This window comes from Lycorma delicatula, chromosome 7, assembly GCF_047948215.1.
Source record: "Lycorma delicatula isolate Av1 chromosome 7, ASM4794821v1, whole genome shotgun sequence".
Classification (NCBI taxonomy): Eukaryota; Metazoa; Arthropoda; class Insecta; order Hemiptera; family Fulgoridae; genus Lycorma; species Lycorma delicatula.
The window spans coordinates 95,495,565-95,559,023 of NC_134461.1; the positions used below are offsets into that span (position 1 = coordinate 95,495,565).

General features: G+C 31.9%; 1 protein-coding gene across 2 annotated transcripts; it reads right to left on the minus strand.

The window, feature by feature from the left end:
- Positions 1–1,718: 1,718 nt before the first annotated feature.
- Positions 1,719–38,655, minus strand: Fdx2 (Adrenodoxin-like protein 2, mitochondrial Ferredoxin 2). Of its 2 annotated transcripts, XR_012757087.1 has the most exons (5): positions 38,022–38,655; positions 34,579–34,691; positions 31,713–31,845; positions 15,784–15,966; positions 1,719–1,860 (listed from the first exon to the last, which is right to left on the minus strand). XR_012757087.1 is itself a non-coding variant. In XM_075371104.1 (4 exons), the coding sequence occupies exons 1-4, from the start codon at positions 38,198–38,200 to the stop codon at positions 15,876–15,878; spliced, it is 516 nt and encodes a 171-aa protein (XP_075227219.1). In that variant the 5' UTR covers positions 38,201–38,654; the 3' UTR covers positions 15,621–15,875. The 2 variants fall into 2 exon arrangements, 1 of the variants encoding a protein (XP_075227219.1); XM_075371104.1 differs by lacking the exon at positions 1,719–1,860 and having other exon boundaries at positions 15,621–15,966; positions 38,022–38,654.
- Positions 38,656–63,459: the final 24,804 nt, after the last annotated feature.

Sequence of the window (63,459 nt, forward strand, 5' to 3'; positions counted from 1 at the left end):
TGTACCTTCATAGATTAAACATCACTATTCTCCAATATTTTGAAATATGCATTTACTTCAAGAGTCCACAAGTCCATAAGTCTTACGAAAAATTGCTTTTACTTCTTCCTCAGTAAATAAAGAATTTGTATGTCGAGACGTCTGGAATTTCTAGATCCTTAATTTTTGTATTTTAATTAATTAATTTGTATTTAATTAATTATTATTGTTAACAAATATAAATTTATATTCTAAATTCAGCAATTAATTTGGAGTTGCACAAACAAAATTTATTAGCTTGATGTCTTCTCCTTTATAAATTTTACACTCATTTTAAAAAAAACATTTATCACTTCTAGGATCTTGTTGCCATAAAATGTAGCCTTGGTATCCAACTTCCACACTGATAAACTCTACTTAAATTTTTCCCAAAATTATAATCATTTCATAAGAAATTGTTACATCTTAATACGTCAAAGTTAATTTAAATATTTATTTATTTATAGTATATATTTAATGTTTTAAAGTTTAACTGTTTTTCTAGTAACACCTTTTCAGTTACAATCATTCAAATTTAATAAACATGGTGATTTTAAATTAGAAACATATGAATAAATTATTCTTAACTAAATGAAAGAGTCTATGTTATTACATATATATTTGAAGAATTTTTACAGTTGGAAAATATATGGAGCTATGACAAACTGTACACTTCTCCAAGAAAAGGCAAAGTGGTGGGTGGTAAGCATGACAGTTTTTCTTGTATATATAAATCATACATATAGACATTATTTTTCCGTTTGTATTGTTATCTATAGGCTGATGCTCAAATATAATTTTTGTTTTATGTTGAGAAATGAATGTGAAAAATCTCAAACCTGACTTGGATTCAAACCTAGAACTGTCTGATTGAAAAGCAACTACCAATCACTTATGTAGATCGGTTCTGATGACAGTTTGTTGTTATTATTACAATAAAGAAATAAAATGCAGTTCTTAATTGACCATATTTATTATAACAGTTGAGCAACCAGTTTATTCATTTTATTCAATTCCTGTGTAAATTTTATTTTAAATTAATGCGTTTGTCTTATTGAATAGTTTAAAATAACCTTGATTCCAATCCCTAATGAGCATGGTTTAGCATAGTGTCCAAATTGCAGTCAATAAGTTTAATTTTGCAAAGATTTTTTGTGAATACTGAACAGAAGACTGAATAAAAAACATGAAATAATTACAGAAGAGGAATATGGATTCAGAATGGTTGTGGACATCTCCCAACATCCTGAACTAGAACTGTAGAAAAAATTATGAGAATGATGGAAATAAGTCCTGAAATTGTTAAATATATGGCTGGATGATTATAAGAGAACTACGAGGGTAACCCAAAATGAAATGGAGTAAAACTGAAACAAAGAAGATGAGAATGGAAGAGGACAGGGTATGCAACTAGACTATTGGTTAGAGGTAGCAAAGAAATAAGTAATGATTTACAGATGTGGAAAAAGCTTTCGGTCATGTAAAATAGGATAAATTAATGGAAGTATTAAAAAACTAAAGAACTCTTTAACATTATAATTTTTTTTGGTAGTTTTTTAATCGCTTAATAAATCTAATTTTTGTAATAATAACTTTTACTAGAATAATAGTTACAAGTTTATTTAACTTAACAGTGTAATAATAACTAAAAACTATAACATTTTTAGTAAAAGAATAACCTTATTAATAATTATAAATATATACTAAATTATTATAACAAAATCTGATAATTAAATCTAAATCTATTTTTTTTTTTTTAATGACTATACCAGCAGTTTGTTCCCATAGTTTCATATTGTGATTCCAAGCCAGGCAATCATTACCCCAACTCTGACATCGGAGCTAAAATTGAAAAAAAGAGAATAAAACCAAACTTGAATAAAATTTTATGTAATTAATATATTATAGTTTGTATAATTTGTAATTAGTTATTCATATTAAGTTAAAGAAAATTTATAATTTTTTCTTACTTTTAAGAAATTCATATATTATAATTTATTTTTTATTTTTAAGTAAATGAAATTATACTGTTTTAGTTTAAATACTATTATAACAATACAACATAACTGAGTAGTAGAATTTGGTGATATTTTACATAATATTGGCCATATCACATTAAGTAAAAATCAATCGCACATTCTTAGCATTCGAGATGAATATTATTCCAAAAAATTGAAAAGAATTGGGTGACAGGTTAAGAAAGGATATAGACAGATATTTTTTGAAATTATTGCCAACTACTGTGTTGATATATGCAAAGTTTAATGAGTGTGTGTGTGTGTGTCTAGGCTGTGGTAATTACTACTTTTATAGATGGTGGTATCTTGACCTATGATACAAAATGTGCTGAACTTTAAAATTGCCATTATTATTATTATTATGCTTTTACGGCCAACATGGGACCACTTAAGTCAATTTTAGTTGGATCTTTTCTGAGAAAAGCGTGTTATTTACTCTTCCGAGCTGCCCAGTATTTCTTCATCCGTTCAGATCTTGCTTTCTTTTCTTCATCCGTAAACACCCTCTTCGTTGTATTTTGTCGTTTGTCTGTCTTTTGTTTAAATCTATCGCTTTTATCTTTTAGCTTTGTAATTTTTCCAGTTTTATTCTGTAGGTCAGTCAGGGAAATTCCCAATTCTTTCATATCTTCTCTAATTTCTTTGATCCATCCTACTTCTAGCTTTTGGAACCAGAGCTTTTCAATGATATTTCTTGACAGTCTTGTTTGCGGTGTCCTTATGAGATGACCGAAGAAAGAGATTCTTTTTTTCCGCATAGTATCAGTAACAGGCTCTATTTCTCGATACACCACCTCATTTGGCACAATCCACCATTGGCCTTCTTTTTGGTGTTTTTTATTGATACACGTTCTGACAATTCTCCTCTCTATTTTCAGAATTTTTTCAATTCGGTTTTTCTAAGTGATTTTGAAAAGGGTCTTGTTTCCGTAGGTGACTTCTGGCTGTACTACAGTTTTATAATCTTTAATTTTTGTTTTAGCAGAAAGGCATTTTTTGTTATATGTTGACCAAGTTAATTTTTGGGATTTAATCATTTTATTTGTCCTGTTTTGCCATGTCACTTTTTCATTTAAATTATAAGTTATTATTTCCCCTAGATATTTAAATTGTTTTACTATTTTAATTTTCTGATTGTTTACCGTAATGTGCTCTATTACCAGAGGATCTATGGCCATTAGTTCAGTTTTTTCGAAAGATATATGAAGCCCTATCTTTTGTGCTAGGTTTTGAAGGCTCATGATTTGTGTTTTGGCTTCTTGAATATTATTTGCTAAAAGAGCGAGGTCATCTGCAAATTCTAGGCAATTTAGTGTGATGGAGTTTTTCTTAGTACCCATTTTTATATTTTTGGGATTTATTTCATACCATTTTCTCATGACAAATTCAAGGGCGCAGTTAAAAAGGAGTGGTGAGAGGCCGTCTCCTTGCCTCAATCCAGTTTTTATGTAGAAGGGTTGAGAGAGTTCACCTCTGAATTTCACTCTGGACTGGGTATTGGTTAAAGTTAATTTTATCATGTTTACGAGTTTAGGGTGAAGGCCCAGGTTTCTCAGAATATTCAGCATGGATGGCCGGTGTATACAATCATAGGCCCTTTTAAAGTCGACGAAGGTGATTATTAGTTGTTTTTTCCGTCTTTTATATAAGTCCATCATAAGTTTTAGGGATATTATTTGCTCCGGGCAACCTCTCCATGGCCTAAATCCCCCTTGGTATTCCCCAAGTTCCAGTTCAAGTTGGTCTTTGCATCGGTTGTATATGATTCTCGACAGGATTTTGTATGTGCAATCCAGGAGAGATATGCCTCTGTAGTTTTCAGGATTAGTTTTATCCCCTTTTTTATGTAATGGATGGATGAGGGCTGTGGTCCAGTGTTCTGGAAGTTTTTCTTCGTTCCATATTTTCACGAGGCATAGATGTAGGGAAGTTTTGACTGAATAAACTGATGAGTGTTTCCAGAGTTCTGCGGAAAGCTGGTCTTCTCCGCTTGCTTTGTAGTTTTTTATTTCATTTAAGGCTGCAAGAACTTCTTGAATTGTTGGCAGGTTGATATTTACTGGTGAAGTTTTAACTGGAGTTTCAGTGTCAATCTCAAAAAGCTCTGGGGGGTCGTCACACTTGAGGAGTCTATTGAAGGTTTCTGCCAAAATTTCAGCATTTTCTTTATTGGTGTGGGCCATATTTCCTTTTTTTCCTCTCAGCATAAGGGTGGGTGGTTCATATCTTTGAAGAGCCTGACCAAAAATTTTATAATAGTCTCGGAAATTAGTTTTCTTGGAACTTTCTTCTATTTTCTGAATCAAGTTTTTTTGGGCTTGTCGTTTGGTTCCTCTTATAATTTTCTGAGTTATTTTCCTTTGTTTGGTGAATTCATGGTTAGATTCTTCAGTTTTCTGGGTTTGGTGGTTGATCCAAGCCCGGTGTCGGTCTTTGACTGCTTTGTCACATTCTTCATTCCACCATTGGTGTTTTTTTCTTGGGTTTATAGGGGCTAGTTCTTCAGCTATTTCTTTCAGTTGGGATGTCAGTTCTTTTAAATTATTAGTTAATTTGATTTTTTTTGTTGTTTCTTCAAAGATGGCATTGTTTATTAATTTATGTGGATCATAAGCTCTTTTGTTTTTAGGTTGGGATTTTTTCTTTTTATGCGAGGTGAATTTTATTTTAACTTTAATTAAGTAATGGTCCGATCCAGTATCTGTTCCTCTCAAAACTTTTACATTACAAATCTCCTTGTGATAATTCCGGTCCATGCAAACATGATCCAGTTGCCATTCTCCTTTTTTCCAATCTGGGTGTTTCCAAGTCTTCAATTTGTTTGGTTTTCTCATAAAATAGGTGGATTTTGAGATCATATTATGGTTTCTGCAAAATTCGACAAGTCTTTGGCCGTTCTTGTTAGTTTTCTTTTGGGCAGGCCATTTTCCGATAATATCACGATATCTTCGTTCTTTACCAAGTTGGGCATTAAAGTCCCCTATTAAAATCTTCGTGTGGGTCTTATTTATGTTGTTTGCAGTTTGGTCAAGAAGTTCCCAGAATTTGTCCATCTCTTCTCTATCTTTTTTAAGATTGTTTTTGTCATTGGTGGGGGCATGGACATTTATTATGGTGTAGAATTTATTGGCTGATTTTAGGGCTAAGGTTGAAATCCTGGGGGAGTAAGACTTAAATTCTACGACTGAGTCAATTATTTTAAGATTGATTCCAAATCCTGTTCCGAACTGTGGACAATTCTTCATCACACGTTTCCCGGGGATTCCTTTGTAAATTCTGTAACCCTGAGATTCAAACGGCTCTCGATCGGTGTTTCTCATTTCTTGAAGTCCTGCGATTAGGATATTTTGTTTGTCCATTATGTCTGTTAGAGTTTTTAGTTTGCCGGGTTGAGTTAGAGAATTAATGTTGTGAGTGGCAATGTAGTTTATTTGCTTGTGTCTTATCTTCAATTTTGAAGTTGTGTTGTTTTTGGGTGTTTCCAAACGCTCCGATTCATTGTTATCTTTTAAGCAGCTGCCCACCGGATCCGAGTGCAGCCTTCTCTGGTATTTACCAGACGGTGGATTTTTTCTTAAAAGACCGTCCATATTTGACTTTCAAAGGCAAGTCAGCCTTGGGTGGAAATAAATTCCCGAGTTACAACTCTGGATGTGATCCAGAGAGGTGATTCCGATTTAGTTCACCAGTAGAAATCTCCACGTTTCTAACTGGTTATCCAGACGAACCAACGTGGAGGCGCAAACCGATTTTTTTAATTGAGATTTTAAGTATGGAGAAAGTTTAATCGGTTCCGGAATCATTTCGTCCAAAAAAAAAAAGAAATTGCCATTAATTATACATAAAATTAAACTAAAAAAATCTATAACCAATACCATGATCTTTAACAGTTTAATGGATAGTGCAACACAAAAGCAGTACGAATTACAGTGATTTTTTGAAGATATACCCACCAATAATTACTCTATTGCAAATAGGTGCTGAATTTTCTTAGCAGACTTCTTTCATGCAGCTTATATTAAAGCAGTTTAACAGATTATTTATCAAATCATAACTTTACTCTTAAAATATTGTAAAAGACCAAACCTGACAAAATATTTTTAGTAGTATAATTATGCTTCCAGTTTTAACTAAAGAAATTTAATGTTAATCTTCACTATACCTTGTACCAAAAGCATTAAAATACTTGTAACTTAATTTGTGTTATAGTTATTACAAAATGCCAAAAATAATAAATCGAACTCCCTCTGCCCACCTTCCAAACTATCGCTGGTATTGTAAAACAAGCATGGTGAAAGCATGTTGTTAACCAATCTTGGTTCACTTCAACAATTTATTCACGATTACAATTTTAAATTATACTAGCATCCCAGTCATGGTCAGAGGATATTTAGACATCACCAATCACAGGAGGAGGGCATAGGAGAAGGCATCCAGGGGGCATGTCCCTGGATCCACCTGTGTTCATACTTGTGAGAATAATAATGATAAATAAAAATTGAAGCCTGTTAAAAATGATAAAAACTCAGTGTATTGTAATTTCTTTGAAGCAACAGTTTGGTCAGTACAGAACCCAATAATTGATTTTTATAGATTTCCTGGTGCAGCTTCACTCACGAAATACATAATCAACATTACAAACATAAATTACAATCACAATATTACCAAATCCCATAAATATTGATTCAATAGCGATAGAATAAAACAGAAAAGATGTAAAAACAATACTTTTTACCCCTTAAAATATTAAAATTCAAAAAATCAAAAAAAGTTTTAGATATTTATCTGAAGAGTATCTGCAAACCAAATCGAGTGAATATGTTTTGTTTAGTATAGTCGGAAATTGGTAATATTTGCGATCGTTGTTCAAAATGTTATTTTTACTTTTTTCACCCCCTTACAAGGTTGAATTTCAAAAAATCTAGAAATTATATTTTACATATTTTCATGAAGATTACACACTAAAAAATCAAGTTGATATCTTCATTTATTACTAAGAAATTAAAAAAATAGGTTTCAGAAAGAATTCTAGAATCCACTACATCCTTTAAAATCAGAATTTCAAAAATCTAGAAATAGGTTTCTAGATATTCACGTAAAGATCACACACCAAAAATCAAGCCGATTTCTTAATTTGTTAATGGGAGATTAAAAAAATAGTAAATTTCATTGTTACTCTATTTAAACCCTTTAAACTCAAAATTTTGGAAAAATCTTTTCTTAGTATGAAGTTACATATTAAGAAAAACATAAGTACAGGTCAATTTTTGCTTGGTGATGATTATAAATTACTCATGTTTTTTACCGAGATATTGTTTTACATGCATAGATAATAAGTAAATGGAGAAGTATTGTAAGAAGAATCTATGAAGTTATAAGTTGAAGGTGTAAATCAGATGTAATAGTCTGATAATAATATTTATGATCTTAGTTACCACTTTGATTCATAATAAAAATTTCTGATAGAATGAAATGGAAAATAATGATGAACGTCAGTAGAGAGAAAGTAAGGAGATGGAGATGAAGATTATGTTCAGAATAAAATAAGTCTGTTCTACTTAATAAAAAATATTGAAAGTATTCTTAAAAAGTGCTTAAGTGTATGAATGAATCTGTCTTTTTTTAATTATTTTATTATACAAGCAGAACAAATAAGAAAAAACTGGAGAACAATGATTTTAGGTTAGTGCAATGATGAAAGTAATGATTAAGATTTAAGTACTGTTTATTGTGTTAATTTTATAACACAATACAAGCACGTTTTTATGCTGATGAAAATTCTTGTTTAACTGTTATCAAATAATTTTATGAAATTCACTAGTTATAGGCTTGTTAATGTTATATAGATAAAATTACAAATTAATGTTAATTTCCATATTAAAATGAAAGAATGCATACCTACTTTTATTAAAACAAAAAAAAATAATAAAAATACAATTACTTAATAATAATTAATTTATGCAAAAGAAAATACAAAACATGCTGAAAAAAAGTTACAGCTTTAGAAACAATACATAAAAATTACAACAAAATAAATTTTAAGCCACCCAACCTCCCTCCCCCAGCATAGATAACTGACTCAATTATGCGTAACAGTTATGTCAGAAACTTGCAAAAGCAATTTTTCTTATGTTAAAACAATTTGAATGCAAATATTTTGTGTGAAATGAAAATAATCTAGATGAATATGAAGCAGCAACAAGTTTATTTCTAATTCAAATTAACAAAAATAAAATAACATTAATTCAATAAACGTATATATATATTTAAAAAGAACTAGAAATGGTTGCCTTATTTGAAAAATTTGTTTCAGGTAGAAAATTTTTCATAATAATTAGAATAAAAAATCAATCATTTGCTAACCTCCATGACTGAGTATGTAGCATATCAGCATGTCATATAGAGGTCCTGGGTTTGAATACCGGTCAGGCACGGCATCTTTTCATACTCTACTGATTTCCACTGGGCTAATGACTGTAGCTGTTGATATTTAATTTTAAGTAGAAAATTCCTGCTTGACTTTTTATAAAATACTTAACAATGCTTCAGTATGTTATTTAGCCATTATTAAAAAAAAAAACAAATATTAACTGACATCTTCTATGGGTCTTCAATTTTTTCTTTTACTTTTTACCATTCATTCCACAGAGTAACACCGGAAAGCATTCTCATCTTATACAGTGCTCATCTCTTCTTTTATATGTTCCTTTCCTCTGCTGGGTGACAACAAATATAATAGTTACCTGCAGAAAGGAGGTACATTAATTTGTAGCTTTCTCTAACTGTCCGTCTTAATTTTGACAGTGGTTCACGTAAAGTATAAATGATGCTAGTCAAAGTTGTTTATTACCAAAGAACAATGTTTGCTAGGAACAAGGTCTTGGGATGCTGACATATAACAGTACATTCACCATGGCTAGTGACATGCATCGCTAGTTACTCTTGTATGGGATCTTGTTATTCTTGGGAATGGCTATACTATTTTCACGAGTGACTTTGTCTTTTCCAAGATTTCATCCCATTTTCTAAAAGTTACGATTCTTTCTTCTACAATTATCTGAAGAACCTGCTTGCTCTGGCTATTTTAATGTGAACAGAAATTTCTCAGACTTTTTATCTCTACATTTCAAAATCTCAATCTTTTTTCACTCTGTTTTTAGTCTCAAAATTTCAGCCCTGTCATTACACTTCATATTCATAAATATTTGTTCTATTATTCCCTCATTTTCATTGTCTTTTTTTTTTATTAGGTTCATACAGTAAATTATTTTTTTTGCTTAAAGTTATCTTAGTTGTACATTCATTTTCAACACTCAACTAACAGCTTATTTTTCCTTATTTCACTTTCCTAATACATTAAAGTTCAGTTTTTGCTCTATTTTTAATCGTGTTTAAAATCTTAAATTTGTATAATTAATCTTCTAGAACAGGGTCAGCAAACTTCAGTCTGCAGGCCAAATCTGGCCCATCATCTCTTTTTGCACAGCCTGAGAGCTAAGAATGTATTTTATATTTTCAAATTCTAAAAGTTCAAAGTAAGTAAGTAAGCCAAATAATGGAGTTCAGTAACATTTATAGTATCAGGTGTATTAATCTTTTATTTGCGCTGTTCTACCAAGAAAAGAAAAATACATTTTGAATGTCACGGTTTTACGGTAGAATGGATCAAATTAGATGATAAAGCATTGTGTTTATTGTGTAATTACACTTTGTTGTAATAAAAAAGTACAATATACATTGTCATTATCATACTAAGCATTTGATAAAATATTCCATATTTACAGGGAAGCAAAGATCAGAAAAATTGGATAGCTTAAAATGGGATTACTTTAAAAAAAATCAGACTGCAACTAAAGTAATTTTACAAATATCTCTTTTATTAACCGAGGAAGGAGAGTCGTTTGCTGATAGTGAGTTTATTAAGTCTTTGATTGTTGGAACCTAAAAAATGTGTACAGAAAAAGTTTTCCTTTTTAAATCTCTCAGCCTTTTGGAGAGAACAATTACCTGAAGAGTTGCAAATAATTTTGAGTGGTTCTATTTGGCTCTTGAGGCAACAGACATTACTGATATTGCTCGGTTGGGACTGTTTATTCAAGGAATCAATGTTGAGTTTTTTGTTGAAGAATTAGCTTCTTAAGTAGTCTGTATAAAATGACTCTGAGAGAATATTTAAAAAAAAGTTGAATAAACTTTATAACAAAGAACAATCTGAAGTGGAACAGCTAAATTGTACGACATGGTGGTGGTAAAAGCACGTGTGGAAAGAGAAAGGTTTAGTTGGAAACTTTTACAAGCATTGTGAAAATACAGTGGTCAAAGTCTAGGGTTATTCATGCATTATTCAGCAGGGGATACTTTGTAGGAAAAATCTGAATCTTCATGTGTTTTTGAACCAGTTATGTTAACAGTGAACATCATTCGCTCTCGTGGACTTAACCGTTGTCAGTTCTGTGATTTTTATGTGAAACAGATGCTGAATACCTGAGGCTTGCCATACCATATAGAGTTTGATGGCTCAGCTGTGATAAAGTTTTATTGGAATATTTTTTGAACTTAGAGCACAGGTTGAAATTTTTCTTAACGAAAACATCTGTTCTTAAGCAGTATTATCGAACACTGAATGACTATGGAAATTAACTTTTACTACATACATCATAGAATATATTAACGGATTCAACTTAAAACTACAAGCCAAAACAGTGCTTGTTGGTGAAAATTATACTGCAGTAAAATAATTTTGAAAACAACTTACGTTGGTCGAGTCACAAATCATATGAAACTACTTCGTACATTTTGCATGCTGTTAAAATGCATGCAGTGATAATGTGATCGACTTTTTTGAAATTTGAGATCTACAGAAACCACATAAAATGTGACTTTAAACATTAACATTTTATCCAAACTTCACACTCATCAATTTCTACGATGCTACTTCCTGAGATGTCAGTGTTCTTAAATCAGCATCAGTATTATCAATCAGTATTTAAATAGTAGCAAAATATTGTTAAAAAATTTTTATCTCTCTATTCTCCTTTCATTTTTTTAATTATGAGAATCTATTTTTCAACAACAGCATCTAAAAGATCAAATAGATAATTTTTTCCTTTTAGAAACGGATTGAAAAATAATCATAACTACTCTCATTTGTAACTGCTATTTTTAGTTGCTATAAAAACATAGTTATTTAACTTCAGAAATAGAAGTACTAGTATTTAAAGTTGGATGATAAAAATTTGGAATGTCTATATTACTAACAAGTTTGCAATGTTTATGTTTAGAGAAAGTTACCTAATCCTCAAACATGACATCATTCATTCATTAATGGAGGAAATTTTTGAGTATTTTCAAAGTTGACTGAAATTTCTTCCGGTATTAAATTGTAAAACTCATTTCTAATTTTTACGTGGTTTGTCTTCTCAGCTCTGATTTTATTATTGCTATAGGTCTAATTTATCTTTTCAAACTACAACTTGTAATACCTAATGGTGGTCCTGGAGGTTAAAAAAAACCACAACTTGTATATACTTCATAAAACCTGTTAATTAAAGGAATCCTCAGTTTTTTACATTCTAAATCAACATGGTTTTACTTTCTTTACTCTCAACTTTTGTTTTCCATTTAATGGTAATCAGAACCAGAACTAACATTAGAATAAAATTAGTTAATTGCAAATCATATAAATATCTGATAAAATTTAAAGTAATTCAAACTAAACATACATCCCAATTGGCCCTAGAAATACGTTCTGGAATGGGTTACCACTTACAGACTTCTAAACAAGTTTAGAAATACAAACAAATATACACCATTAATTCAACGAACCTGGACCCCAATATATCTACATAATAATCTAGTGCTTGTTTATCAAGAGGTAATAGCCTAGTGTCTTATAATTAACCTAAATCACAAATCGATTAAGATAATCTAATTTTACATTTAGGTTTTGGATATTGAATTCTCATAATAATCCCTCCCACCATGATTAAAAAACTCACTACCTCTTCAAGACTGAATTAACTGTAATCAGTTCATTCCTGTAATTATCAAACCAGTGTCAAATTTCTCTAAACCTTTCTGATATAAACGATTCCAAAAACTTTTTTTTTTAAACCCCCAAACTTTTCTTTTTAATTTCAACTGCAGAAGATTTACATAGCTCACTTTGTACTGCAGATGATTTCTTACTAAAATGCTTGCTCTTCTTTTCTGAACATTTTGAAACTGAAAAAATTAACACTTCAAGATTTAAAAATAAAATCATGCCAGGAGGTGACTGACTCAATCACAAGAAACTGAAATAAACTTTTTATGACTTTGTTAGAATTCACAAAAGCTGAAAACTTCTGTAGGGATTTTTTTTTATCAAGGGTATCCTCTCCAATGTGTATTATAGTAATATTTTCTAGAAAATGTTTTGGAATATCTCCTGTCCTAGAAAGTTTTTCTCTCAAACTGCTTGAGCAGAAAATTTTTTGTTAAAATCATAATTTATTGACTAGACTCTAAGAATTTAGTTTGTGTTATTTGCACAAGTTGGTGCCATAATATCATGGGAAAGCTGCCAGGCCTCATACAAGTATACTGCCAATAGTTGTTTCAGATTCTATTAAATTATGTAAAATTCTATTTTTGTTAGACTATAGTTTTATCATATTTTTAATTTCTAATTCCCCTCCATGGTTCAAAATTTCCTGATATCTGAACTTCAAAGGAGATTCATTACTTGCAATTAAGTGGTAAAAGCAGCATGAGACAACTGCCCAGACTGCAATACATTATTTGAAACAGAAATCTACTGAGCCCCTAATCTCTTATCATGGAGACAATGTCTGGCCTGTGAACCTCAGCATATGTGATATTTTCTATGGAAGTTTCTTAAATCCAAAGTGTACATGAACAAACCCCCTAATTTGATGAACTTAAGGAGGCCACAAGCAAAATTGCTACCATAATCCTAGTAACATTAGGTTGTGTTTTTGACAGCTTTAGTGAAAGGCTTGAAGAGAGTGCCTCATGAAAAATAGATGTAATTTTTACAGTTCAAATTTGGTTTTTTTTATATCTTTTGATTAACTGAGAAATGGCATGTATATCACAATGTATTGGAAAAATAAATTAAAAAATATGTGCAGTAATTAAAGTGTCGTTTCTGTTAAACACCAGGCTTTTACGTGACACCTTATATTTATGGGTGATGTGTGGTAAAATAAACAGAAAACAAACCCATCCTACAGTTTATGCAGAAAAACAGCTACACTACTGTTTTCTGGTTGTTATTATCAGTTTGGGTTTGTCCTAATATGTTAATAATAAAAAGATATCCTAAGATAAGATTAAAACCTAAATATACACACTGTAATAATATATATTAACTATACATTCTTGTTAATTCTTATTTTATAAAAACTAATTCATGATATTTACATAACACTTTTATCCAAAGTTCATGCTATGATTTAGTATGCAGAAATAAACCAAAATTTGCCATGCTTATGCATAGCCATATTTAAATTAATAATAAAAGACTGCAGGATTATAGTTAAGCAGGGTTGGTGGTAATCAATTGTATTATCATCAGAATTTCCTTTAATTAATTTAATTTGTAGAAATTATATCAGATCAAGGAATATTTTTTCTATCTCTTTATGCATAGAATGGATATTTATAAAATTTAATTTTCAGGACTGGCTGCTTTTGTTTACTTGCAGATAATAATTATTTCTAAAGAGTAAAAATTAATTTTGATTGATTTTTAATATCTTATGACTAATATCAAGAAATAAAATGGAATATTTTTATCTTTCCAAAAATAGGATTTGTTTTTAGACATTATTAAAAAAATGGTGATAAGATGTGAAAAATGAAATTTTAAAATAAATCCACTTTCATATGGTGTCAATAAATCAACTATATGTATGTTCAAAATTTTATATTACTTAACTGGATATTTCAAAAACTAGCATAAGCATGTTAAACTGGGAACTAAAGATGTTAACAGTTCTAATAAGCTACCAGGATGCAAATAAATTAATTTTATTATAAGGGGTTTATTTTTTTATTTTCCAGTAGTAAAATATTTAACAGAGGTGAAGTATAGTTACTTTTACTTTAAATGGAATTCTGTCACTGCTACTGCTTATCCAAGTTTTCATATAATGGCAATCATCTGCTTACACACATCTTGCTTCTCAAACTTTGTCATTCCAACCATGCTACAAACATTTTTTGTGGCATCTTCTAATAGTTGGAGACCAATAAAGAAATTTATAAGTGATTTTACTACCCAGCTCACGTGTCTCAACTCTATTGTGCGTTATTTTTTTATTTTATCTATTACATCTTTGCTTATTTTTATTGAGAGCATTGTTATTCATAAAACAAGTGTCCTTTCATATATTTTTTTTTCTTATATTTTAAGAGCCTAGATCCAAAAACACTGCAATCTTAAATTCAAAATTTTGTAATATTGTATGCAAATAAATAATATATTTGGGAATATTTTTTACAAAGGTATTACTCTAACTTCTAACATTCTCAGAAAAAGTTAATGTGTAAATTTGCTATTTGGTGAGGAAGCTTGAGTATTCAGTAGACTGTATCTAGGATCTATTAAGTATATATAAAAAGGGTGCTACGCCTTAATGGGGTTCAGCTTAACATTTTATTCCTGTTTCTTATTTTTTCATTTATCAAAAAGTAACGCAATAAGAAACAGCATTAAACATTTTGTGAAGAAAAAATTTTTCAAAACTGCACCTCCATTTCTAAGAATTGAAGTTTATAATGTTACTAAAATTTATAAGTGACAAACGTTTTTATTTATTTATACAAAATGACTTCAAATAGTTACTTTTCTCTAAATGAAAGTTCTTGTTATGAGAGTGAGTACAGTTTTTTATTCTTTTCATAGGATTAGGAATAATATTATAGCATAATTATTAGAAAATATAAGTTTAACAATGAACATTTTTTACTGTTGCAGCTTATCAACTTGAAATTATTTATTTTTAATGAAGCATTATGAGAGTAAGAACAGTCAAAAGTAGAGGTTTGCTGAAAAGTAATTTTTTGTTTAGCTAAAATTATTGACTTGATATCTAAGATATTTTATGATAGATTATGACAGAGTAAACTAGTACAAGGCTGAAATTGTGAAACTTTTATAAATTTTTAACGGTTTTAAAAATCAATCTGCGACTTTTTATTATTTTTCTTGCAATAAGATAATATTTAAATAAATAAATAAATATAAAAGGTTATAAAGATAAATAAAATTTTCTATTATATCACAGAAGAAGACTTAAATTTTCAGCTTCACAAAATTCTAGTCTTGCAACATTGTTAAAAGTTTTTTCTGTATGCTATTATCTTGTTTAACAAGCTTGCATCTTGCTTAATGGAATACTGCCATTATTTTTAATAAAATAATGTAATTAATAATTAAGTGCCTATTAAGTACTCGTAAATTACAACTATAAAGAATATAGTAATAGAAGGAAGTGTAAAGGGGAAAACTGTAAGGGGAAGATAACATAATACATGTAGGGAAATTAATTGTGTAGGATGAAATAAATAATTAGAGACTTTTAATATATATTTTCTTTTTAGACCATTTTGATTCAATTTTTCTGAAGTTATGCAGGAATGATTTGGTAATATTTTTTTAACAGATTATTACAAAACAGAAAAAAATGGCAAATATGAAAACTAGTAAAGAAATTAAAGATAAAAATTTTAAATATACCTTTCCAACAAAAAGAAATTTATTAAATAGCACATAAAATTATTAATAATCACTTCAACTGTTGAGTAATTTAGCTTTTATCTAAGTCATTATTAACTTCTCGCATCATTAACAGTAGCTGGTACACGTACTTCCAATCCATGTAAATCTTTCGTCAAATGTATCTGACAACCCAGCCTTGACCTGATAAAAAAAAGATATTTGGTAAAATACTACATCAATTAAAAAAAGAAAATTTGTTCAGTAAAATTTAATTTATTAAGTTTCACATGACTGTCATTTAATAATTAAAAAATGTTGTCAAACAACTTGTTAAACTGTACTGAAAATAATTACAAAAATATTATGAAAAAAATAATGTTATCATTTACCTTTTACGCAGTTAAAAAACAAAATTGCAAATAATTATTTCATAAAATATTCTTATAATAAAATTGTAAAGCAAATTACTATTATAAAATCAAGCATCTGTTGATTTTACAATTACATTTACGTGGTTAATAATTTTATAAAATATTTTGGTATCGATAGCTATAATAAAATCATAAAATAATGTTTTCTGATTCGGACTGTTTACAGGAATGAAAATAATGTAAATCAGTGTATCTCAACCTGTGGGGCACCCCCCTTGAGGGAGGGCATGAAATCATCGAAAAGAAAATATTACAATTAATTTATCATTTAACTGAAAGGAAAGCAAAACAAAATACATTCTGATATAATAAATAATAAAATACACTGGTAAATGTGCATTTTGTTATTTATAAAAATTTATTGCACAATGTATTTAATAATTAACTTATCAATACTAAATCAAAAACAAGTTTAATAATTACTAGTGACTCTCTTGGGCCTGTCTTGCAGAGCAAAGTTTTTCAAAAGAAGATTTAATATTAGAAATCGACACTGAGTTCTTTTTCTATATTTAGATGAGATCTATTTTTATCTTCAAAGTAGCCATGCAGAAATCCAGTTTTGCAAAGATATGATGTTGGAAATGGTTACAGTACACAAAATGCTCCTTACCTTGCACAAAATTCAAAGAGTGATTTATTACTAAACTGTCTTTTGATTTTGCCACTTGCTGTGAAGTCTACGAAGATTTCTTCTTTGACAGTTGAGAGCCCTTCAGGAGTATTTTGAAATAGATCCCTAACAGACTTGTAACTTGCTACCAAGTTGTCGTCAGCAAGAAAATACTTTTTTAAATTCTTAGCCAGCATGGCTAAATGATTTTCAATGGTTACAAAAACAACTTTCACATATTCTTCTTCAGCCTTGTAAGTTTTAACACATTCATCCACATTTGCAAACATTTCTGGGTTTTTTGCTTTAAATCTCTGTTCCACAATTCCAATTTTCTACAAAAAGCATTAACTTTATCACTCGCATCCAACATATGTGTATTTGCTCCTTGGAGTTGAAGATTCAAGGTATTTAATTTCTCACATATGTCAACTAAGTAGCTCAATTCCATTACAAATAAACCATCTCGAAACTTCTCAGCTTCTGGTCAGTTTTCTTCTTCTAGAAAAATGGCGATTTCTCATTTCTTCATAAACACGTTGCAAAAATTTCCCATGTAATAGTAGCCATCTTATCTCACAATAAAACAGTAATGCTGAATGTACTGCACCCATGTCTTTACCAAGTGCAGAAAACATTCCTGATTTTAGGGGTCTCATTTTTATATAATTTACTATGGTTACAACCGTCGTTGGCACAATATTCTGACCAGGACTCATTTGTTTGGAAGCCAGTGCTTCTTTGTGGATCATGCAATCTGTCCAGACACTCTGTGGAGATTTTTGTTTCACAAGTGCTTGTATACTTAGGAATCTTCTAAACACTGAATGAGCACCATCATGGGCACATATTCCGATGCAATTTTTCCACTCTATGTTTGCCTAGTTTATAAAATCATTTAAGATAGCAAATAATGTGAGTGCTGTTGCTTTTCAGTTCTATTGCTTTGTAGAAAATAAGTTCTTCTACTGCTGACATAGCATCACAAAATTGAACATAGGCAATGAAATAAGCATCTTTATTGTTATCTGCTGCCTCATCAAGCTGAATTGAAAACAATTTGTCACACAACTTCCTCAAAAGCTGATGCTGTACATCTTCAGCTATATCACGATTCGACAGGCAAGAGCATCATTTGATAGAGGTATGGACTGCAATTGTTTGGCAAAATTATATTCAAACACAGTTTCTACAATCTCAATTGCAGAAGGCAAAATAAGCTCTTAAACCAATGGTGTGAGGCTTTTTACATCTGGCTATTTTATATGAAGATTTGAAAGAGACAAATGAAGCTTTTTCATTCAGAGAAAGTTTTTTTTAAAAAATGATGTTTGCTTTTCAAATGATTTTAATTTTAATTCTAAGAATTCTCAGGGTTTGTTAACGTACTCACTATAAAGCATTTCCAAACGTCGTTTAGATTTATTAGGTTTCATGTCTGCTGCCAAAATTTTTGAGCAAATTACACACAGGGGCCTTTCTTCTTCATTTACTTCAGTACTGGTAAACCCAAAATTTAAGTATTCTTGAGAATATTTTCCTGATTTTATTTTCGGAACCACACTCGTCTATGTATTTGTTTTACTATCGTCTAATGCTTGCTTACACCCACTTAAGAATTTATCCATGATTCTGTATAAATCTACTGCCATGAATATTTAATACCATGAATTGCAATTAACACGCAAATTACACATTCACAACACATTTCACAGCAACAGAAGGATCGACTCAACTGAGAGACAATCAATGAATGAATCAATCAATCATTGAGACACTCAATGTTCGAGACAACTTGGAACTTCTCGTAAAGCTGCAAGAATGTCCGATATCATGGATGTAAGTAAGACAGAGAGCAATAGAGAGGCATTAATTCTGGTTTTGTCAATACAGCGGATCAGTGTTGCCAAATATCAATAAATTTACTTCTTCTTGGCAATTTTTAAGGTTTGGAATTAAGGTTGTAGTGTAGCATTATCATCAAAATACATTATTATTGTAATGAGAAATGGGGGTGTGATGAAAATTATGATTGAAAACTGGGTCACAAATACTGAAAGGTTGAGAAACGCTGGTGTAAAGTGAATAGAAAAGAGGTACACATGTCTTAGACAGGAAAACATAAATGATCTGACCGCAGTAAATTTGAAACATTTAAAGACAATGATGAATTACTTTGTTTCATACATGATTCTATATAATTATATGAACCTGAGCCTATCATTCTGTAACAAACGAGCTAGATAACTCATATGCTACCAGCATCTCCGAATAGAAATGAGGTACTGTCTCCAAAAAAAAAAAAAAAACAATGTGATGAAAAATATATGCATAACGATAACAGAAATAATTTTCTAAATTATTAGTTACTTGAAAAGAGAGAAATTTTTCTTAATTATTTTTTTACATTTAAAAATGTTTTATAAACAGTACAAACAGTTTTTTGAGTATTAAGAGCTCACTCACTGTATTAACAAATCAAGTTTCACTTAATTCAGCTTGAATTAAGTGAAAATTAAAATAAAGTACAGGGGCTATTCAGTAAGTAAGAAACGTTTCCACCTGACGCTGCCAGGCGCACACCAATCGCATATATATTGGTGTGCTCGTGCTCGGCACCTCAGTCAGCGTCCAGCCGTGACAATGGGAATATCTCCGCACTGCCTGTTTTTTTATATACAAATTTGAAATGTAATCAAAAATCCCGCCAGTTGTGAGGTGCGATCTATGATTCGTTTTTTGTTGGTAAAAAACTTAAAACCAATAGAAATTCATCGGGAACTGTGTGAAGTGTACGGAAACAAGGCAATGAGTGAAAGTTCTGTCAGGAAGTGGTGCATTCAGTTTAAAAATGGCCAAACAAATGTTCACGATAAAGAGAAGAGTGGACGTCCGAGCATTGTGACTGACGATCTGGTCTCCAAAGTTGACGAAAAGATTCGTGAAAACCGCCGTTTCACAATAACTGAGCTTTCTCTATGTTTCCCACAAGTTTCACGGACTTTATTGTTTGAAATTGTTTCACAGAAGCTAGGCTACCACAAATTTTGTGCAAGATGGTGCGTCACTGAGTGGTTGAGATCACAGGCGACAGAATTCTATGACACAGGAATTTCAAAGCTTGTCCACCGCTATGATAAGTACCTGAATTTGTATGGTGATTATGTTGAAAAGGAGTATTTTAGTCCCTCTTTCACATGTATATAATAAAAAGTTTTTCTTTACTTGGTTTTTTTTAAATTCCAAAACGTTCCTTACTTTCTGAATAGCCCTCGTATTTATACATTTTTTAAGCAAGGTTCATTTTTAAATTACCATCAATTGATTCAACAAAGCAGGTCCATATATATATATATATATATATATATATATATATATATATATATATATATATGCCATGTTTTCAAATGATGTAATACTCAGATGGTGGACATTTACTCAGGATGATTATTGTGATTTACAATGAGTGCTACAACAGATAATTCTGCCATATTAGGTTTATGGGTTAAATAATCTAAGTAATAGTAATGCTAGGCAATATTTTCATTTATTTGCAGAAGGATGAAGAGGATAGTAGTCTCTCAACAGTATGACAGACAGGTTAAGGGAGAAAGTTGAATGTGAAAGTTCATAAAATCAGTGTTCTATGGTTACAGAATGTCTATCCAATTTCCTAATGTTTTGTGTTCATAATTTTACAACAATGTGATACAAAGACTTGGTTACAAAAATTATATGCAAGATAAGTGCTGAAAATGTTAACAGATACACACAAGCAAACCCACCAGATTGGTCTAGTGGTAAGTGCGTCTTCCCAAATCAGCTAATTTGGAAGTCGAGAGTTCCAACGTTCAAGTCCTAGTAGTCAGTTATTTTTACACGGATTTCAATACTAGATTGTGAATACCGGTGTTCTTTGGTGGTTGGGTTTCAATTAACCACACATCTCAGGAATGGTTGAACTGAGACTGTACAAGACTATACTTCATTTACACTCATACATATCATTCTCATTCATCCTCTGAAGTATTATCTGAACGGTAATTACCAGAGGCTAAACAGGAAAAAGAAAGAAGAAAGATACACACAAGCAAAATCATCTAACTTCTACTCAAAATATTTTTAAAATGAAGGGATGGAGTATTTGATAACATCTTCACCGGGGATGAAACATGTGATTTTCTTAACACCCATCTCCAAAAGCAAAGATTTTCTGAATAATGTATCAGAGGGAAAACAAAAAAACGAATTTATCAAACAGTAATGTATTTGTGTACTAACAGTGTAATGAGAAAGGCATAACTATAAATAAGTGACAGTCTTAGGTACAAACATTACATTTAAAAATGAAGTAAAATGTGAAAAGTGAAGTATCACAAAACAATGAGAGACAGATATGAAATAGTGGATGATATCAGGAGTGGAGGAGAGACTAGCTGGTTGATGATGGAAACTACACTCCATCTCTCCTTCATCCCTTGTCAAAGAAAGATATTAATCAAGTATCTTTGAAAAGCAAATTTCAAGAAATTGTTAAACACATGTCTAATGTGTAACCTGCCTAATAAAAAGAAACCTTACTGCAAGATTCATAAAATTCAGAAAAGCATTTGGCAGAAACTGTCATAAACACGGCTGGCACAATAAAATTTAAAATTATTAAAATAGAATTAATCTCTTTTAAAGATTTTCTACAGTAAAGTTAGAGTTGTTTAGTTTTAGACATATTTTCATTCTATTTTAAATCATATTAATACATTTAATAATATTATTAAAAAAAACACAATTTAAATTTGTACAACTCTAACAGTGTGAAAAATTTACCCAATTCTTGCCTCCTGAAATCACGCAGCAGATATAAATATGAATTCAGTACATGTAAAATCTCAGTATTTAAAGTTGAAGCATTCTGTCACTGCCATGTCCAAGTTCAATTACTGCTTTATGTGCATAATAATGTACTGTAAGCTATCACTTGTCTGATGCCGTGGCATGCTGATGATATGCAATTAAGAATTTTGTTGAGTCTTTGTTATTGTTGTTTAATAACTATAACATAATTTGTAATGCTTCACACTATTATTCAGTTCAGTGAAAGATACAAAAGCCTGTGCTTTTGTATTTCGAGTTCAATAGTAGGTTGTTCACCTGATTGTGTGATTTCACAGATGATCACAGGGTGATACACCTAGTATTTGCCATAGGCATCACATCTGGAACACTTCTAATTTGTTTAGGTCTTCTTTCAGTATGTCCATGTTTTTTATCCATATAGCAAGACTGGTAATGTGAGTGCCCAGAATAGTTGTACCTTTGCCTTCAGGGTCAGATTTTGTTTCCTCCGTAGGCACCAATCCAATAGTTGGAAAGCAGCAGTTGCCTAGCCAATCCTGCCATGAACTTGAAATTGCCAAGGTATTTGAAATTGTTAACCAGCTCAATTTGCATTTTCCAGTCAGGGAAACAGCAGATGGTAAGCCATTGGTTGTTCAAACCTTGGTTTTTGCAGAATTAATTTTGAGACTGTATAGCTGTGCTGCAATTGCAATGTTGTACAGAGTGTCTGTCGCCTCGGCATCATCATCTGCAAATATAAAATAACAAGCATTAAGTCGTGACAAACATTAACTCTGCCATGTAGTCATTTTCACTGTATTGGATACCGCACCGGCAATTGAAGGGTTTCCGCATCAATAACAGTAATGAATAGTAAGAGTAAGATGACACAGCCTTGCCTTACATTGGTCTATATTGGAAATTCATCAGACAGTTTATTATGGATGCGTATGCGGCTGCTAGAGCCATTGTACGTTTCTGTGAGTAGTTGGATGGTTTTGGCACGTATTAATTCAGACATGAGTGCAGCTTATAGTGCTAGCCAATGTATGCTGTCAAATGTCGTCATGAAATGACAGTTCGCTTCCTGCAGTGTATTTGCTCTTCCAACATTTGTCTGAGAGTGAAAATCTGATTGCAGCATCCTCTATTTGGGCGAAAGCCAGCCAGTTCTTCTCTAGAAAGTTGCTTCCAATGTTTCTGCAGACAAGTTAGAATGATCCTCATAAAACATTTTCCAGTTATTGATAGGAGGTTTATGCCATGGTAGTTTTTGCATTCGTGAATGTCACCATTCTTTAGTAACAGTATAACAATTCTTGTTTCCATGCTGTAGAAATTTTCTCTATACGTCTGAAAAGGGACTTTTAATTAATTCAGTGTAATCACTGTATAAAACTACTTTAATTTTAAAACAAACACAATAATTGCCGTTAAAAAACTCTGTTACTAATATCTATATGTATCGGCACATATGTTGGTGCAGGGACTGAAAGCCTATGTACTAGAATTTTGCATACATAGGCTTCTGTTACAAACAAACTAAAAACAATTCATTTTCCGTATGTAATTTGTAATATGGTAATATATAAAAAAACAGATTTCATAAACTTGCTGTAGGGTATGTAGTACTAGTCAGTTACTTTTACATGGATTTGAATACTAGATCGTGGATACCGGTGTTCTTTGGTGGTTGGGTTTCAATTAATCACACATCTCAGGAATTGTCGAACTGAGAAGGTACAAGACTACACTCATACATATCATCCTCTAAAGTATTATCTGAAAGGTAATTACTGGAGGCTAAACAGGAAAAAGAAAGAAAGGGTATGTAGTAATTGAGTTTTATTCTAAATTGTGTATTGATGTGATTTAGGCCTACTTCCTGTTGTATAAAAATTAATAATAGTAGAATCATTCATGAAGCATACATGACTAATGTGCTATTTATGAAATGTTGTAAACACATGCAATTCTAAGAATTTCATTTACTGATCTTTAGTTTACTCTAATCATTGTGCTGGAAGAATCATGCCACACATTGCTTGTAATTATGTTCTAGTAGTGGTTATTATAGAAACATTTACTGCAGTGTATATTTACTTAATGAAGTGTATAACTGTTAGCGATTTATTTTTACTATTTGTTGTGTTGTTTTCATTGAAGGCTTTTTCATAAATTCAGTCATTTAAATTTTTAATATTTCAATATAGTTATTTTCTTTTAAAATGCCCAAGTCAGGCAAGGGAAATTGTATTCAATGCTTACAATTTCTTTTTACAAAACAATGTCGGAACAGGAATAGTGAGGTAAACTGAAGTGCTGAATATGGTTGTTCAAGCGACAAAAGTATCAAAACGAACTGTCCAAAGAATTATAGCAGAAGGGAAATCAAATGAAACAGAATCCATCCATGTTCATTTCATCGAGAAAACATGTAAATCACTCCAGTGCTGTGTGCAATTTAGATTCGTTTGACACGGATGCTTTGAGGCATTTAATAAATAAATTTTATATAACTGAAAAATGGGTTCCTACTGTGAAGAGAATTATGTACAAAACCTTGTGAAAGTGAAATTAATTTCAAAGGAAATAAAAGATCTTTAAGGAGAATATTAGGTAAAATGGGTTTAAGATGGATACACAGATGAAACCTACATTCACCAAAATCATGCAACACCAAAATCATGGACAGACATAACAAACCTACATGAAAGATTGATAACACCGGTATCCAAGGGCTCACCATTAATAATTGTTTATGCCGGCTGCAATAAAGGCTTCATTAACAATGCTTTAAAAAATATGTATGAGTCAAATAAGAAAGAAGATTATCAGAAATCGATGGATTCTGAAAGTACACAAAATGGTTGCGGAAAAAGTGTATTCCTAACCTGCCACCTCAGTTCGTCATTGTACTACATAATGCATCGTATCACGTTTTGCTACAAAGCAGCTAAATTCTGACTTTAAAAAGTATTATGACAAAATGGTTAGCCAAACAACGAATTAACTGTTCTTCTGCTATGATGAAGATAGAATTATATGATACAAAATTACATAAAGAATTTCAAAAGAAATTTCTAACAGATTACATTTCCAAAAATTATAGTCAAATAGTTCTACGGCTGCCACCTTATCACCCTGACATAAATGCCATTGAAATGATTTGGAGTCAAGTGAAAGGGCAAGCAGCTAAAAGAAATGCAACTTTTTAACATGTCAGACGTTCTTAAGTTAGCTGAAGAGGAATTTCATAAAGTGTCTGAAGCTGAGTGGAACAGTGTTTGCGAGCATGTTGTCAAGGCTGAAAAAAAATACATTGAAGATGAACATTTATGATGTGCACATCGATAATTTTGTGATAAATGTGAATTCAGAATTGGATACGAGCTCTTTAGAATCTACCAACTTTGCAATTTTCAAGCTACAGCACTAAAGTGAGTAAAAAAGTAATTATTTAAAGTACTTTAAAATAATAATATTAATTGGGATTAGTTTGCTTGGCATTTCTCCTGCCACCACCACATTCGGTCGCCCTAAGCATAAGACCGAATGTCTGTGCCACAAACAGCAACTGAGCCTTGAACAGTTCAGCGACCAGTATCCTAACATAGCTCCTAAAGCTTACCTAACAGTGTGAGTGGACTAAGTGTGGTATCATACACAATCAGCTTACGTGTTCCAACTGCTCACTTGTCATATATTTGCTAAAATGGGTTAACTACTAAAAATATATATGACATCCATAATAAAATTTATTTTGTCTAGGCGATCATTTGCTGCCACGCCTAGGTTGCTGAATGTCAGCAAGTACCTGCCCACCATTTTATAGCAGTTGGAGCCATAATAATTGGTTGGTGGTCAGCCATACTCAGGGTTAGCTTTCCACGGCAATGTGGTAAGTCTTTCCCTTAAGCAAACTATGGATATCGGTTGAACAAAGCAACCACATCTAGGAACTTCCACATGGTCTAACAATGCGGCTCTCGCCACATTGACTTGCCGCTTGTGAGTGGCCAATTTTCCCCTTGACCTCTAAGTTCTAGAGTGGCCTGGTCTCTGGCCTTCCCAAGGGCAGGGCAGTCAAACATCAGGTGTTCATTTGACTGGACCTCTTGCAAACGCATAGCTCATCAGCTGCCAGGTGGAACCAAAACAGATATTGGTTCAAGTTAGCATGGTTGGTGAGCACCCGGACACCCATTGCCCTTAAAAACAAGCTTGAGGCATACCACCCCCCCAAATCATTTATAAACTTATACAAGGATCTTCCCTTAGTCATGGTGTCCCTTTGCAGCTGCCATGCTTCTATCGTGAGGCTCTGCAGACTCTTCTGCAGGCGGGAAATGGGCAACTGAATGAAATTTAGATCCAGTGCATTGTGATCACTGTTCCACTCCGGTACTGGCCTGCCTCGAAACCGCATCCCAAAACCTCAGCCTCCCAGCCTCTTCGCAATCTTCACATGGCTGCCCAAACTTTCACCACTAAATCGATTGGGAGAGCCATTTACAATATGGTGGTAGCCTTGTAGGAGGTTGTTTTAAAAACACCAATGCATACAATTAAGGCTCTGTGCTAATATTAATTGGGATACTACACTAGTTTTAATTACTTTTTTTATTATACTATGTTTTAATTAAAACATATGTCATTTTGGTTTAAAATATCAACTACATTAAACTAACAATGTTTACAGTCGGTGTAGTACCGTGCAAAATGTTTGCTGAATGCTAGTAGTTTTTTGTGCCGACAGTTCTATCTTTAAGTTTTTTATCACCTGTTTGGACACCAGATAGTATCAAGGAATTGGATAGTATCTAGCTTTGGAGTCCATTATTGGGCTAAATAAAGTACAGCTTTTAAGATTAATTTCTTACCAGAAAGACAGATGAATAAAACACTTAGGTCATGATTACAATATAAGCCTCATGCATTTAATTCCTGTTCTTCAAAATCATTACACAATTATTATATTTATTTTCAGTATATTCAAAGATAACTTTTTATTTTAAAGTTTGTGATAATTTTCAGAGTTTTATCATTTCTTAATTTTAATAGAGGGAAAATTAATTATAAGAATTTATTCAATTGCTTTTTTATTCTTATTGTGTTTACTGCCATGACTTATTATTTTATAATGCATTACATTTTAGTTTCCCTTTTAGAAGCCTCATAAATTTGCTTAAAAAAAAAAACTTTTGTAAATGTCTGAAAATAACTACTAACAAATCATTTTCTAGTGGTTACCTTTACTTTCACTGGCATACTCTTGTTGTTAACTTACTTTCAGAGTTCTTCTTACATCAATCAGAAGCAGTTTTCTACACATTGCATAAAATTTAATATATTTTAGTGAAGTGTTACAAATGCTTCGTCTAATAATAACACAGGTAACCATAGATGAAGGAGAGAATTGAACATAATTTAAAACCATGCACAATATTGTTCAAAGTTAGGGGCTATTTTATGCATTATCTGAAAGAGAGCATCAAGATGGAAGGAGAACATTTGCTGCATAAATTTTCAAATTATACAAGAGAAAATCTCCAAATCACTTTTTCCATATATGCATATTACATGTATTTATCATTATTTTATATAAAAAGCTATGGTTTAATTGAAAAATTAAATATGCTTATTTCTAGAGTTCTACAGGCAGATTTTAATAATTTTTGTGTTGCCTGATACCTTTTCTAGAGTATATTTTTCAGAAATTCTTAACGTCCAGTTTTATCAGAAAACTGGAAAACCTTCCCAATTCTTTATCACTGAATCAAATTAAAAGCTTTTTTAATTGATTCGCAATCAATCCAGAAAAATTTATAACATTGTGCTAAATGTAAAATCTAAAGTTTTTAGATTATTTTCTTAAAAATTTTCATGAATTGATAACGGCCTTTTTTTTTTTTTGTCTTCAGTCATTTGACTGGTTTGATGCAGCTCTCCAAGATTCCCTATCTAGTGCTAGTCGTTTCATTTCAGTATACCCTCTACATCCTACATCCCCAACAATTTGTTTTACATACTCCAAACGTGGCCTGCCTACATAATTTTTCCCTTCTACCTGTCCTTCCAATATTAAAGCGACTATTCCAGGATGCCTTAGTATGTGGCCTATAAGTCTGTCTCTTCTTTTAACTATATTTTTCCAAATGCTTCTTTCTTCATCTATTTGCCGCAATACCTCTTCATTTGTCACTTTATCCACCCATCTGATTTTTAACATTCTCCTATAGCACCACATTTCAAAAGCTTCTAATCTTTTCTTCTCAGGTACTCCGATTGTCCAAGTTTCACTTCCATATAAAGCGACACTCCAAACATACACTTTCAAAAATCTTTTCCTGAGATTTAAATTAATTTTTGATGTAAACAAATTATATTTCTTACTGAAGGCTCGTTTAGCTTGTGCTATTCGGCATTTTATATCGCTCCTGCTTCGTCCATCTTTAGTAATTCTACCTCCCAAATAACAAAATTCTTCTACCTCCATAATCTTTTCTCCTCCTATTTTCACATTCAGTGGTCCATCTTTGTTATTTCTACTACATTTCATTACTTTTGTTTTGTTCTTGTTTATTTTCATGCGATAGTTCTTGCGTAGGACTTCGTCTATGCCATTCATTGTTTCTTCTAAATCCTTTTTACTCTTGGCTAGAATTACTATATCATCAGCAAATCGTAGCATCTTTATCTTTTCACCTTGTACTGTTACTCCGAATCTAAATTGTTCTTTAACATCATTAACTGCTAGTTCCATGTAAAGATTAAAAAGTAACGGAGATAGGGAACATCCTTGTCGGACTCCCTTTCTTATTAGGGCTTCTTTCTTATGTTCTTCAATTGTTATTGTTGCTGTTTGGTTCCTGTACATGTTAGCAATTGTTCTTCTATCTCTGTATTTGAACCCTAATTTTTTTAAAATGCTGAACATTTTATTCCAATCTACGTTATCGAAAGCCTTTTCTAGGTCTATAAACGCCAAGTATGTTGGTTTGTTTTTCTTTAATCTTCCTTCTACTATTAATCCGAGGCCTAAAATTGCTTCCCTTGTCCCTATACTTTTCCTGAAACCAAATTGGTCTTCTCCTAACACTTCTTCCACTCTCCTCTCAATTCTTCTGTATAAAATTCTAGTTAAGATTTTTGATGCATGACTAGTTAAACTAATTGTTCTATATTCTTCACATTTATCTGCCCCTGCTTTCTTTGGTATCATAACTATAACACTTTTTTTGAAGTCTGACGGAAATTCCCCTTTTTCATAAATATTACACACCAGTTAGTATAATCTATCAATCGCTTCCTCACCTGCACTGCGCAGTAATTCTACAGGTATTCCGTCTATTCCAGGAGCCTTTCTGCCATTTAAATCTTTTAATGCTCTCTTAAATTCAGATCTCAGTATTGTTTCTCCCATTTCATCCTCCTCAACTTCCTCTTCTTCTTCTATAAAACCATTTTCTAATTCATTTCCTCCGTATAACTCTTCAATATATTCCACCCATCTATCGACTTTACCTTTCGTATTATCTATTGGTGTACCATCTTTGTTTAACACATTATTAGATTTTAATTTATGTACCCCAAAATTTTCCTTAACTTTCCTGTATGCTCCGTCTATTTTACCAATGTTCATTTCTCTTTCCACTTCTGAACACTTTTCTTTAATCCACTCTTCTTTCGCCAGTTTGCACTTCCTATTTATAGCATTTCTTAATTGCCGATAGTTCCTTTTACTTTCTTCATCATTAGCATTTTTATATTTTCTACGTTCATCCATCAGCTGCAATATATCGTCTGAAACCCAAGGTTTTCTACCAGTTCTCTTTATTCCGCCTAAGTTTGCTTCTGCTGATTTAAGAATTTCCTTTTTAACATTCTCCCATTCTTCTTCTATATTTTCTACCTTATCTTTTTTACTCAGACCTCCACAAAAATCTTCTTTACCTCCTCTTCCTCAAGCTTCTCTAAATTCCACCGATTCATCTGACAACTTTTCTTCAGGTTTTAAAACCCCAATCTACATTTCATTATCACCAAATTATGGTCGCTATCAATGTCTGCTCCAGGGTAAGTTTTGCAGTCAACAAGTTGATTTCTAAATCTTTGCTTAACCATGATATAATCTATCTGATACCTTGCAGTATCGCCTGGCTTTTTCCAAGTGTATATTCTTCTATTATGATTTTTAAATTGGGTGTTGGCAATTACTAAATTATACTTCGTGCAAAACTCTATAAGTCGGCCTCTTTCATTCCTTCTGCCCAGCCCGTATTCACCCACTATATTTCCTTCCTTGCCTTTTCCAATGCTTGCATTCCAATCTCCAACTATTATTAAATTTTCATCTCCTTTTACGTGTTTAATTGCTTCATCAATCTCTTCGTATACACACTCTACCTCATCATCATCATGGGCGCTTGTAGGCATATAAACGTTAACAATCGTTGTCGGTTTAGGTTTTGATTTTATCCTTATTACAATGATTCTATCGCTATGGGTTTTGAAATACTCCACTCTCCTCCCTATCTTCTTGTTCATCACGAAACCTACTCCTGCCTGCCCATTATTTGACGCTGAGTTAATTACTCTAAAATCACCTGACCAAAAGTCGCCTTCCTCTTCCCACCGAACCTCACTAATTCCTACTATATCCACATTCACCCTATCCATTTCCCTTTTTAAATTTTCTAGCCTACCAACCTTTTTTAAGCTTCTAACATTCCACACTCCGACTCGTAGAATGTTATTTTTTAATTTTCTGGTGACCCCTTCCTTAGTAGTCCCCACCCGGAGATCCGAACGGGGGACTATTTTACCTCCGGAATATTTTACCAAGGAAGGCGCCTCCATTATTGCTATGTGAAAATGCAGAGAGCCACATTTTCTTGGAAAAAAAGCAGCTGTAGTTTTCCATTGCTTTCAGCTGCGCAGTACTCAGAGGACTGAGTGATGTTGATACGGCCGTTTAAGTCATTGTGACTCACGCCCCTAACAACTACTGAAAGAGTTGCTGCCCTCTTTCAGGAATCACTCCTTAGTCTGGCTCTCAACAGATACCTCTCCGATATGGTTGCACCTTCGTTCCAGCTACTCTGTATCCCTGAGCACTCAAGCCCCCTCACCAACGGCAAGGTCTCATGATTCATAGAGGAGGTGATAACGGCCAAAGCTTCCATATTTATAAAATATTTATATTTTATATAAATTTTTCATATTTAAAAAATTAAATGTTCTTTGTAAATTGTGTATATTTACTCCTTCCCAATCAATCCTAACTACTTCAGCAGAGGTTTACATTCCACCTAAGCCAGTGTTAGTTATATTTGTTAATTTACTGCTGCTTCAGAAATATTATTATTTTTGCTACAATGACATTACACAAAAAAAACTTAATCTTTTTCATTATTTTATTAACATAAGAAACGGCTATCTTTTCCTCACTAAAATATTTTACCTTTGATTTCTTTTTAGTCAAGGGTTCTTTCAAAACTTCTTTACAAATATTCTAATTCTTTTTCTAAATTTTTCACATGGTCTGATTATTTTTCCTTAACCACAATTTAGCAATGGAAAACTTTTTACTACAAAATAAAGTGCACAATATTTAGGTGACATAAAATTTCAAAAATTCGATAGATAAGAGCAAGGGAGACTAACTACTTCATTCATATAAAATCTTAGAAAAAAATTATTATATTTAAAGAAATCTTTCAACAACATGGATGACTGATTTGTTAACAACTATAACTCATGCATGCTACGGAACAATAAATATCAGAAAATTAAAAAAAAGGAAATTATAAAAAAACTTTACAAACATTAAAATGAGACCACATCCCTTCTCTGGGAGGATTATCATCCTATAAATTTTTCACTTTTTGGATTTTAGTGGAAAAAATTTCAACATGTTTCCTAAAGCCTGCTGTATTTATTCATGTAACTTACTTTATAGCTGTGTAATAAAAAAAACAAAAAACAAAATACAATATATTTTCAAATGCGTCAGTTCTTTTTGACAGACACTTTTAAGGAATAGATGAATAACAGCTACATACGTGTCCGTCAAATCATAAGCTAAATCTAACATATCGAGTTCCTCATCAGATGGTTTATCAGGAAGTCTATCATAATCTTGTTTCTTCAAAATAACATGACATGTTGAACATGTTAATGTTCCTTCACAAGCACCTGCAACATTATAACATTATTATTACATAAATGCAGAAGCCAAGTACTTTCAATGAATGTAGTAAAATTTAAATAGTTTAATAAAAGTATAAAATTTTAAATACAATTTTCCGCAAAAAACAACAATCCTTAATAAAGTCTCTAAACTTCAATGATAACAGTATCTTAATGTGTTTTCAGTAGATGCTACACGATCAGCATGATTTCAGTGCAAAAATTAAAAGTATAAAAGAGAATAATGTTCATCTTAGTCAGATGAATTAAAAATAATTATTTCCGTGTAATAGAAATTATTATATTCTCATCACTGTAGATGACACCAGCAATCTTATTTAATATAATTTTTAGCTGATTTTTTCATTTAAAAAATAACCTCTGAATATACTTAAATAACTATATACATGAAACATTTTCAATTTGTTACACCAGGTGATTCAAAAAGGACTTCACAACTTTAAAAGCATGTAAAAATTTATTTAGATAACTTACAGATTCAATTGAGATCTCATTTCATAGCAAAACACATAAAATTTTGACTCATGTAGTTCATTAGTTATCAAATTCAACCACCAGTGTTGTTAAAAGTGGATACATTTACTGGAGTGGAACATGCTCGCTGTATGTTTTAGTTTCATGATTTGCAGTCAGCAACTGCAGTTCAACATAATTTTCGTGGAGAGTACAGTAGGGAGCCTCCTAGTAAGCATACAATTTACTCTTGGCACCAAACCTTTGTTGAGACAGACTGCTCTGTTAAACATACAAATTCACCAGGATGCCCATATGTTCCTAAAGCTGTTGTGGAACAACTCAGAGAAAGCTTCACACATAGTCTGAAGAAATCAACTTGATGTATGTCATGTGAGACTGGCATTCCACATGACTGTTTGGCACATATTTACATAAATGGTTGCACTTGAAAACATACAAACCAACCATAGTTCAACACTTTAAAGTTGATCGGCTGCAGTTTTATGTGGAATGATAGAATTGCAGACAATGATAAATTTGTAGACAATGTAATTTTTTGTGATGAGTCAATGTTTCACATCTGTAGCAAGGTGAACATCAATAACTGCTGAATATGGGGTGAAAACCCTCAAGAAACTTTGCAGCACATCTGTGATAGCCCTAAGTAAACAAAAACTGTACACCCATTCTTCTTCCAGGAGATAAATGTAAATGGTATTGTTCATCTGAATGTGCTTCCAAATTTTCTAATTCCTCAGTTAGAAGATAATGACCAAGATGGATGCCATTATTATTAGCAAGATAGAGCACCACCTCACTAACATCTAGAAGTCTGAGTTTGTCTTAATACTCAATTCCCAGGTCAGTAGGTTGGTCATGAAGTTCAGATTGCATGGTCTCCTTGCCCCCCAGATTTGAACTTGCTAGATTTTTTTTTTTATCTAATTTAAATAATAAATGAACAGATTACATTTAAATTTACAGAGGTAAATTGTAATAGCTTATATTATAAACAATAAGTTTAGTTTTAATTTATTTTTTGTTTATTTTAAAATTAAGATGCTGATTTCTATGGCAGAGTTTTAGCATCTCGGCCATTCATTTGGAGCTCCTGGGTTCAAATCCCAGTCAAGCATGGCATTTTTCATATACTACTTATTTCCATATTTTTATACTCCCACACACAAACTTCTTGTAAGCTATTGTGGTGAATTAATTCATCAGGCAGAAAAAAAATTATGTTTCTGAAGGATCAATCAAAAAATGCATTAAGGTACCATACCATTAATATCATGCTTAGCAACTTTATTTTTTGTTTTTCATTTTTTTCTTCAATTTTGGTCAGCGAAAGGATACCACACCAACCTTTCACTTAGCTTTTTTCTTTTTTATGTTTTCCCAGATCTTTTTATTCTTTCTTGCGCCCAGTTTTTTCCTTGTTTTTTTTTGGAGTGTAATGTTTCTGAAATACTTCCTGTTTCAGATAATCTTTCTAAATTATTCTCTATTTTAATATCTTCTGTTTTAAATCTTTACAGGTTTCTGCAAATGATTTCAGTTTCACTTTTTTATTTCTGAAGTAATCAAATATTTGCTTTATTAATCTATAATTAATCTTCTATCATGATGGCAGTAAAATTGGAATATTTCCAATTGCATCAACAAATTTTTCAGACTGCTAATACAGTTTTTCATTAGGTTCCATTTTCCATCATTCTTTGGTTTTTGTAGGTGGAAAGATTTTCTTAAGAATTCTTTTTACATAGTTTTCTATTTTTTCTAATAAATATTCATTATGGATAGATAAGCATTCTGAAGCATATAAACCTTCTGATTTAACAAAATATTATAGTGTGTTATTTTGCATTTCTGTTAAGAATTTTTTTTTTTTTTTTAATTAATCCGTATAGCTTTTACTTAGTTTATTATTCTTTCTTCTATAGCTTTCTTTTCTGGTCAATTTTTTCTATTATTTTATTTTTAATTTATTTTAATTGATATTTTCTTTTTACTTAAATCTCTTTTTTTATTTAAAATTTTTATTAATTTGATAAAGGATTGTAACATGTTATTTCATTTTATAATTAATGTTTTTATTGTCATCTGACAGTGACGAATGTAAGGTATTATCTGTAGGCTACATTTCTTTAAGTAATTTCTTTTAATATTTTACTTAATTCTTTTTGATAATAAGCCACGCACAAACAATTATTTTAATACAACCCTAAACTACCTAAGTAATAATAACAAAGTACAACTTACCATAACCATCAAAATCCAAATTATTATTGACAACTACATCCAATAATGTATCACCTTCCTTCCCTTTAGCTTTTATACGTTCCCCATTAGCTTTTACAAATGTTACTTCATATCTATAAACAAATAAATAAAATTCTATTTATGAGAAGTCACATCATAATAATACACATACAAAAAAGTAACTATGTTTGGACAAAGCCATTTTTTTTAGATTAAGAAGGAATAATCTGTTCCTATGAATTTTCTACAATCATTTTTAACTTCAATCAAAATCCCATCCCCTTTTAAACCTTCCTTCTTTCTTGAATTTACATCAATTTATGTCAATAAAAATGTCAGTATGATCCAAAAGCAGTTCAGGTAAAAGCTGTTAAACATCTTTCTGTAACATGTTATATATGAAAAAAGAATCAATAATACTGAGCAATTACTTGATCAACGTCAATTTTTTTTTATACTGACGTATGATCATACTAACAACAGAATATGTGAAGATCAAGATAAACTAAAAGTTGGAAATGCAAAATAAACCATAACTAACTTTAATAATCGTCAGAATTGGACTGTGAGTCAGCCATTGAAAATGACTAGACAGTGCTCTTTGTAAGCTGATTCTCAACCTACACATGACTAAGAGCAAGGGACATGTGATGTAATCTATTTTTGTAATGACTATATTTCCATTTAAATATAAATTTGACCAAGTGTCCTATATTATCGTGTTTTGTATTACCATATTACCATTACTTTACCCCTAACATCCCCAAAAAAACCCTAACTTCAACCCTAACCTCTTTATATGGTACAGAAAACGTAGCACAAACTTAGACTTTGCACGGGTCACCTGCTGTCCAAAATTTAGATATTGTGTTTTCCTGATCCTAAACATATCTACTACCGTATATTAAAGAATGAAAAAATTGAAGTTGATTAAGTAATTGCTCAGAATTATAAATTAAAACCTGCACTGAAAGAGTTGTACACAATAATTCAACTATACAAAAGTCAATTTGTTCATATACAAGATTTGATTGAGTGAAATTACCAAGTGTATTCTCAAAAAATAAAAATCATAGTCACATAAAGAATCTTAGTGATTATCCCAGATTGCTGTAAGTAAACTTATTGCTCTTTTCAAATCAACACATCTTTCTATAACAATCAAGCGTCTAAGTGACTTCCTCAGTATTAATTTTCATCTAAAAATCTTGAGTATAATTCCCTAAACTTGTGCTTATGGAATAATAATTATTATGAAAAAAATAGTATGAATAATCCTTCAAATTTCTAAATGTTGCTTTTCTTGATTACTGAGTACTGAAATGTTTCTTACAAACATTTTCTTCTGAGTATATGACATTTTATTATCCCTTTCAAGAAAAATTGGTATACCATTTTGAGGACTTGTATACTGATGTGCAATCGTAAGTTCAATGAAGAAAACTCAGATCATGGAAAGTAGCTGACAGTTTTGAGATGTCTTTATATGTAATAAGAAGACGCACTAGACTTTAATTATGGTGCTAACAGCTTGCATTATGTTAGAAAAAAAAGGTAGGAATCAAAATATATTCAATGACAACTTAATGATATGTCTGACACTTTCTTCTTTGTGATGTTGGATTTTTCAGTTATCTATTGGCTCATTGTGATCTATTTAGATGATTTCAATATGCTAGGTTTAGCGTTTTTACAACTAGCTGAGCTCAGTTTATTCAGCTGAATAATTCATTGAAACTGATAATTATATTTCATTTTAATGCAAAAAGCTCATTCTATTTTCTTTGTGTGATTTCACTTTACATTCTTCCGTAACTGTAATGTTTACGTATCACATTTATGCAAGTACTTTCCTTTTAACTAAATGATCTTGATTTTCCTGATCTTTTAAATTAATTTATTAGTGGTATCATATTTCCTTTACATCATTCATCATCAAATGAATTCAAAACAATAACCAATTCCTTTTTATTAAATGATTAATTCACCATATAAGTTTAAAGTTTACAGTAAGGTAAGGAATTACAATAATATGGAATATCTGTAGCGTATAAAAAATACCCTGAGCAGGAGTTGAACCCAAAACCTACCAGATTTAAAGACAAAGGTACCGCCACTCGACTGCAGGAGGTTAACCTTTATCTGAAAGAAAATCTGTCTGAAAATTCTTATCATTCAATTACTGCACTGTAAGCATGAAATAATTGCAAAATTGGCTTTAATAACTTTTTGCATGGGCATGCAAAAATTTCCAAAATGTGAATTGAAATTTACCTAAAAGTAAGAGTTGCCATATGGTAACTTCAAGCAATGAAATATTACTAACACTGTGTAAATATCAAAACAGCAACAAAATGACACTATTTTGGCAGAAACATTTTGTAAATGTAATGTTAAAAGTTTGTAAACTGAGAACTGGCTTAAGATCAAGAAATGGCAGGAGATGGAATTTTACTTGTGTATTGCTATAATAATACAAGTTCGTTAGTTCAACAATTTTTTTTACTTATATCCTCTTCTGACAGTCAAATATTAATAATAATAATACTCTACTAATATAGTGATATGCTTGAGATTTATTTTTCACTTTATCAAATCAGTCAATATGCAAAATTGGTAACCTAACATTTGTAATTGAAGTAAGATGAAAACTTTTTCACCAGGAAGACCTATAATGGATATTCAGAGCATTATGTAGAGAAAATAAACACTTGTTCTATTGAAATAATTACAACATGATTTAGTTAATAAGGGAAGACTTCAAACTGAATTTTTGTGGCATCAAAATGTCGCTAACACTGATAAGTTTGATATAGTACTATGTAAAATTTGATGATTTTGGCCACAGTAAAATAAAATTAATAATCTATCATGTAATAAATTAATTTTCTTTTAAAATCGTTTATTTTATTTTTCTACTGGGCAAACAATTTTTCCAAATAATTTAGTTAAATGCAAAAATATATATAAATTGTTTAAAAAAAATTGAACTTATTATTACGCCTTTATGTGAACTAATTAAAGCTATGAATAAAAATGTGGATTGACAATCTCTATGAATAATGTGGTAAGTGTAAAGTCTCAAATTACATACACAAGGGTAGGTTAAAGAAACAAACTATTATTTATCATTTCATTATTCTAGGTGGTGAATTATAACGTTGAAGTTTTAATTTAACAAAATATACAGAAATCACAAATATAGTTATCTTCATTTAAGAGATGTGATTACATTTAAAAAAAAAGATTTTAATGATTCACTTTACAAGTGTTAATAAAAGATGTGTTTCCTGATCTTTTCGTTGACTACTATTCGGTTCGTTCGACTAATAAATACGAAAAGATCTGTCGAGGGCACAATTTGACTAAATTTTGAAAGTTAGTCATTAAAGGTTTTTTAGGATCTTAGGAAAAAATATAATTACAAAGTATATATTACTCACTCTTGTTTCTTACACTGAGGTTTCGAGACTGTAGTGTATTTCAAAATGCTACTACGAAAATAATTAAAGTTCTGTACATTTGTTCTTTGAAAACACATACAACTTAATGGCTTATAGGTTAACATAAATCTCAAAGAAACACAAGATAAAAGGGAATTCACGGTCCCTGACAATGCCATTAACACAAATAACTTAGCTTGAATAATAAAAACACGTTTAAGTAAAGTGCTGCACTATAAAAATAATTTATTCCTAACAGACTAAAAAATAACACACGATCACAGTCATCCACAACCTTTTCACCAAATCAACCTCAACTTCAACCTTTCTATCAAAACATCAGCTGATCAAATTCCATAACAGTATTGCCAATACCGTAATGCTTTGATGGTTTTTTCTCTCGAATTAAATTTTTGATTCAAATGAAATAAAGCCTTTATTTTTTTTCTTATCCTCCGGGTCCACCATTTGGTACTGCTTCAGAGAATGAGATAAAAGGGCAATTTTGTAGCGTGTAAAAATGCCATGACTGATCGGGGAAATCGAACCCGGAACCTCCGGTTGAAATAAAGGCTTGAAACACGAGAAAATTTCAATATGATTATGAAGTATTCATCCTCTAACCACGTTTGTAGAAATCGTAGTGATAGGATCCACAGAGATCATCCGTTTTAGATCTTTTTTTGCAATAAAAATAAATAATTTCTTCATAAAAATGATAACATAATTAAGTAATATTTAGAACATGTTTACATAGTACAATATGAATAAAAAAGAGAAGGGATTACACATGAAAATAATTATGCTAAATAAAAGTGATGAACTGTTCAAAAACAATAAACACATATGGTACAGTTTGAAGTTGTTAACTGTTAAATTAATGGGAATTTTTGCAAAGACCTTTCGAAGAGAATTTAGTTATTAAAACATATATTGTAATGCTGCTGTCCATGACGGTTGACGAAGATATTAGTTTGCAATTTTAACTTTTATGGCGGCAATTTGAATCAGATTCTATAAAATGTTTTTAAAAAAAAAATTCTTACTTCAAAACGTTTTTAGTTGTACACAAAAAGACCACAACGTACTTGAACATTATGAAATAAATAATCTTAAAAATAACGATATTCTAAATGAACAATGCAATTCACATCACACACATTTCATATTAAGCTTACATACATGACCATAATATCAAGCAAACACCAGCACAAAAAGCAGTACCAGCAGCTTTTAACAAATTTTATTTAAAAATATATAATTTGGTTAGGGGTGTTACAAAAATTCTTTTCAGAACAAGTTCTATTTTCAACCAGACCCCTGGGTCTGTATGTAAAACGTTTCTGAAAAGAGGTAATTTATAAAACTTAAGAAATAAAAATAAATAGAATAGTTATAATTGATGTAAGTGAAGAGAAATAAATAAGGAAAGAAAGTGATTAATAAGAATGATATTGCAATATAGTCTTACAATAAAAGTGTATAAGAATCATTCCAAACAAAAAATAGCAAAATGTTACTAGGACCATTTTTACTAGTGGCAGGATAATTAATATCAAAGTAGATATGAACCTGAAGGATTTGCTTTTAATACAAATGTACATCCCAACTAATCAATGAAGAAGATGCAGTTTAAGTAGTAGTTTAAAAATCGTATAAATTAAAAAATTCAAATCGATGGACGGTTTTCTTTTTCGCCTTGTTCGTCTTCTTTGCGTTTCGTATTATAATTTTTATACAGTATAAAATAAAAAGAAGTAATGTGACGCCCTCTCATATATCGATTCGTTTTAACGTAATCAATATCTGAATTTTCGTCCGTGTCGTATGCGATCAACAGCGGTTGTGTATCAGCGTCACCTTTGGTACAACAATCGGTCTCATTGCACTTCCTAAAAAAAAGTTCTCCGTCAGTCGCTACATGAGAGGTTATTCTTCTTCTTTTTTTGTTTGCTACATACACATTTATAGCGAGTACGTTATTTTTCCGACAAGATTTATTAAGATCTTTTAACGTTGATGCGTCCAGCGTCATATTCGGAGAATGGTTTAGTTTGAACGCCTTCACGTTACCGTAGAACCCAGAAAGTCGTGCCTCTTTATCGTCTATAAGAGCGATAGCGTTTTCACCGCATTCAAATTTGCAGTAATATTTTCGTCTACTTCCGTCATCAACGAAAGCCAACTTTTCGACCAGGTTATCACCGTTTTTATCGAATTCGTGTTAGGATAAATCGACAGTACAATCGTAACTGTGTTTCAGTTTAAAACACTTAGGCGACAGACGTTGGCTACCAACGCGTACGCGAACATTGTTTTCGCTAAACCGATGCATAACGTTTACACCTCGAACGTTCCTCAAAGAATAAACTACTTCGGAACGGAACGCAAGGATGTCAGAGGGTGCAATACCCTCCTACTTTTCGCAGTATACGGACTCTCGTTCTTTGCTGCTGGGTGATTCTAAAAGACTGACGGTTATTAATAGTGGCTGACGTTTATTCGTTTTGTGAAGTTTGGATAGCTTTCCTATCCAATGGAGGGTTTGTCGGTAGGGGCCCGACGGAACAATGTGCTAATAAGCTTATCTTCCGTGACACGCTCCATTTCAGCCTAGAGTGGGCTGAAATCCTTCATTTAAGGGGGCGTCCTCTCATAAGGAAAGGACGTCGGAGGCGATTTTTGGGACCTACACTTTATCATTTATTTAATTCAATTCAATTTAATTTGGTTTGAATTAAGGAAATGTGATTGGATGGATTGCTCTGAGGCGTTGCGCTCCACAGCTATCTCAGTAGTAGGAGTATGGATTCGGGTAAACTACTTCATTCGGTTACATCATATTTATAGACTCCCCTACAACAACCGTCACGCCCTGCTGACAACCAATCAGAAAGTCACAACCAGCCTCCCCTCCAGAACTCGGTGAATTAAAAATTCATGTGATAGGTATGGTGATATCCTGACAGATGCACTTTGTGTGATTTGAAGCTACAATTTTTCTGATGCATTTTCAAACTCGTATTAATAAACTGTTCTGTGATGTGAATTTCTAACGTCACCTCTTCGACATCATCTACGTCTGGTTGGCATACGAATTCACAACTCTCGTGACAACAACCCGAACCGAACCTATATCACAACGATGTAGAACGACATAAACCGGTCTGAAAGTAAATCTTTGAGAACTTAAATCTTTCGAAAGACTGATTACCGGTATGGACCTTTGTTGTAGTGTTTTACACCCGAAACTTACCGTTTGTCCATACCTTTCGTAGAATAACGAACGGTGGCACTATACAGTAATTATAAAGGTTGTTTTTGTAACCAATTTAATGCATAAAAAAACGCCGTACACACTTTGTTAATGAAATATTCATTGTTTTCTTTTTTTAAGTTAAGTCTTGATGTTCAACCGTTTACTTTGAATGCAGAAGCACAAATTAATTTATTATTGACAAGCAACCAAACGATTAAGACACCTGCGAGTAGTTTTTTAAATACGATATAACTACCGGACTAAAAGCGATGTAGCTAACGTTCTAAAAATAGGACAATGTACTACACCCAATTGAAATTTCGTTCTCTCTTCTTAGCGTACTGTAGAATGCCGTCTGCGGTGGAAGATGGGTTTCGGAAAACTTCTTTACATCGGTTATAGATTCGTACGAACAGACGCCTTTACGGACTAAACAATCCCTTTTCTCAAGTAGCGGGTGAGAAAAGGGCACTCAGAAGCAAGCGGTGAGTGTTTTAAATACGGCGTCTTTATCTTGATAATCTTACTAGATTGTTTATGTTTTTCGAGAGACGATGTAAGAAACTATAAAGAGTCCAAGAACTTCAACGGACCGACAGACAGTGACTGCCATCGCTCGGATGTGTTGGCGATAATTTATTTTTATATCGTGTTTGTATTTTTTCAAAGCTTGAACTATATTTGGCTATCGTAGCCGCGGAGGTTATTATTTCTTTTTGGTTTGTGGGCGAAAAACGCCTGGGCGTTATCATCACCCGGAATTTTATTAATAAAAGGGCGAAATAACTTCAAAATAATAATACTTGTAAGGCATAAAATTAATGTTAATCATATAATCAAAATTTATTAAAACAAAAGTCAAGAAGGTAAAATAAAACTCAAAACTAATACCGCAGACGAAGTCTTTAAAATATAAAAGTTAAAATAATCGAATAAAGAAACTATATAAAACTTACCTAATTCCGATGGGTTGTGGAAAAGACTCCCTTCTCGGATAATAAAATTAAAGACAGAACCAAAAAAATCAAAATTGAAAGTAAAGGTTAAAAATTATCAACAATTCTTCTAGCATAAAAATATATATAATATTAAATTTTTTGAAGTAACCTGGTACTACGCAAAAACAGAAACTTCTGGTCCAAAATTTCGTTATTATTGTACGAGATATCACGGATGTTTCTAGGTAAATTAGACTTACGACGCAACGCCGCATAACATATGCAGTCCACGAGAATGGGATGTACAGTCATGCGGCAGTTGCATCGTGTACATAGGGGGGAGACTTCTCCTAACATTAGGTATTCGTGTGTGATCCTCGTATGTCCTATTCGTAACCGGCAGAGGACCACTTCCTCACGACGAGTATTTCTGCAAGAAGAGCCCCATGGCAGCACTGAATATTTCATCCGTCGGAGTTTTTTATCGACGGTAGTCGCCCAGTAACTTTCCCACCTTGCTCTCAGTGATTGCTTTACACGATTAATAAAATCAAAGGAAGTAACTCGGGTGGTGAAAGGAGGTTGAATACAGGCTTCTTTGGCAGCATAATCCGCTCTTTCGTTACCTAGAGTCCCTACGTAGCTAGGGACCCAGCAAAAACTTACTTCTGTGTTGCGATTACCTAACCCAGCGATTGCATCGTAAATTTCAATGACGACAGGATGTTTGGAATAAAAGTTTTCTAACGTCTGGAGAGCACTACACGAGTCACTGCAAATAAGAATGTTTCTATATTTAGGGTTAACGATATTTAGAGCCCTATTTATAGCGAGTAGTTCAACGGTGAACACACTCGTAACACCGGGTAGGCCAAACATATAAGTTCTTTCATTGGCAACAAAAGCACAACCAACGGTACCGTCTTGTTTCGACCCATCAGTGTATATCACCGCGTCTGGCTTCGTCCTGGTGAGAATATACTGAAACATTCGCTGGTAAACAGTAGGTGGTGTTAATTGTTTATCGTATGTTGTAAGGTCAAATATAAAATTTACAAGGTTTATCTCCACGGAGGATATGAGAACGGACATGATGGAAAGAACGAGGGAGTGTCAACATTTATATGCTGCAGCAGACGTCGGATACGGACACCCATAGGCGTAGTACAGCGTGAATGGTCCTCATACTTCCTTAAATTAGGATTCCTAAGAATTGGGTCAAAAGCCGAGTGATTTGGCTGTCCTTTCAGAGGGTAAAATAAGATAAAAAAAGCTGGTCGTCTATCCAAGTGATTGCTCGCCACAGTCTACAAGTAAGCTTGCGATAGGGCTTGATCTAAACGCACCTGTGGGGAGCCGAAGAAATGCATGATGTACACCGTCCAGCATTTTAAGCACGGTTTGAAGAGCTGAAGAGTAGGCGACACAACCATAATCTAAACGGGAACGAACAAGGGAATAGTAAAAACGTAACATACATGACCGATTGGCTTCCCAATCGGTGTTACTAAGGACCCGCATCATATCTAAGTTTGGAACTTTTTCCTCAACTCCTTTATATGTTTGACCCAAGTAAGACGGCTATCAAAAAGCAAACCTAGAAACTTGACCTAAGGAGAGGAGGAAATAAGCTCTGTTCAGAAAAACCTGCGGAATAGAAGGGTTCCGTAGCCGAGAAAAGACTACATTTTTCGTTTTCTCGGATGAAAATGTGAAACCAGTAGTTCTGGACCAAGCCTCAAGGGGAAATATAGTTTTCTGTAGCAGTCGCTTTGCATGGGCGTTGAACGGTTCGCAACGTAAATAAAAAAATCGTCAACGAATAGAGAACATGAGACAGGAGCCTGTACACAATTGGTAATGCTGTTTATGGCTACAGAAAACAAGGTAGCACTTAATACACTACCTTGAGGTATTCCATTTTTCCAGACGACACTGTCTGAAAATGAATCGTCTACACGAACACGAAACGTTCGGTGATTTAAGAATCCCCGGATAAAAGCAAGCATATTGCCCTTGATTCCCCATCTCTTGAGGGTGTTGGGAATACCACGTCGCCAGGCTGTGTCGTACGCTTTTTACATCGAAAAAGATAGCAACGAGGTATTGGCGGTTCAGGAAGGTGTTTTGTATGGTTGTTTCCATTGACACTAAATGGAAGATCGTCCTTATCGGAAACCACACTGTTCCGAAGAAAGAAAACCATTTTTCTCCAAGTACCATGTAAGCCTGCGGTTTACCATTCTCTCCGTTATTTTACACAACACGCTTGTTAAATAAATAGGGAGGTAGCTTGAGGGATCGGTTTTTTCTTTACCAGGCTTTAGTACTGGTATAATAAATGCCTCTGACCAGCTGGGCGGAAAGACTTGTAGGGAGAATAAACCATTGTAAATATCCAAAAGATGTTGTGCTGAATTAGGAAGGTGAAAGCATACAAAGGCAAACGTTGTCTGGTCCAGGGGAAGTGTCGCGTGAGTTCTTAAGTGCGTGCAACAATTCTTTAAATAGGAATGGAGTGTTCAATTCACCAACCGAATCACCAATGTTTAACGCCAATATTTCTATCTGTGCTATGTACCTTTGAAAGTCGTTACCATATGATGAAGTGAGAGACACCGAGCGGAAAGATTTTGCTAAATCGTTGATTTAGCTATGTTTATTCGCTATCTTTACTGCAACTGCATGAACGAGAGTGGTCAGTTGAATCCTTGTAGCCCATACTCATCCTTCATGAAAATAGCCACTCCACCACTCTCTCTACTGTCTACTATACAGTTGTATCTCTCACATAAGTATCCTCTGAGTGCTATTGGGTCATGTAGAAGATGAGTTTCCTGGAAACACATGATTACCGGATCAAGTACGTGCACCAGTACTCCAATATCTTCAATGCGGGACCGTAGACCTCTTATATTCCACTGAATAATGTTCACAAGGAAAAAATAAAAACAAAAAAAAGAATAAATAAGTAATAATAAATATACTTAGGAAACTATACAAAATTTAGTTGTATGTGATTTTGTTTTTCTTTTTCGTGTTCTTTAATTTAGATAACTTCGACGCCTTCGGGTCGGGAGGTTCTTCAACCATATCCTCCAGTATATGGGGTGATGGTTGAGGAGACTTATGAGAATGGGATGTTGCTACTGACATCCCAGAGGGGGTGGTTATGTGGGTTCCCTTTGTGAGGAGCTTCTTAGTTGGCTTATTGCCAGCTGTGGTAGCCTCTGCCCGTACCGGTAGTTCTTTGGGAGCAGGAACTTTCGTATGGACCACTGTTGAATTCATTTACTGCGACGTAGTACTTTTTATTCATCTTAGTCAGCTCTGAAATAGTGGGTGTAAGCGAAGCAACTTGATCAGAAAGCATCTGAACGAGTTTCTTAAGTTCATTGCAGGATCCGCACTGCTGATTATGAACATTTGAAGGCGTTTGCTTTGACGCAGCGGTGGCGAAAGACACATCTGGTTTTACGAGTTTCCGTGAGTTAACTATCTTCCTATATTTCCTGCGTGCAGCCGGGAAAGATAGTTTCTGCTCAGTACAGATCTTGAGAATTGCCTTTTCTTCCTTAAAGGTTGGGCAATCTCGGGAGCGGGCTGTCTGTAAACCACTGCAGTTCGCACATTTTTCAATTTCCTCGGAGTTAGTGTCATTGTGACCTTCGGTAGCACATCGAGCGCAGATCTCCTTTCTCGAGCAAGATGTTGTAGTGTGATCGTATATTTGACATCTGAAACACCGTCGTGGGTTGGGTATGAATGGGCGGGCGTACCCAAACGGAGAGGTAACCCACTTTAATCTTCTCTGGTGTAATAGGAAGACTGAACGTCAGTATAAGAGACGGGTTCTTCTGTTCCGTTCTGCCGGTTCATTATTCGTTTCACTTATACAACACCTTGAGTACGAAGTCCATCAGCAATTTCACTTAAATTCATTTCCAGAAAGTCACGACAAAAATTACCCCTCGGCTGGTATTTAGGGTCTTGTGGCATGTCGTACTTATACTTATGCCGCCCATATTGGTGAGACGTAATAGGGAGCGACTCTGCTCGTCCCTAAATGTTTCAATTAGAATTGTTCCATCACGTAATTTCTTAATGTTCGTCGGAGAACCAATACATCCTGTGACGCATTTGTTAATCAAGAAAGGTGAGACCTTTTCAAGGGAGCCAGCTTCCTGATTATTTCGGATAACAACAAAGCGAACATTTTTATACCTGACACCATCTTCGTCCGCTGTAGCAAAATTATCCTCGTCAGACGAAGCTGACCGAGGCCTTTTCACTAGACTGAAGTTTGTGGTTTTTTCAGATGACCACCAACCATCATAGAATTTGCTGTAGGAACTTAAATTTTGGTCCCACGAGAACCGGCGATATAATAGACCACTCCAGCAGAGCGCACGTGTACTGGAGCTAGAGCTAAATACAACTGGGTTTGCTCTGGTGCCTAGAGGACATCGTTCGAGACTCACTACGTAGAGCCATTCACCTATCGGCTCGATAGTTCCCACCTTAGGTTATGGTTGCGTTTCGTAAGATGTCGCAACACCATCGAGTGTAAATGAAAGAGAAAATTGTGTTGGATGTTGTGTAGTTGAGTAAATGTATATGTTGTAATTCGTATAGTGTTCTTGGTGTAGTATATGTGTATATTGTGAAGTATTCTGCAGCTTAGTGTGTTGTTGGAAGAAAAGCTGTAAAGGCTAGGCCCGTGGGGACCCCAACCCCCAGTCTTAAAGAATAAGACTCCCCGTCGGAGAAGGAGGTTATGAAACAATACCGGAATATGCTCGGTGCACTTAAAATTTAGATTGCACTCGTTATGACAGGCGCCAAGAAACCGTCCTGTGGTATGCGCGTGATGGCCTACTCGATCATCATTCAACTCGCAATGACATAGAAAACACTCGGTAGCCCTTTGAAATGTTTCAGTGTCTTTGGGTGTCATCACTATCGGTTTTTCGGTAATCATAATCTTGTGCAATCTATCGGCGTGACCGAGCAACTCATCCAGCATTCAACGATATTCTTATCACTAGTTCTCGCTCGGTAGACTACAGGATCTTCACAGATCTGCCCTTCTTCACTGACGATTACATAGGCGCAACTGGACGGAAGATGTTGGGCTACCTTATCAATATAAGTAGTATTGTGTTTAGAGGTTGTAGTGTCCATCGGATGTTCAAATGATTCGAAATCTGCATACACCACATAAGGAACGCGGAGTGTGGACGAGTAGTCCCTAAACTTCATAACATATTCCTTTTCTTTACTGGGATCAGGTAACCTTATCCGTTGTGCACCGTGTCGCTTACATTCTACCAGATGTTTGCCTAAATTTTGTTTAGCAACAAGTGGATCCGATGAACTGAAGCGGAGCAAGCAGTACGGACAGTATTGACTGCAGCAATGAACCTTTGTGAGACCCGAAAGGAGACGAGATAGTCTATTTTTACCAGGTTTGGCAATAAGGCAATATTGAAATTTATCTCTCGTCTCCCTGCAAGCAGCAATAGATGTATGCAGTGGGTACGATCACGGTTTTCGGTAACACGCATCGAGTACACACGATCGTTATCTTCCTCATAACCATAGACATTGATCCTTATTGTGGGATTTAACACTTCGAAGCGATCAATGTCTTTTACCTTTACTGGATATGAGATCCCGGTCATGTTAATTTCATGTTCAAAGCTTGCATACCAACCCTGATGCTGGTGACGTCCGGGTTGATTGTAGTGGTATGCTAGCACATACTTGAGGAAACATTTTTGATCATGCGGGTTCTTTACATTAATTAACCCACCTTCCTTTGTACAAGTTTTTTAGGTGTTGCTAAAAATGTAGTAGAGGCGCCATGTAATGGACGGTAACGAATAATATTTAAATTATCTTATTCATTACCCATCCACTGACGTTGTTGATGAACTTTGTCAGCGTCTCTACGATTTTCTCCACAGATTCGATCCAAAGTTCATCGATAACGTTGGTGTTTTCCTCCATATTTATCACCGTTCTAGTTTTTTCCATGCTGGTACAAATTCATGAATGTCGTTTCCACTCCGTCTTTGAGACGCGTCTGTTTCATCAATTCAACATTTGCAGTAACATACCTATAGAAACGAAAAACTAATGTTAGTACATATTGAATTTTTTCTTTATAGCTGAAAAAGAGATTGTTAATAACAGATATCAGCATCATACACATAATGAAGAATAATTTAAATAAAACAACATCTTTATATAGTTACCATTTTATGTTGCCGTCGAAACGTCTGTTTTCTTCCTTCAAACGATTCAGGATGTTGGTCTGGTACCGCAGAGGGGTTGAATGAAAATATAAAATTCCTCAAAGTCAGACAGGTCCCATCGAAGACGGTGGCATTGCTGTTTATTACACGGATAACTACCTGTGATGCCATTACTGATGTCTGAAACAAACCAAAGTAATATATACTGTAACATTGTTTTTTTTTCAATAAAAAGATAGTAATTATTTCGTGTTTGTGTGTGTTTCAGGTGGGGTTAAATAAAGATACAGTATTTTTTCAATTTTTTTAATATATTCGTGTTATTTTTTCTATTTAATTTTTTATATTAATTATACTCATATTATTTTATTATTTTTTTACTCATTATATTACTTTTTAAATTTTTATTTGTTTGAAAGTTATTTAATAATACTATAGTCACATTTTAAATTAAAATTTACTTTGCTAATTAAGACAGGTTAGTCCTATCAAACACGATTAAACATATTCATTTCCTGTAAAAGATAATTGACGCCGCCGCATCAACTTTAGACCGTGCCGATCGGTCGATTCTTCAGTCGACCGCCGCATCTCGTACGGTAAACATCGTCGTTCCGCACGTTGCAGCCACCACCTCCCAGTGCACAACGACGACAACCAGTAATATCCCCGAGGTATGTCTACATTTTTATTTACACATTTACACTAAGGCGTCAGTCAACCGCCTCGCAACCAACCGTCGCCCGTTTGAAACCTGGCCGATCCACATTTTTTTCATTTTGAATAGTATTAATTTATTCAATTCTACCGCTCAACAAAAACGTAACAACACCACCAACCTTGCAAATATTACTTAAATAATTCATATTTAATACAAACAATATAATCACGTTGGCAACACTGGAGCTGCAAGAGCCACTCATGTCACTAATGCAACATAGTCGAACATCGCCATCTTGGATTTGTCGCTTGAACTCCTATTTCCGTGCTACTCATATATAGAAATAATCTGACCCAAGTCTGGTCAAAATCAGTCGAGTAGTTTTGTAGATATAAGGTGATTTAGGATGCGACACCTAATACCGAACACACATACGAACATACCAAAAATTTCCATCCGGTGTTTTGGGTTCCTTAGGCGTCAAAACATAAAGATCCAGTGAAAATTGCATATGTCTAAATTGGACCGATTACAGCATCCCCTTCTTCCCCTTCTTCTTTCCCTTCTGCAGCTATAACTCTGTTACAACGATAGTCAGGAATGTAAAAAGAATAATGAATGAATAAGCGACTGACCCTGAAAAAATCTAAATCTTTATCCAAGAATTTTGAAACAATTTTTTTAATATAAATTCTTACATCAATGAATAAAAACTTTATGTTGGGTTGTCAAGAAACTAATTTCGGTTTTTTAGTGTGAAATAAAACTCAAAATCTTTTTTAAACAAAGAATATATTTTCCATTTTGCCCAATAACTTTTGCCATCTTTCTGGCAACTTCATAATTCTGTGCTCTCTCAGAACTTCTGGTCCATATCAACAAAAAACTGAACAGCATGCAGCTAAGGTCACTATCATTAGTGAAAGTTTTACCATTCAAAGAGTTTGCAAACTTTGAAATAAATGGTAATCTGATGATGCAAGATCAGGGCTATATGAGGAATAAAACATCATTTCCCACCAAGTTCTATTAATTTTCCTCGAGTTACCAAATAAGTTTGAGTCCTTGCTCATGATTACGAATTTCTTACAATGCATTTTCTAAGTAATTCCTGTTTACCTCCTAATGACTTAAAAATTAGCCGAAGTTAAATATTCCCCTATACAAAGCTTAAGTTCAACTCGTTTTACTTCCTTCATATCAAACATTTAATCTAAAAACAACAAGGAAATTAGTAGATAAATCATTTTTTTTAAAAGAAAATTGCCAACATGTGACACATTATATGACATGGTAACTATAAGCAAAAAAATCAAGGATGTACACAATCCATAAAAATATGGGGTTATATAATTCTACTGAATGTTAGGAAAGAATAAGTTTAGAGTGTATTTGGTCAAATTGTAAAAGTTGGAGAACTTTGTGCGGTTAGTGTTCTGTTATCTTTAAAGTGAATAGTTTAAAAATATCAATAAACGTTTTACGGGTAGGCAGAAAAGTAAGAAAGTTCTCGATAAAAGACATCATGTATTGCTATATTCTATCTCTGTTGCGCTTACAATGTTGGCTGTTTTCAAACTAAAATATTAATTATTTGAATGTTTATATTACAACTGACATTTAATAAACTCATTATTTAAAATAAGAAACATCGTTTTACCATTACTTTATTTTTTTTAATATTACTTAAGAAATGGTATTTTTTATCATCTGTATTAGAGAGAGAACCGACTGAAACCTCCGTAAATTTTAACTTTTCATATTCAATAATATTGAAATATCATTTGCAAATCAATTTTTCTTTGTGGCTTTTTTTTAATGAACTAAAATTGAATTTTTAATGAAAAAGGATTTGAAAGCAACATAAGCTTCAGAAATAATTACAACTACAAATAAACGATAAACCTCAGTATCACAAAATTACGCATACTTGTTATCAGGCCTATCAGAAATGCCACTTTGTGTACTTGTTAAAATGATTCTTAAATTTTGTGATTATAGATTTATTAACAGAAAAGTACACACACACACACCCACACACTTTGGACTATCGTAAGATAATTTACCAATGACATATCGTTCAGTTATATAATTTAATTATTGAATTGTATAACCTTATCATTAGATTAAATTCTTGACATAAATTACACTTTATCTTTTTTGAAAGGGCAAGTAAATACAACACCTAATGATAAACAGAAAAATTTAGATATATATGTCAGTTTCAATTTTAACCTTAACATCAAATTAAATTATTAAGTAAATCTTTATTAAAGGCTCCCATACCACAAATATGCCTTTAACCTATTAACGATGCCTAATTAACTTAAGTGGTTATTAGATTAGTGCTTATAAAGATTTTTATGGTCAAAAAACCAAATATTGTAATATTAATAGATTTATTGATCAGAAAGTAAATAATTAAAGAAAGAGTTAAAAGAATTGGCGATCAGACTGCTATCTGAGAAATGACTGAATTATGATTAACAAATATCATTTGGATGATTATATGTACAGGTGAAACTATCAAATTACCAGAATGTATTTATTATCCAGAAAAAACAAAAAATATAGTTCCAAAAAATGTTTTATTAATTACTTTATTAAAAAATACAAAATACACGATGAGGTTATCATGTATTGATAACATTAATTGAGAGAAGAGAACGCCTTTAAATTTCAAACAAGATTGTGACAACTATTTCATTCAATACTTACTGCTTGAAACATTTTTGCTAAAATGCATACCATATAATTCTTTTGGTTTCTGAATAACTAAATGTCAAAAAAATTATTAAACTGGTTATCCTGCTGGAAAATGATTTTAGTTATTGAAAGAAAAATAAATAAATGGAGACAATGGCCAGATATTGAAATATTTAACAAAAAACTGTTACGAATTTACTTTTGAAAGCTAAATTTTAAAACCAATAGTTTGTAATACAACAATCTAATTTCATGTTCTTGCTTCTTTTCAGGTGAAGCTAACTACAGCTTTGTGTACCAAGGCTTAGTTTGGTCTATGTCTTTGTATACCAGTCAGTATTGCAATAAATTAATAATTTACTGAAAATAAAAAAATTAAAATATCAATAACAAAGTCAATTTGTTTCACTGATGATCAACAAAAAAAAAAAATGATGCTTAAATGGGAATAAATGTTAATGTAAGTAAATCGCAAATCAGTTACATTAAAATACTAAATAAATAATTGAAAAAAATCCATTTGCTAAGCATACTATGCTGTGAAATAGATTGCACTCTCTGCTGTTAGAACTTTATTTTCATTACTCACCCAATAATGGAATTACCTGAATTATAACCATCCTTAAGCTCATTGAAAGAAAATACTGGTAAAGATTTTTCAATGTTGTGAAGTTAATTTTAAAAAAAATATTAGACTCAACTCTAAGTGTGACTCTTACAATCATTTATTAATTGATTTTCTCTCATTTTACTTTGTCCCTCGTATGAAGATTAGAAACACCAGTAAATGATTAATGATTAAAATTATTTAAAATCATTTATCATATACTATTACAAATAATCACTGTTTTTTGATGTTATAATCGTTAGCAATTAGTAATGGAAAGAGTTTGTGATAAATTAAAAAAATTTTGTTGATGAAGTATATACACATATGTTTTAAAATATTCAAAATATCAGTTACAAAATAACTTTAATAGTATCATGACAAAATAATATACATGGCACCCTTTAAGGGGTGAAGGCTATTTTTGAATGGTCTTGTATCTGGGATGAACTGATAAATATCCCTGAGATTAAGGATAGCTATATGCTTTATAAAACAAGCGTGTAAAGCTAGAATATGAAGTTTACCGTTGTAAAACTGCAGAATGTTGGTTTTTAATTTTTAATCATAAAGAATGTGGTAGGCGATGCGTGATTTTAGTTTACACTACTTACTAAATTTCAATGTAGTATTTCTTAATATATTACAAAAGAACACTTTCATTCAAAAAAAAAAAAAATCTTTACCAAATTTCTTAAAACTTAAATTTTGATAACTAATGCAATAGAAGAAACTTAAATTAGTGATTGATTGCCAATTCCAACCTAAGGATTCGACTGAATCTTTCGTTATAAAGTCTAAGTGATCATTGAGACTGACATGTACGACTAGCCTGACCTATATAATATGCCTCATTTCACCAAACAAATCATAATATTTTCAGTTAATAATTTTTACTACATTTAAACATAACATTACCCAAATCTGATTACTGTAACGTATCTTATTACTCACATTTATAATTACTGTAACAGTTCATCTGTAATTATATTTCACATATTTATGTACATTTATTTTACAACATAAAAGATTCTACAGTTACTACCATGTTAACAGCTTCTTTTTATGTAGATTATCAGTTAAAGAAACTTATAACTTTTTCAAATAAATTTAGTTGTGAAAGATTCATTACAAACATTTTTATAGGTAATTTTTTCATATTCAAATTGTACAAGGTCATTCAGAAAAGAACAGAAATTTATTTTTTAATCTTTATTTTATTAACTTTACAGATTATTGGTCTTAGTCCTCTTAAATGTACTCCGATCTTCGTTTAACACATTTTTCGCAGTGATGTTTCCACAATGTGAAGCAGACCAAAAATAGCTTCATTTGATATGGCCTATAAGGTCCATGAAGAATTTGCTTTAATCTCATCAATAGTCTTAAAACAGTATCCTTTCATTACTGATATTAATTTGTGAAATAAGAAAAAAATGCAAGGAGTGTCAGTCAACTGAAAAAACTGTGTGCGCGAAAGCATTGTCATAGTGAAGCAGCCATGAGTTGTCCCGCTACAATTCTGGTCACTTTTTGTGAATGTTTCACATAACTGTTGTGAAATGGCTTGATAGTATGGGTGGTTCACTGTTTCACCTTGAGGTAAAAATTGAAAGTGCAAAATTCCATTAAAATCGAGAAAAAACAGAAAGCATAACTTAGATACTGGATCGAAACTGATGTGCTTTCTTGGGGCGTGTTGATGCTTTGCCAGTCCATTGGAATAATTGAATCTCTGTCTCAATGTCAAAGTTATAAACCTAGCTTTCATCTCCTTTTATAATCCTTTACATGAATGTTTCATCATCAACTGCTTGTACAAGATGTTGTAGACAAATGTCTGTTTGATGTTCTTTCTGTATGCTCGGTCATCAAACAAAAAACAAACATTGCTGCAACTTCATGAATGTTCAGTTTTTCAGTCATAATGTCATGGCATGATCCAATCGAGATGCTGCTTGTACCAGATATTGATTTTCTGTACATGCATGCCATCAGATAAAGTCAATGGCCTTCCTGGTTGAGAGTCAACTTCAAATGACGTACGACCAGTTTTAAATCATAAAAACCATTCGCAACACTGTGTACAACCCAGAGCATCATCTCCGTAAGCTTGTTTCAAAAGTTGAAATGTTTCTGATAAAGTTTTCCCCAGTTTCATGCCAAATTCAAGTTGTATCATTGCTTCTGAAAATCCCACATTACAAAAATCGATACTAACACATACAGGTTGCACTCAAATTGCAATAACACGATAATTGAATGAGATGTCAATAATCCAAGAAAATGTTCTTAGAGGAAGCTATTCGGAACACAATGTTGTTAACCACACATCACTAAATATCCTGTTGGTAATTTATTTCCAACAAATAATGGAATAATTAATATCGAGATAATGGACAAAACTTGAAATAGATAAAATAAATATAATATTTGAGCAAATATTTTTTAAGCTTTCATTATGTAATACAAGTATCTAATTTCTTATATTTTCTTCTTTTTAGGTGAAGTTATAGCCTTGGTGTACAAGTTGTTTGCTCTGTGTCTTTTTATACCAGTCATTGTAGCATTATCTACAAAGAAAAATTGTTATTGTTCATCGTCCAAAAAGACAAGATTTTCAAGCTTATCCTCACATGAGAACACGTGATAAGATAAGTTATCCTCATATATATTACTTTTTCAGTTATAAAGCTCATTACAAATTTTAACTTTAATATCAAATTAAATTATGAAGTAAATATTTAGTAAAGTCTCCTATACCATAAACATGCCTTTAACCTACTAACGATGCCTAACTAAGTGAAGAGAATATTTTTATAAGGTTTTTTATGGTAAAAAAACCAAATATTGTGATATTATAAAATTAGTAAATTTATTGATCAAAAAGGAAATAATATAAGAAAAACAGTTAAAGAAGTGGCATTTAGACTTTTTACCTGGGAAATGACTGAACTCGGATTAACAAATGTCGATTGGGTGATTATATGTACAGGTGAAACTATCAAAATACCAGAACATGTTTATTATCCAGAAAAACCCCGTAAGTTGAAGTTCCAAAAAACGATTTATTAATTACTTTATTAAAATATACAAAAAAAAATGATGATGAGGTTATCATGAAAAAATCTTAATTGAGAGAAGGGAAGAAACTGTTTAAATTTCTAACAAAATTGTGTACATTACTATTTCCTTCAATATTTATTGTTTGAAACATTTTTGCTAAAATGCATACTTAGTAATTCGTTTTTGTTCCTAAATGTCAACAAATTATTGAACTGGATAGCCTGCTGGAAAACAATTTTAGTTATTGAAAAAAAAATTAATAAATGGAGACAATGGCCAGATATAGAAATATTTAACAGAAACTTATTATGAATTTAGTGTAGAGAGCTAAATTTTAAAGCCAATATTTTGAATATTTTGTAGTTTTATTCGGTAATACAACTATCTTATTTCTTACCCTTGCTTCTTTTCAGGTGAAGCTATCTACACCCTTAGTGCACCAAACCTTTGTTTTGTCTATGCCTTTGTATATCATTCAGTATTGCAATAAATGAATAATTTACTAAATAAAATAAAATAAAATATATATATATATATATATATATATATATATATATATATATATATATTATATATATATATATTATATATGTGAAAAGATTAATAACAAAGGAATTTGTTTCACTGATGATCAACAAAAAAAATAAAAAAATAAAGAATATCCTTAAATGGGAATAAGTGTTAACATAAGTAAATCTCAAATCAATTGTTACATTAAAATACTAATTAAATAATGGAAAAAATCCATTTACTAAGCATACTAAGCTGAAGTGACTTGAAATAGGTCGCACTCTCTGCTATTAAAACATGCTGACCCAATAATGGAATTACCTGAATTATAACCATCCTTAAGCTCATTGAAAGAAAATACTGGTAAAGATTTTTCAATGTTGTGAAGTTAATTTAAAAAAAATATTAGACTCAACTCTAAGTATGACTCTTACAATCATTTATTAATTGATTTTCTTTCATTTTACTCTGTCCCTCCTCATATGAAGATTAGAAACACTAGTAAATTATTAATGATTAAAATTATTTAAAATCATTTATCATATACTATTACAAATAATCACTGTTTTTTGTTGTTATAATCGTTAGCAATTAGTAATGGAAAGAGTATGTGATAAATTAAAAAAATTTTGTTGATGAAGTATATACACATATATTTTAAAATATTCAAAATATCAATTACTAAATAATTTTAATATTATCATGATAAAATAATATACATGGTACCCTTTAAGGGATGAAGGCTATTTTTGGATGATCTTGTATCTGGATGAACTGATAAGTATCCCTGAGATTAAGGATAGCTATATGCTTTATAAAACAAGTGTGCAAAGCTAGAACATGAAGTTTACCATTGTAAAACTGCAGAATGTGGTTTTAAATTGTTAATCATAGAGAATGTGGAAGGCAATGCGTGATTTTTGTTTAGACACTACTTACTAATTCACATTGCAGTATTTCTATCTACAGCGTATAAGCGTATAAAATAACACTTTCTTTCAATAGGAAATAATACTTACAAACTTACTTAAAATTTCACCAAAGTAATCACAAATACTTGCAGTCCCATCATTACTTCGACCTGGCATTTTGATGTGAAGAAACTTATCTTGGTAATGGATTGCCAATTCCAACTTAAGGATTTGATTGAATCTTTGGTTATAAAGTCTAAGTGATCATCGAGACTGCTATGTACCACTACCCTGACCTATACAATATGCCTCATTTTGGCAAATAGATCTACATATTTTATTTTTTATAACTGATATTACTCAAAATAAACTTAACTGTGTCCATATCTGATTACTGTAACATATCTTATTACTTACATTTATAATTACTGTACTGGTAAAACATCTGTCATTGTTTTTTACATATGTTTGTACATCTATTTTACAACATAATAGATTTAATAATACTACATTCTATAGTACAAAGTAGATTCTATATTACCTTCTCCTTTCAACCTTCTGAACCTCACTTTTTTTTTCAAATAAATCTATTTATGAAACACTCGTTACTGACAGTTTTAAAAGCAATATTTTCATATTCAAATTGTATCGAAAATTAATTGTACTATTTTACATCTACTTTTTACACATTTTCTTAAAAATTTTAAAAACAATTTTGATTTAGGAAAGAAGTGAGGCAAGGGATGCATTTGGGCTAGGTAATTAGAAAGAGGTAAAGGAATAAGTGCTTGCATTATAACTTTAGAAAAATCATTCGACCACGTCAAGTAGAATAATAGAACCAATAGAAATCTTTATACTCTAAACAGTAAATTGGAATTATAAGTGTAATTAAAGAAACTGTACCTGAATTAGAAAATGAAAGTGACGATAAGGATGCTCATATTGAGAAGTTTTGTTCTATGAAGTGGAAGAAGGCAAGGTTGCTCAGTAACCTTGTTTTTATATGTATGTAGAAGATATAATCAAACGTTTTCTACAAAAAATGAAGGATAGGTGTGTGAGGATGTTGAGTAGATTGTATAAAGTTTACTGATGTTATAGGTTTTTTTAGGGAAGGAATCAAATAATTTCAAAATGAAAGGTAATATGACGAATATGAAAATGACAATCGATTTATTGCTCAAAACAAAATTTATACAATACATAATATGTAGGATGTAACAATATGACAAATTCATAACACAAAAGTAAAGAATACATAATGAGGTGTTCATATGATTAAATATATCTAGCATGTAAAAAACTTAAATGAAGAAAATAGAAATTCATTCATAAAACACACACACACAGAGAGAGAGAGAGAGAGAGAGAGAGAGAGATAGAGGGGGGAGAGAGAGAGTATTTAATTAAAAACAAGTTATCACTAATCCATTTTTTTACATCTGAGGATACATTAGTACTATGTTGATTGTTGATTAAATCATAGGGAATATTATTATTTTAAGGCCAATATAAATTAGCTACTTTTGAATTGCACTCAGATCAGTTACATAATAACAGTATTCATATTTGAATTATTTACAATGTTAAAAATTGTGTTATTGTTCATCTTAAAGTTATTTTTATACTTGTAAAAGTATTTGATAATGTTCATTACAAACAACTGACATGTCTTTAAATATTAGGTTCATTGAGTAAATTCTTGGTTTATTAAAAATTGTTTTTATAATAATTTTTTCCAATGAAAATATATCAGCCATATGAGTACTAAGCCATATTGAATAATGGATTATACATTCACATAATAAATCATTCTCAATAAAGAGATATTTATAATTTTTTTTTATTTCATAAAACTTATGATATAAATTTCAGTCTTCCAAATACAGAAGTAATCTGAAATTTCCTTTTAACGTTTTGTCAATGATTAGACCAAATATTTTATTGTTTTAATATTTTTCAATTATTGGTCAGTTACATGTATTAGGTCTTGTATTGAGTACATTACATTTTTTTACGCGCATTACATTTTTTAATTCTGTATCGATCTGAGGATGGTTACTAGCATTGATTGAAAAGATATATGTTTAGTTTTTTTTAAATATTTAAACTAAGGGAATTGTAGTTCAATAACAGTGAAATGCCTTTCAATCCCATACCATAAACTTCGTGCCATGGACTATTATTATAAAGTAGTACTATATTATCTATAAAGGAGATAATTTCTCTATTATTCAAATCAAGTAAATAAGTCATTCGCATACAATTTGTACAGAATAGATGATAATATAGTTCCTTATTGTAGTCCATAAGTTGATAGAGTTTACTGTTTGAATCATTTAAAATTTGTATCTGGGATCGGTGTTGGAGGTAATCACAAAATAAATCTAATCCTGTCACTCTTATTCTGTAATTTTCAAGTTTATCTATTAAAACCTTATGAGGTATAGCATTAAATGCCTTTGCCAAGTCAAGGAAAATTAATGTTATTGTTCAAGTAATGTGAAATCATGTTAGCGAGGAGAATCAAGGCATCAACAGTATGTTTATTTTTTTGAAAGCCAAATTGGTTAAATTCTATGTTCTATGATTTTGTGTAGTACTAAAAATTTTACCAGTTGTTTTATTAATTTTTCCATAATTTGCTTTTAAAAAAGCAATTGATCTATAGTTTTCAGGATTTTTTTGTTTCACCTGCAGCGATCTGCTAAGCATAATTTTCCTAGCACTGAATTTGCTGACCCTTTTGTATGATTTTCAACTCCTTGATTATTACTTTTTGTTTATAAACCGTATAGTTTTGCGATGTTGCACAGTGATGCCTATGGCAATTGACATGCACAGCTAGATCCCTGCATGGGTCGTCAGGATGCATTGGTTCACCACAAACAGATCTCTTTTCTTGTGCTTCATGCTTCCATAGCATACGTCCAAATTTCTGACATCCTAAACATTGCAATGTAGTCGGGTTGAATGGACAATATAAAGCCAGCCATTATTTTTTCTGACTTGGATTTGTTAAATGTAAGAACATGCAACATTGAGGGTATAACTTTTCCGTTCTGTCGTGAGTTCAATTGTCAACATGCAACAACTACTTATCTATGGAGTTCAACAATTTTGTTAGGCAATTGATGGTTTCAACAAGCAAATCCCACATAATCTTCCTTGTCTCCTTTATAGGTCCTCTGCATTTAACATGATCCCTAAAACTTAGTTCTTATTGTTTAGTTTCTCTCTATACTGACCACATTTCTGTTTAAACATAAATTTGGCCAAGTGTCCTAAAAGGCGATGATAAGTGTTCCCATACCTTGGTAATTTATCTCCAACCTTTATTCACAAAAACCTAACCTTAACCTCTCCCCATGGAATAAATTATCATTTGAACAGGTCACGATAACTCACAAAACTGATAGCTAATTGACTAGAGTACTGATAATATGGTGTAGCTTTGATGTTGCACAGGTCACCAGGTGTCCAAACCTTTTTCCCGACTTTTAGACCTTCTGATATCCTGATCCTAAGCATATCTATGCTTACACTGTAGTATATTAAAGTATGACCAGAATTGAAGTTGATCAAGTAACTATTCAGAATTATCGTACGTTTATTTGTAAAAGATAGTGGAGGTCAGTTCTTAACTACCCTAGCCCGCATTAGAGTCCCACTAGGATTCTGGAATTAAAGTTTTTTATCTTGTAGATAATTAATAAATAAATAAATATGTTATGTGATGAAATAATAAACCTCACAAAATTTAGTTATGTATTTAGTAATGTTTCGGTTTAGGTTATTATTACTTAGTGTAAATCGTGAAAATGTCTCATCAGTTGCGTAAATAATAATATTGTGAAATTCCTTATCTTTCCTTGTCACTTTTATTAGATGTGAGCACTTGATAAGATTATGTAAATAACCTTTCTATAGATGACATCTAGGGTTGTTATTCATGGTTTGTTTATAGTTACAGTTTTTATAGTATTATTCAGAGTATTAAAAATAACTTATTTCAATTACAAGCTAGTTTTATGTAGCATTTTTAAAAAATGTTAAAACAGAAAGAGTTATACAAACAGATTCTATACTGTTAAACAACCATAATCAACAGATGAGAAAATACTACATAAACAATTAATTACATAAGTTAAGTTTATAGAATAAAAGCAAAAAAAGTCTAAAAATAACGATATTTTCAGTTTAGCTTTTTTCCGTTATTCATTTGATTATTATTAAGCAAACTTTATGCTTTTATTTTAGATTACCTATAAACTAACTTTTATTCTTTTTCTTTCATTTAATAAACTTTGTTAGAAATGCTTGTGTAGTATTCTACAACTATTGAATATTTGCTAATACGTATTATTATTTCTCTTTATTTGTTTTGTTTATTTATGAATCATATTCATGTCTTAACGCCCAGAAATGGTGATTTGAGTATATTTATTATGTAACATTCCATTTATACTAAATTTTTTTTCTTAAATTGATCAGTAAATATTTATTTTACAAGGTAAACTGAAGTCTACTTCAGTATTTGACATTGAATATGGTTTCCATAATAGTAAAAGCTCTTGAGAAAGTATATGATGATTATGGCCCATCAAAACAAATGCTTGAATGGGTCTTAGTTATATTACAGGGTTTTACTAAATTATTTGATAATATTTACCATAGATGTATGGAAGCTGCAACTTATTTGGAATAGAGATTTCAGAGTGGTCATGTATGGAGTGTCGCTTTAATTGGAACAGTTGTTATTAGTCGTATATGTTAAGTTAAATTATTAGTGTGAAAATTTTTTTTGTTTAATTTCAAGTAAACTAATAATTCATTTAGTTGAAACTTTGTTTTCAAACTGAAACTTTTGGTTGTTCATGAGACTGAAAAATACAAGATAATAATCTGGTAACCCATGCTGCCAGATCGCTCTGCTCTTACTAATGCCATTTCTTAAAATGGAAGTATTATTTGCTTTTACAAAATCATGCAACACCATCTTTGTGTATGCTAAAAAGAGATCTGCAATAAAATATTCATTGTAATGCTATAATTCATAAAGATGGATTAAAGGACTTTACCAGAGTAAGGGTGAATAGATTTTAGCTTTAAGTAAAATTAATTATCCCTTTTAAGAATGAGTTGTTAACGCAGACTAATATAAATAATAATTGCTTTATAAACTGAGCAGGTAAGCAGTCCAATTGAGGCCTATTTTATAATTATTTCAGAGTGCATTATAATGATGCAGAAGGTGCTTCCTTCTCATGTGGAAGGTTGATGGATAGTTTGAATCATAATTAGACTATGGTATTTTAATATTATCCGCTCTTCAGAACAATATGATATCTCCTAGCCATTGTATGGTTCAGTTTTTAATAACAATATGTTATGAACTGTCAAATCAGGAATATTATAAGTTACTGGCATGCTCATTGCAAGTGCAGACCCAAATTCATGAAAGTTAAACAAGATTTCTGCAGCCTTCCAGAATCATATATATTAATAAATCATTCAATGAAATACAGGAATACTGGGGGAGGGGGGGGATGTTCTGGGAATTAAATACATTTAATCTACCATTAGTGATACAATATAATAAACATTCCCTTGTAGAAGCTCATTTTTATGAACTTTACCAGTTGTAAGTTTATTGCTAATGACTCGAGATTGTAAAATTAGTTACACAGTCTGTTTAAAAAATGTTAGGTCTCATAAGTTTAAGTAATTTTATTCTTTTTGTATGACAGAATTAAAAAGAGGATATGTTATGATAATTACAATTATTTCAGAGAGCTTCAAAACTATTTTAATAAATTTAAAAAAAGCAGTTCTTCATGTTGTTTATATTTAGGGTAATTTCACAGTATTTGATTAAAGAAAGCTGTAATTGGGATAATCAGCTTAAACAAATGTTACCAGTTCTTCAACCAAGTTTGCAACCTTGGCTTCCATCGGGTTATACTCTACCTGAAAATTTCGTTACTTGGCTTGGATATCCTGATTATATGACAACACACAATATGTAAGTAGAATAAGAAATATACTTATTATGTATACTTAATAAAGTATATTATATACAGAAAATACACAATTATGCTAATATACACAATACATTCTTTATATATCAACAATGTAAATTTCTTAATATATTATATATAATAATATATTAGCAAAGAAATACTCCCTTAACTGCTCAGATTTTCTTTTGTGTTATTTTTGTCTATTAACCTGAAATACTCTTTAATGTTTTTGGTTATATGTATTTGTTAATGGACATTTCTCCACATACATTGTACTAATTTATGTCTTATGGCCTCTCAAGTGTTATGTTTTCATTAATTAAAGAATGAAATTAATTAATTGATGGGTGCTTCCTTTAATATAAAGTAAAGTTTTGAATTGTTCATTATAATATAAATGCATATTATATTACAATTTTTAAGGTAGGCAAACAATTTTTTCAACTGAAAAAAAAAGTTGTGTATGTATGTATTTATATATAGTAATGAGACCT

Bases quoted from the DNA above. Each gene is read 5' to 3' on its own strand.
- Fdx2 (XM_075371104.1), bottom strand. From the start codon at position 38,200: ATGGCATTGTCAGGGACCGTGAATTCCCTTTTATCTTGTGTTTCTTTG. The intron at 31,846-34,578 runs GTAAGTTGTACT...ATAATGTTGCAG, and splicing joins TTTGGATTTTGATGGTTATG to GTGCTTGTGAAGGAACATTA. The intron at 15,967-31,712 runs GTATGTAGCTGT...TTTTTTTATCAG, and splicing joins GCTTATGATTTGACGGACAC to GTCAAGGCTGGGTTGTCAGA.